Source organism: Delphinapterus leucas, chromosome 14 (genome assembly GCF_059928025.1).
Source record: "Delphinapterus leucas isolate spDelLeu-1000000601 "Yukka" chromosome 14, BTC_Dleu_Yukka2, whole genome shotgun sequence".
Taxonomy (NCBI): Eukaryota; Metazoa; Chordata; class Mammalia; order Artiodactyla; family Monodontidae; genus Delphinapterus; species Delphinapterus leucas.
In genome coordinates this window covers 17373801-17431471 of record NC_143142.1, presented here as the reverse complement: position 1 = coordinate 17431471, position 57671 = coordinate 17373801, and the positions used below count along the sequence as shown (strand labels likewise).

The 57671-nt window shown below is 49.8% G+C and overlaps 1 pseudogene; it reads left to right on the top strand.

Annotated features, from left to right (window-relative positions):
* Positions 1-396: 396 nt before the first annotated feature.
* Positions 397-32795, top strand: LOC149747565 (uncharacterized; annotated as a pseudogene).
* Positions 32796-57671: the final 24876 nt, after the last annotated feature.

Below are 57671 nucleotides of genomic sequence, written 5' to 3'. Positions count from 1 at the left end.
TTCCGCCCAGCGTCTTAGAGGGAGAATGGCTCTGCTGACATCTTGCTTTTGGACATTTGGCTTCTAGAGCTGTAAGAATACATTTCTGTCATTTTAAGACTTCCAGCTTGTGGTGCTTTGTTATAGCAGCCCTAGAAAATTAAAGTAGTGTGTATACACATGTGTGTGTGTGTAAGAAAGCAAGGAAAGACGCAAGGAGAGAGAGAGATGAAGATGCAAAAACACCGTGCGTTAGTGCCTGTGAAAACGAAGTCTTCAACACAGCCTGGCCTAGTGCACTTTCTGTGTTGAAAGACTCTCTTAACAACAGCACCACTATCCCCATAATTACGTCCACCCCCATCATCACCACCATCACCATTATGACCACCACCGTCATCACCATCAACCACCATCATGACCACTATCACCATCACCACTACCACCATTATCACAACCACCGTCATCACCATCATGACCATCATGACCACCAACATCTCCCGTCATCCCCACTATCACTATCATGACTACCGCTATCACCATCACCATGACCACTACCATCACCATCACCATCATGACCACCACCACCAAGTGTGGGAGGAGAAGCAAAGAGGGAGAAGGCAGAGCCCTGGGGAGCACCTGCATTCAGAGGCAGGCAGGAAAGGAGGCAGCTGCACAGGCAGACAGCCAAGCAGTCACATCTGGGGAGGCAGGAGGAGAACGAGAAAGAAGGAATCTCAGACTCGCAGGGAGGAGGGAGTTAGAACAGAGTCTGGTTTCCCAGAGAGGCCTGTGAGGTGGGGCTGGTGCACATCCCAGGGTAGAGGAGAGCATTCTCAGGGGATGGGGGCCCAGAGCAGATGGCAGTGGGTTGAGGAGTGAATGGAAGGTGGGAGTGGATGAAGACACCAGGCTGGGAGTTGGAAAGATTCTCCTGGTGGCTGGGTGGAGAATGGATGGAGGGGACAAGCCTGAGATTCCCAAGGAGACTGGGGAGGGGCTGGGCTGGTCCTCCAGGTGGGGGACAGGGGCAGCCCCACCTGGGACAGAGGCCTGTGGGAGGGGCCTTGGGAGCCTGGAAAGAAGCAGCCTTGGCTGGGCTGCCTCACTGGGCAACTCATCCCCACCCCCTCTGTCTTAGTGTCCTAGGGCGGCTGTAACCAAGTACCATAAAGTGAGGGGCTTAAAACAGCAGGAGTTTTGGAGACCAGAAGTCTGAAATCAAGGTGTCAACAGTGTTGGTTGCTTCTTGGGGCTCTGCGGTCAAAACCATTCCACGCCTTTGTCCTAATTTCTGGTGGTTGCCAGTAACCCTTGGTGTCCCTTGGAGTCTAGATGCATCACTCCAGTCTCTACCTCTATCATGACATGGCGTTCTCCTCTCTCTGTCTGTGTGCCAACTTAGAACACCAATTATTGGATTTAGGGCCCACCCCAATTCAGTATGAGCGCATCTTAACTTGATGACACTTGCAAAGGCCCTATTTCCAAATATAGTCACATTCACAGGTACTAGGGGTTTTGTATTTTGAGGGTGGGGACACCATTCTACCCACTACAGCCACTGGCACACTGGCAGCTCTTTTTCTTTTCTTTCGGCCGTGCCACGCGGCGTGTAGGATCCTAGTGCCTCGATCAGGGATCGAACCTGCATCCCCTGCAGTGGAAGCGTGGAGTCTTAACCACTGGACCGCCAGGGAAGTCCCCCTCTTTTTTAGCAGCTCATTACTAGAGACATTTAATAAGCACCTCATGGGCACTGGGGCCAGCCCAGGCATGGGGTTCCTAGTCTCACGAAGCTTACAGTCTATGACCAAAACATGTGGCAGAAGCTTTGGGGGACAGGGCTGGGGCTCAGCAGGGGGTGTGAGTGCCCAGGGGCCACGTGTTGGAATGCTGCCCTCAGAGTTGGACTAGGAAAGGAGGCAGGCTGGGGGGAAGGGGCTGCAGCCTCGGCCCCCAGCCCTTCCCTACCTTCCCTGGCATTTGGATAAACCCACAGAGGAGCTTGTGACATCTGGAGCCCGTGTAAACGGAGCATAAATTAGCTCTAACAATCACATCTGCGGCCGCCATGCTGCAGTCTGTTTCCTGCCGAACGCTGGGTGGGCTTGGCGTGGGCAGGAGGGCAGCAGCTGGTCCCATATGTGCCTGAAACCCTCACTGATAGCATCGCCGTGTTTAGAAGCTTCTGCTGAAATGTGTTCATGTTCGGGACACATGGGACCCAGGATTCTCTTCATAGATGGTGGAATTGGGGTGTTAAGAGATGTGGACATAGACAGGAGAAAATTTGAAGGGTGGAGAAGGAGGGATGGGGCACCTCCGGGGGTGAAGGAAGGTAAGGGCAAGACCAGGTGGCTAAGAGGCCATGGGCAGGTGCACAAGCAAGAGCCGGTGTGGCCTCACACCCTTCTCCATGCTCCCTCCCTCCCGCCCCACGCTGGGGGTCCCAGAGCCAGCCAGGGGTGGGGGTGGGGAGCAAGGGGCCACGGTGGACCAGACCTTTACATAAATTAAGTCATTGTCCTTCATCTAACCTTGACCATGTCCTTGTGAGGGTGGTTTGTATCATGCACATTTTACAGATGAACAAACTGAGGGGCTGAGATCGTACCATTAAGAGGCATCTATACCAGGACCCGAACCAGGTGCTTCGACTCTTCCTCATCTTCACTGTGTCACCTGCACCTGATCAAGAAAGGGTGTTGCACATGTGTGTGCATGAGTGTGAATACGTGTGTGCAGAGTGTCAGCATGTGAGTGTGTGTGTGAAAGTGAGGGGAGGCAGCCACAACCCAAGATCAAAGTGTAGGAACCAGAACCTCCTTTCCCCCTCCTGCCCCAATCAGCAGGGCCACCATGGATAGTCATCCTCCAGTCTTAAGCACCTACTGTATACAGGGACCAGCGCTTTGACGGGCACAGCCGCTTACCCACCTACTAATTCATTCAATTTCACAAGCCATTTCATGAGCACCCACTACAATCCAGTCTCTGCACCAGGCACTGGGGACACGAGATGAGTGGGGCAGTCCCTGACCCTAAGGTGCTCGCTCTCCAGTGCAGAGGGGGCAGCCGTGGAACAGCTGAACTTGGTAGCAAACTAAGAGATTACTTGGACGCCAACTTGGTTGGCGTCCTAAGAGATTAAAGAGATAGGTTTCCAGAGGGTGGCGTTTGGAAATTTGCTTCCCGAGTACAGGGACCATGTCTGTCTGGTTCATGCTGAATCCCAGCTCCCAGCGCAGTGCCAGGCACACCACAATTGCTTGCGCCTGTACGTGTTTGTTGAATGACTATTGATTGAAAGATGGGCAGGTTCTCAGCATGCAGAGTTGGGGTAGCTGGTCATCCTGGCTGAGGACCCTGCGGTGCAGAGGTGGGGAAGCACTGAGATGTCTGGAGGAACAGCTTTTTGGGGAGGCTCGACTAGGAAAAGCATGTCCCCGAGAATGAAATAGACCTGAGGCAATCCTGGCCCCAGCGCTTATGCACTGGCTGGGTGAGTCTAGGCAGGTTTCTTAACCTCTCGGATCCTCTGCATTATCATCTCCAAAGCAGAGCCTCCTATATTTGCACGGTTATTATTATTTGGGGGGAAATGTTGTCCTTTTTATTGTGGAAGCCTTTAAACACATAATGAAGGGGAAAGAATAGAATAATGAACTCCCACGACCCCATCCTCCAACCTCAACACTTACCAACATTTTGCCATCCTGGTTTGAAGATACTTAGATGGTGATTAAACCCAGTAGATGAGTGACAACAATAGCAGTGGCTCTGGCGGGGTTAGGACACGCGGGCAATGACAATTCCACCATCACTGCTGCCTGGCAGCAGGGGGTAGGGGGTTGAAGGGAGTGGGACTGGAGGCCACAGCTACTGCAAGGTGCACCCGGATTTCAGAGACGTTCAAAGGTGAAGAAACGCGCGTCCTAGCATTGATGAAAAGCAGCAGTGAGGCCAGGCTGCATTTTACTTGTGAGACATAGAGTTCGTACCTAAGGTGGGGAAGAGGTCAAGATTTTCCTCACTCGATGTTTTGTGAGTTTCCCTGTTAGTTTGTTTGTTTGTTTCAGAGAAGAGCCCCTTGCAAGTTTATTAGGATCAGAAGTGATCGTGGGGTGTAGGGAGGTGGCTGCTTGCGGTGTGATTGGTGTGGAGGGTAGGACCGGGAGAGGCGACACTTGGGCTGAAACCTAATTAACACGGAAGAACATTCCAGGCAGAGGGACAGACTAGAGCTAACCTTTAGGTTTAGAAATCTGCATGAAGTTGAGTGAGCTGTTGCCTGCACAGTGATGGGGGGTGGGGAGCAGGAAACGAGGCTGGGGCAGCAGTAAGATCACTCTCGGCCTTGGGGGCCAAGCTGTGACATTTTCTATCTTTATTTGCTCCATGTCTGCCTGTCCCCTCTGGAGTGTCAGCAACTTGGGGGCAGGGACTTTCTCACTGTATTAGGGTTCTCCAGAGAAACAGAATCAATAGGAGATGTGTGTGTGTGCGTGTGTGTGTGTGTGTGTGTGTGTGTGTGTGTGTGTGTGTGTGTGGTATTGGCTCATGCAGTTATGGAGGCTGACAAGTCCTAAGACCTATAGTCAGCAAACTGGAGACCCGGGAGAGCTGATGGGGTAAGTTCCAGTCCGAGTCTGAGTTGGAAGGCAGGAGAAGATGGATGTCCCAGCTCAAAGACAGTCGGGCAGAGAGAGAGACAAATCTTTTTCACTCAGTTTTTTGTTCTATTCAGGCCCGCAGTGGATTGGTTGAGGTCCACCCACATTGGGGAGGGCAGTTTGCTGTCCTCAGATCACAATTCAAATGTTAAGCTCATCCGGAAACACCTTCACAGATACACCCAGAATAATATTTGACCAAATGTCTGGGTACCCTTGGTCCCAGGCAAGTTGACACATAAAAATAACCCTCATACTCCCAGTATCCAAGACAGCGTGACACAGAGTAGGAGCTCAATCCACATTTATTGAATGAATGAATGAATGAATGAATGATGGGGTTGGAGAGACTTGACTTTGACATGGGATCCCCCCTGTATGGCTGAAGCCACTCTTGCTTCAAATCCACACAAAACCCACCTCCTTCTCTGGGGCATCTTCTCTGCATCTCCCCCTCCTGGGTGTACCTGACCTCTCTGACCTTGGGCCTCCCAGAGCCCTGGGTCATGTTGTCTCTGTTGGGACCCTCCAGGTTGTCCCCAGGGATGCCATCCCAGGGGAGGACTCCTCCCCCCGTGGTAGATGTCCTCGGGAGCAGCATCTGGATTCCATTCACCTCCACATCCTGAACGTGCAAATGGCAGATGCCCCCTCGCTGCCCCACTCAACATAAAGGATTCATGGAGTAGATGCTTTTTTTTTGCGGTACGCGGGCCTCTCACCGCCGTGGCCTCTCCCCTTGCGGAGCACAGGCTCCAGATGCTCAGGCTCAGCGGCCATGGCTCATGGGCCCAGCCGCTCCGCGGCATGTGGGATCTTCCCGGACCAGGGCACGAACCCGCGTCACCTGCATCGGCAGGCGGACTCTCAACCACTGCACCACCAGGGAAGCCCCTGAGTAGATGCTTTGAAGGATCTTCTAACCCTCAAAAGGGCTCCCCATTCCTCATAGGGTGCCTGGAATCCCCTGGAGCATCAGTCTGAACATACGTGTGGTGTCCTCAGAAGACCCCCAGGGAAGATGTAGAGGGTCCACGTTGCCAGCCCCTGGGAATCGTGAGTATGTGGACAGAGCACAGGCAAGGTGTGTCCCCTTGAGCCCTGGGAGGTAGCCACGGTGGGTATTGCCTCTGTGCCCACGTTACAGATTGGGAAACTGAGGCTTATTTGTCGAGGGGAGTCGCGGCACTGAGAGCCTGAGTGACCTGCCTAAGATTTCTCTGCTGCTTCTCAGAGGAGCCCAGACTCAAATCCAGGGGTTGACTTTAAACTCCATTCGCTTCATCCCAGACCATTTTGTAGACCACGTCTGGGCCCTGGCCCATCTGTATTAGATTCACTGAGGGAACTGGTTTGCAAAGGCAGGATCCCAGGCCTCACTCTGGAGATTCTGTTTCAATGGATGAGTTGAGACCCAGGACTCTGCCTTTTTAGTCAGCTCCCAAGCCAATTCTGATGCTTTCTGAAGTGTGAGACCCACGAGCTACACTCTGCTGCTTGTAAGGGGGTAAGACGTGCATCTCAGGACCCACAATTTTTTTAATTTTTTTTTTGCTGTACGCGGGCCTCTCACTGTTGTGGCCTCTCCCGTTGCGGAGCACAGGCTCCGGACGCGCAGGCTCAGCGGCCATGGCTCACGGGCCTAGCCGCTCTGCGGCATGTGGGATCTTCCTGGACCGGGGCACGAACCCGTGTCCCCTGCATTGGCAGGCGGACTCTCAACAACTGCACCACCAGGGAAGCCCCAGGACCCAGAATTTTGAAAGCAAGAGTGACCTGGTCTCTGCCTCCCTGAAGGGGGCTGGTCCCCCGGAGCCCTGCTTGATGGGGACTCGGGCTTCTGCCTCTGCCCCCCTACCTCCACAGGGGCTGCTGCCAGCAAGTGCAGCTCTGCTGGTAAAGTCTTTATCGGGAATGTCGCCTAATGCATTCATATCAAACAATAGCGCCTCATACATCATCCCTGCCAGAGGCCACCTCCGCTAGGACAAGCACAGTCCATTACCCTGACGGGCGCAGGCCGTGCGCAAAACAGATAACGGGTCCCAGCTGTGGGGAGCAGCCATGGGAGGGGAGTTGTCACTGCCCCAGCCATCATCAAGGGGACCCTGGGCACCTGCCATTCTGTGCAGTTGGGACAGAGGTCCCAGTCTTACAGCGCAGTTGATAGAGTATTGGTTGAGAACCTGGCTCTGCATCTTCAGGGAAGTAACTCAACTTCTCTGAGGCTTGTTTTCCCATCTGTAAGGGGCTAAGCATAGTATTTGCTTCACATAGAACTGTAGGTGGGGCTTAAGAAGAGGAGGCCAGTAAAGTGCTGGGCACAATGCCTGGGGAAGAGGAAGCAACATGTAAACAGTAGGTGTAACTATTGCTTTATCAGCAGGACCCCATTCATGCTGGCCTGCCCCTTTCCAGGGATGGTTGTCAACAGTCCTCATGACCCCCAAGCTCCCGTGGATGCAAAGGGACCAGTCACCCTTCCCAACTGCTGGCTCCCCAGACCCTGAGACAGGGATTTGCAAGCCTGCAAGTCGTTTATTTTGGAAATGAAGCTCACACCACGAGGAGAGTAGGGGAGTGAGACAGGGCAGGAGGCCGCCAATAAAAGGCGTGTTATAAAGCCCAGCTGTTACTGTGGCGAGTGGGGCGTAAACTTGCGAGGGAGCTCTGGGTTGCAGCTGGGAACACGCCAGCTCAAGAAGCTGGGAGCTGGGGTATTTACAGATCAACTCCCATCACCACTGGGCTTGCTCCAGAGGACATGAATCCCCCTGTTTGGCCTACAGGTGACAAAGCAGGCTTCACACACTGGTAGCTAGAGGCTGGATTAAGGTGCACCCAGGTGGTAAGGGTGAGGGGATATGGTGGGGCACTGCTATGGGCTGAATTGTGTCCCCCTAAAAATTCGTACGTTCAAGTGCTAACCCCCAGTACCTCAGAATGTGAGTACATTTGGAGATAGACCCTTTACATAGGGAGCTAAGGTAAAATGAGGTCATATGGGTCACAGCCACTCCAATATGACTGGTGTCCTTATAAGAAGCTATCAGGACACAGATACACACAAGGGGGAAGCCCATGAGAAGACACAGGGAGGAGAAGATGGCTGTCTCCAAACCAAGGAGAGAGGCTCTGAAAAATCAAACCTGCCCACACCTTGATCTTGGACTTCCAGTCTCCAGAATCTTGAGAGTAAATTTCTGTTGTTTGGCGCTAGTCCTCTGGTTAACATCACACGTGACTTTGAACTGTATGCAATTGAATGCTTTGGCCCCTACTTTTAAATATTATGGCAGGGGGTTAACAGCTTAGAAAGCATTTAAACGGTACTGTGTAAGTGTTAGCTATTATTATTAATCCCATTTTGAAGATGACAAACCTGGTGCCAAAGCTGGCAGCTGGCAGAAGGCCAAGGGCAGGAGAGGGCATTTTGGTGCCCCCTGACATGTGAGGACAGAGTGGCTTCACATACCTCCATCCTCCCCAAGGGGCAAGGGGCAAGGGTCCCAAGGGGCAGCAACTTCATTACATGCCCCAGTCTCTCCACATCGTCTGAGTCAAGTGAAGGGATCATAAACCAGGGTTTTATTAGCTGCCCTATTGGTGGGTGAGCTGGGCTGGGCTGGGTCTCCTCCCTGAGCCCCTGAATAATCCAGGAGGGCATACCTAGGGCAGACAGGAATGGAGGTTGGGTTTGGGGTTGCATAGCAGCCCAGAGAGTAGGGGAGTGGGCCAGGGTCTCAACAGCATGTGATTAAAGACCCTAGTAATTGTGTCTGACAGGGGACTCATCCCCAGGGCTGGAGAGGAGGGGGATACCAAAGCCCAGATGTAGCCTGGGGTTGGAGGCTGATGGGAGTAGGGGAGAACCCCACTCGGAGCTCCTGAGCAGTGAGTCCTGTGCCATACATCACCCGACACGCCTTTCCGTGGGACCGGCCTGGCCGACAGCAGCCATTTATCTGAATGTCATTGGCAGTAAACTGGCGAGGGGGAGGGCAGCGAGGAAGGAGGCAGCCAGGGGGCGGGGTCTCCTTGGGAATTTCCCAGAGGCCAGTTCGCAGCCCCAGCCTCGGAGGGGAGCTGTTATAAGCAGGGAGGTGCTATCCGTGGTGCTGAATCCCACCTGCCCCTTTCTCTTTCTCCCTGGGGACAAAGAGGGCAGAGGTGGGGGAGTCCTGTGAACTCAGTGCTACCCTGTAATCAGATGGGAGCTGGGGGCAGCCCCAGTGGTGAGACACTTACAGGGGAGGAAGGTGACAGTCATATACTTCCATGGTTATGGACATGAAATTTGGAGCCATACTCCTAGTGTGTTCGTTCATTTAAAGGTTATTTATTTATCAAGAACAGGTTCCCCAGGACATAGTCCCTGAAGATGTCAATCAGTCATACAACCTAAAAAATGTCGACACTAACTGTGTGACCTTGGGCAAGTTACTTAACCTCTCTGTGCCTCAATGACCTCATCTGTAAAATGAGGGTAATAATCATAGCCACTTCAGAGGGTTGTGAGAGGATTGTGATTATGTAATTAAAGTGCTTAGAACAGAGACTGGCTCATGGAAAGTGCTCAATAAGCCTTAGCTCGAGTTACTGTCATTATTTATACTATGAAGTGTACAGGGAGCTCTCAGAGGCAATAACAGGGGGAGCCAGACTTTGTTCAGAGAATCAGGGAAGACCTGAAGGATGATGAAAGCTTGCATGGGGGAGGTTGGAAGGCATTCCAGGCAAAGGGGACAGCATGGGCAAAGGCCCTTAGGCAGGAAAGGTGCAGGACACCATCCAAGAGCTAAAAAGAAGCCAGAGGGGCTGGACCACTGAGAGTGATGGAAGAGCCTCAGTTTCTTAATCTGTTAAATGGGTATAATAGTAGAACCTACCTCCTGCAAAGCTGTGAGGGTTAAATGAGATGGTGTGTTTAAAGTTCCTAGCACAGAGCCTGAGCACTCATGGTGATTGGTTAGCTTCCTGGTTCCAAGCCCAGGGAAGCCACATTCAGTTTGCCACACCCCACATCAAAGCTGGAAAGGACTTCAGAGGCCATTCATTGTACAGATAGGAGCACAGAGGACTTTAGAGAGATCCACTGGAAAGGGAGGCTGCTGGGGCTGCTTGTTCCAGCCTCCTTAGATGGGAGAGAGTGTGGGGCAGCGAAAACAGTAGAGGCTTGGGGGGCTGAGGGGTGGGGTGAAGTCCTGGCCCCAGTGCTAACCTGTTGTGGGACTTGGTGGGATGGATGCCTTGAGGCACTCAATTTCTTCATCTGTAAGATGGGGATAATAACACCCAGAAGGCATTTATGGTTATAAGAGTGGGTCAGACGCTTGGAAACCCACAGGGACCAGGCAGACGATGTAAAGGAGACTTCCCAAACTCGTCTTACTTCTCAAGAGAACCCTAAATCCCGATTTTATGTAGGATATCCCTATTTGTAAGTGTTAGAAACTAATTTAAGCTTTTTTAAAACACAAGGTGGGTCAAAGCTACCATGTTTGTGGCTTGAATTTGATCTGTGGACTGCCAGGGTGTAGCCTCTGGCAGAAGGTGATGTACTTAGCAGGTGCTCGATAAGTGTGGTCCCTTTCTCTTGGGGAGCCTCTCCTTCATCCACCTCTATGCCGCCACCTGCCTGCTAGGAGTTCAGACCTTCCTCTAGAAAGCCTCGAGTTCAGGAAGGGGCTGAGTCCTACCCAGATCTAAGCCTCTGGCCATTCTCACCCCTCCTCTGTCCCCATCCCGGGAGATCCTGTCTTACCAGGAAGGCGCTGCCTGCCTGGGGACCCAGGATCACAGAGCACACAGGTGGCTGGTGTGGGAGGTACGTGTCACAGCCCCGTCATCAGCATTGCGGCCCCCTCCTCCTGTCTGTGGCATCAAGAAACCCTGAGAACCAGTTGACACAACTCCCCAGGGAGTGTACCTGCCTCGGGGAGTGGTGGCTGTGACTCAGAGGTGCAACTGTGCTCGGATGCTGGTGGATGCACCAGTAAAACAGGCAGAAAAGGAGTGATAGAAGGTCAGAGCTACATGGGGCCTTTTAGGGCAGCCCAACAGTGTTCCATGGAGAAACAGAGGCCTGGAGAGAGGAAGGTCACATGTCTACTGATTCGTAATTGAGTGCTTTTTCCGTGACATCTTCCTGCCAGACCAAGATCTAGAGCAGGGATGTCAGAGTCTGGGGAGGAACCACATTTCTTGGTCTTCATATCCCCTAAGTCATGGGAAGAAGAGGCCTACGGACTTTGTTTCCATCCTGGTTCTGCCACTTACTGTGTGTCCTTGGGCAACTCACATAGCCTCTCTGGTCCTCAGTTTCATCATCTGTAAAGTGAGAATAAACGCTTTGCCAAGGTTAAAATGAGAGCTTGTGTAAAATGCCTGGTTCATAATGGATGCTTAAAAGTCTTTTTCTAAAGGCACTTATATCTGGCCTCATTTCAAAAAAAGCTTAGAAGTGGCTTACAAATACACACTGCAATGCCAATGCAGGAAAGACCTAGATGAGAGGACGGGATGACAAGATGGTGGGGTGAAGTCTTGTATGGTTGTGAGCAGGGGGCCACACATCTGGATCAGAGTTTCCTGGCAGCCACAGCAAAGGGAGAAATACAACCATTATGTGACTCTTGGTATCCATAAGCTGAGAAACTACTGCTTGCTTAGGGAAAAAAATTAACTTTTCTTGGTAATGGGATATGAGTCATTTCTCATGTGAGTCTTCAAAAACAGGGCCTGTGGCAAGAGTAATTCTCTTTCCTTTCCACTCCCTCGCTTCCTTCTCTAGCTATTCCTTGGGGTCACCCAAACCCTACAACCATAGCTGATGGCATAATGGTTAAGAGGCCCAGCCCTGAAGACAAAACCAGTCTCCACCTCTGCGCAGCCTTGGGCTCGAGGCCGCCCCTCTCTGAGCCTCAGTTTCCTCATCTGTAAAATGGATGGTTATAGAAATAACTACCTCTAGGTTCTCGAAAATTAGAGGTGGTGAAACAACGTGTAAAACACTGACCAGCTTAAACTGGTTTTGCTTCCTTAAAATGGGTTGTTGATTAATCTAACCTGGAGTTATTTTTACAGACAGCATTGCGCATGTGCAAAATGGGAACACATGTCTCCAGGATGACCCCGGAACCAGGAATCTTCAGCTGACGGAACTTAAAGAACAGAAATGTTGCCAGCGGAGCCTTTTACGAAACGAGAAGTCCTTCAATCAGGAGACTCTGGATTCCAGCAGTAGCTTATTTGGACTGATTCGAGACTAGCCAATCAGCTTCCAAGTCTGAAGTTCCCTTAACCCGTTAAATTTCACCCAGAAGCCTGGATTGAGGAGAGAGATTTGAGCCCTGCTTCCTGTTTCCTTGCAGGTCGACCTCGCAGTGAAGCTCTTTCCTCAAAAGCTGGTGCCATAGTATCAGCTCCTACATGCATCAGGCAGCCAGCACTTGCTGGGTAACAGAGGTATCTTCTATAAAGACCTTCAAGTGACATCTTGCATACAGTAAGTGTTCCATAAATGGTGGCTGCTCTTATAGCAGGAACTCAATAAATGGTCACTGAATGAGTATCATACGGCAGCAAAAGCATTTTCTCTTCCAAACCGTCTCTTCAGTGCTTCTCAGCAGCAGGCGTTCTCCCCAAACCAAATTGAAACTGCATGTGTGTTTTAATCAATTCCATGGTTTGTGGGAGCCAAAGAACCCAGGTTAATGGAACACAGCCAAATCCCCCATGAATTTCTAACCCTCCTTGAAAGGCCTCTGCTTTTTCCTGCTCAGCCACTGGGAAGCTGTTGCCTCCACTTGGGGAGGAGAAATTGAATAATTGATGCAATTTGAATAACACTAGGATTTATAATGATATTGAAATGTAAAGATAAAAGGGGGCGTGAACGGGAGGGGGGCTCATAGCGGAAGAGGCAAGTTGTTAATAGGCACTTAGGGGCTCTGTGGGGTGGGGGGAGCTCCCCTGGAAACATGTGCTGAAAAGTCATTTGAGAGAGGAGGCGCTGGGAGGGGGGTGGGCTGGGAAATCTCCACCCGGAGAGGGAGAAAAGCCATATTCATAAATAAGATTCGGAAATTTCTCCCGACTCAGCACCACTAACAGGGAGTGGATAATTATTTAAATGCCAAATCATTCCGCTCATTAGAATCCCAAATCATATCTGAAGAAACTGATTGCCCAGGGCAGGAATGAAAGGGGGCGGAGGAGGAAATGGGGTGGCTAGGAAAGCAGGAAATGGGAGGGTCTCCCCGACTTCTGGTCCAAGCCAAGGGGAAGATGGAGTGGAAGGGACGGCAGGATGGTAGGGAGGGTAGGAACATGGGCTGGAAGGAAGTCAAATAGTCGTGGGTTCAAGGCCAGGATCTGATACTTCCTTATTGTGGGTCTCCTTTGTTACCTTACCTCTCTGAGCCTCAGTTTGCCCAGCTGGAAAATGGGGTTGATGCTAAGATCTACTTTGCAAGCAGCGAATGTTAGCTGCTGTGATTAGGGAGGCAGGACAGAGAGGGGCTCAGGACGGGGCACGGGCTAGGGCTGGGGGAGGAGCCTCGCATAAGCCCCAAGCCAGGCTCCTTTCCCTCCCAAACCTACCCTGTCTCTGACCCCAGTCACAGACAGGAGCCGATTTGAGAGGTGGAGACTGAGTCTCAGAGAGGGTAAGGGATAAGGGACTTGGCCAAGATGACACAGAGCCAGGGACCCCAAGTACACACACATCCTATCATCCCCACGAGTCCACAACTCCCAGCCTCATCTGGCCGCCCTCCCAGGTGCCGGGAGGTCTCCAAGATGGGAGTTGGCTCAGCCCCCGGGAGCGTTATCATGTCTGTGGACCGGAGTCACAAGGGCAAGTCGGTAACAATCCAATTATGCCGAGAGATTCCGGGCTGGCTGGTGCCCCCTCCCATGGTGGATGACCATGCCACCCCTCAGAGACGAGCAAGCAAGCGGGGGCCCTGGAGCAGGGGGGGCACAAGGAGCACTGGCTGGGCTCAGCAGGGACAGGAAAACCCCAAAATTGGGAAGCAGCGTGCACTCACGTGCTCTCAATATGACACTATGAGTAGTAGTAATAAGGCAGCCGCACACCTGTTGTGCAACGGCATGTGGGCTTTTATTCTGTGCCAGACCCTGTGCTCAGCATTTTGTATCATTTAACTCTCATTAGAACCCTGTGAGCAGAGGCGATGGGGAAGCTGAAGCCTGGAGAGGTGAGGCGACTTGTTCATGCAGCTCAAAAGCTGTGAGGCTAAGGTTTGAACCTGTCGGCCTGAAACCCAAGCCTCTTGGTAGCTCTGGGCTGCCCCCCAGACTCAGTCCACAGCCAGCACCTGGCTTTCTCCTCACCATGGCTCTGGGAGATCCCTTAGGTGCTGTTTGCAGGCGAGACCCTCCATAGCCCCACAGAGAGATCAAGAAGGAGTTGGGATTCAGACATGGGTTGTTCCAATCTCAATCTCACACAGCCCTCTGTCTGCCCCCTCTGGAGCCTCAGACCCTCCCACATTCCGGCCCACCTTGCTGACCTCTCTCCAGTCTCCCCCACCCCCATGGCCTCCTGGTCAACGCAGAGAGCAGCCCAGCTGCCACTCCCCCCATCCCTTCAAATAAGACTAGTAGCAGCCACTTGCCTGTCCCCAGAAGCCTGGGGAACCAGGTGGGGCCCCCCACCCGCTTGCTTAAGGTCACCCTGGCGTTCGCATTCAGTAGAGGTTGGGGGCCAGGCCTTCCAAGGTTTCCCAAGTAGTAACTGAAACATTAGCTCAATTAATATTTCAGTGGCCCAGTCCTGGCTGGTGATTGCCGCAGCTGGGAAGCTGGGTCCTTTCTCTTCCCAAGAGGCCAAGCGGAGACAGCTGGGAAGCCTTGGGGCCAGGGGCAGTCAGAGGATCTGGGTTGGAGCCTGCCTGCATGGCTGTGTGGCCTTGATCAAAACCCTTTCCCTCTCTGGGCCGTGTCTGTCAAATGGTGACATCACTCTTTCCTGCTTATAGTGTTATCGGGATTAGCCTGGGGCCTGGCATATGGTCGGTACTCAGTAAACGATAGTATTCGCAATACCTGTGTTTTCCAAAGTGAGCTGCCCATTCTACCTGCTCCAGAATTCCATGGGGTGCTGTGACAACTACAGTCTCCTGGGCCCGGCCTGGACTGGCAGAGCCTGGATGCTGGGGCCCTGGAGTCTGCACTTGTGCCAAGGGCTCCCAGCGACTCCCCAGCACCCCTGCTTCCTAGTGAGGGAGTAGGAGCCTAGGCTCTGAGACAAGCAGTTGCACGTCGGTTTCCTTGTATGTAAATGGGAACAGAGACATTGACCTCTCAGGGCTTCTGGGAGGAAAGAATGAGATTAGGGGCTGGCACATAATAGGTACTCAATAAATGATTTCCCCCCTCCCACCACCCACTCCCCTTCAGTGGAAGACCAAACATCAGCCCCCTAAAGAGGGGACGAGTGGGGTGTCCTGCCCCTCAGGAGCCTTGTCAGCAGGGCCCGCTCCAAATCGATCTTTTTCCCCCCGTTTTCACTCACAGTGTCAGCATCTCTTGGGGCGGGAGAAAATGCCAGCATCAGCACACTGCATGCCCCAGCCAGACACGGCTGCTCTTTATTAATTAACCACCAGATGTTAGTTTTGCATCTTTTATCAGAGGGAGGTTTATCACCAGGACCCTGTATGTCAGGCCATTAGGGAGAGGCAGGAAAACATCCCTTGGGGGGCCCTGGAGCTGGCAGGGAGCGGGGAGGGGGACAAGAAGCATGGTCGCCAGCCCAGAGCACCCCTCCGCCCTGGCCACCCCCCGCCCAGTGCCTCCATGGTCACGTCCGCAGTGGCCATTTGGCCCATTTGAAGTGGCTACTTGTACATCAGCTCACAGGGCCACCGTGATGAGCAAACCAGGCCCAGTCCCTGTTCTCCAAAGCTCACAGTCAGTTGGTGAGATAGCCACATTCCAGTACACCCAAATAGATAAAACTATGACAAATTGTAAGCGGTGTCATGAAGGAAACTGACAAGGTTTTCAGAGCAGGCGAATAGCTGGCAGGGGACCTGATTTAACGGAGCAGTTTCCCTGGGGAGGTGACATTTAAGTGGCCTCACGGAAAAGGAGCCGGGGCAGAAGATTCCAGGCAAAGGGCACAACAAGGGCAAAGGCCCTGGGGTAGGAACCGGCTCAGCGTGTTTAAGGATCTGAAAAAAGATCCGAGAGGCTGGAGCGTGATGAAGGAGGAGGCCACCAGGATGCTGAGGTCAGCTGGGCCGGGACCAGGGTTCCTCGTGGGGCATACGGAGGAGCATGGTTTTCTCATGTTGAGGGCACCAAGGAGCCACAACAGGCTGTTGAGCAGGGGAGCGATGTGATGATGGGATTTTGACATGAGAAAGAGCCCTCTCTCTGCCCTGGAGGGTGAGGGACAGGTTAGAGGGGAGGGAGGGAAGCCCGCCAGGTGGTCAGTCTGGGAGAGATGGTGAGCCCTTAGCATTGACTGGACACTAACAGGGTGTCAGGCAGTGTTCACATGCAAGAAATATTATGAAGCAGAAACGGGGGGCGAGGGTGAAAGAAGGGTCTAAGGTAACTCCGGGTGCCTTGCTCCAGACACACCCGAGTCCTCTCATGCCCCCAGCACCCACGAGACTGGAATTAGGATCATCTTCATTTCACAGATGAAGAAATGGGGGCCCAGTGAAGTGTAGCAGCTTGCTCAAGGTCACACAGCGAGGAGCAGCAGATCCCACACTTGAACTTGGTCTGCCTGCTGCGCCGTCTTTCCTGCAAACAGCTGCCCAAGCTCACACAGGCTGCAGGTAACTGCTGTCTTCCTCCTGCTGTTTCATGAATGCTGTGCTACCCTCCACCAGTTACCCAGCGAAGTCCACTGGGCGGAGCAGAGGGGGCCCGTCTGACCCGAGCAGGTAAGGGGCAGTGGGTCCCAGATCCAGCCCTTAACTTGTCCAAGGCACAGCAAATCCAGACACGAGTCTATGTTACCTCCTTTCAAATTGATGTGACACCGTTACCCAGGGTGATTATTTTCTGCCTGATCCACTCACCATCCGATAAACAGGTGATTACTTCTCCCAGTTCAGTTTCTGATTTGCATACAATAAATATCACCCCCTGGAAGTGTGTGCGTATGTGTGTGTGTGTGTGTGTGTGTGTTGGGGGTGGAATACAGGTCTCATGTCTTATTTATGAGAAATAAACAGGAGCACGAGCTTGCATAATCAACACATATTTAATCTAGCTCTTTTCGCCCTTTTGACTCTAATCAGGCCAGGTCTGTGCATGGCTGTGTGTGTGTGTGTGTGTGTGTGTGTGTGTGAGCGCACCCACACACTCACAGGCTGCAGGGGGACACCCCTGCCAAGATCTTCATCCCAGCCTGTTTGGGGCTGATGGTTGGGGCACATGCTGCCTAAGAGGTCTCCTGAACCCCAGCACACTTAGTTTGAGGATCCAGGCTCAAGGTATGGGAGGGGAGCAATTGCATCCCCCCAACAACTTCGCAGAGGTTAATTATTTTAAAATTGTCGAAATATCTTTGAACCGTCAAAAGTACCAGCCATATAATTGGGCGGCATTAGCCACAGTTCTGTTGGCAGTGACACCCAACATCACATATATATATATATTTTTTTAATTTATTTATTTTTGGCTGCATTTGGTCTTCGTTGCCGTCACGGGCCTTCTCTAGTTGTGGCAAGTGGGGGTTTCTCTTCGTTGCGGTGCACGGACTTCTCATTGCAGTGCCTTCTCTTGTGGAGGAGCACGGGCTCTGGGTGTGCAGGCTTCAGTAGTTGTGGCACATGGGCTCAGTAGTTGTGGCTCGCGGGCTCTAGAGCACAGGCTCAGTAGTTGTGGTGCATGGGCTTACTTGTTCTGTGGCATGTGGGATCTTCCTGGACCAGGGCTCAAACCTGTGTCCCCTGCATCAGCAGGCAGATTCTTAACCACTGGGCCACGAGGGAAGTCCCTCAACATCACATATTTTTCATCAAGATAGAAAAGCCAAACAGAAAATTTTTTTTAAAAAGCTAAGCATTGCATGGAGAATCAAGGTCACGTGCTTGTAAATGCCAAAGCCAAGGCTTGAACCTGGGACTCTGACTGCAAAGCCCAAGTTAGTAGCACCCCGTGATGCTGCCTTCCTGACATGATGAGTAAAAGATCTGGGAGAAACCAGCAGTGTGATCACCTACTGCCATCCAGCTCCTGTTCCACTGATAGAGAAACTAAGACCATAAAAGTAAAGGGACTTGCCCATGGTCATATCCAAACTGTGTCAGAGCTGGAATTCAAATCCAGGTCTTAATTGTGTGCGTGTATGTTTAAAAAATAACTGTTTTTGGTATGTTGACCTAGGCAGAGCACAGAAGGGATAGCTGTGTTTGCTCACCAATGACTGGGTCCTAACTTGGAGTGGTTTGAAAGACTAGAAATATGTCTGGGGTGGCAGTTCTGGCTGCCAAATGGGCTCCTTGGTTCTTCTCCAAGTTGCATGTGCTGGGACTGAAATGTCCAACATGGCTCGCTCACTCGCATATCTGATGCCTGAGCTCAATGGCCGGGACAGCTGGAGCTTCTTCAAATCTCCCTCCTTTCTACACAGCCTCTCCACTCAGCTAGCTTGGGCTTCCTCACAGCATGGCGGTCTCAGAGTAGTCAGGCTTCTTACATGGCGGCTGACTTCCACCAGAGAAAGAAATGTGAAATCTTGGGTGTGTTTTCTATTTTGGTATGCTTGTTTATTTTTATGAATGTATCATTTTTATGCAAACACGTATGATGGATGTGTGGTGTAAAAATTCAAACACTATGGAAAAGTTCAAAGATTAGAGGGGAAAAAAAACACTCAAGATTCCACTACCCAGAAATTAACATTTGGTGAGCTTTAATCAAGGAAACTTTTTCTTTTAATTTTTATTTATTTACGTGGCTGTGCCGGGTCTTAGTTGCAGCAGGCGGGGTCTTTAGTTGCTGCATGTGGGATCTTTTAGTTGAGGCATGTGGGATCTAGTTCTCTGACCAGGGATCGAACCAGGGCCCCTTGCATTAGGAATGCAGAATCTTAACCACTGGACCACTAGGGAAGTCCCAAATCAAGGAAACTTTTTACAACAAAAAATAAAAAGAGCAGAATGGGGAATTCCCTAGCTGTCCAGTGGTTAGGACTCGGCACTTTCGCTGTGGTGGCCCAGGGTTTGATCCCTGGTTGGGGAATTAAGATCCTGCAAGCCGTGTGGCGAGGCCAAAAAAAAAAAATCGGCAAACGGATGGATGGATAGATGAGGGAGAGATGGGTGGATGGATGGATGGGTGGGTGGGTGGTGGGTGGTTGATGAGTAAATGGAGAAAACAAAAGATAGAGGAAAGTTCTGACTGTTGAGGATTCTCAGCTGGGAAGAGAGACAATTAAGTTTCTCAGTGTTGGAAAAGTGGTTATGAGAGGCCTGTCACCCCAGACCAATTACTACTATTACTATTACTGCCACTACTATTACTATCACTATTACTAGTAATATTACACTATTGTCACTATTACCACTATTACTATTATTGCCACCACCGCTATTACTATACTATTACTGTTATTTTCACCACTATTGCTACTGTTGCTTTTACTGCCAGCAATACTGCTACTACTCTTACCACCATTACTGATATTATCAGCACTATTACCACTGTTCCTATTGCCACCACCACCATTACTACTATTCCTAGTACTATTTATACTATTACTTCCACTATCACTACTCATTATAACTACCACCACTATTGCTGTTATTACTACCAGTATTGCTACTATTACCACTATTACCAATATTACTATTACTGTTGCTGCCATGATCACTACTATTGCTACTTCTTCTCCTTCTCCCTTTTCTCCCTTCTGCTGTAATTTTTATTGTTATTTTTAAGTTATTACGAAGGTAACACATGTTCATGATAGAAAAAGCAAGAAAGAGGTAATTTCAAAGACAAAACTCACCCTCAAATACCACCATCCAGAGGTGTCAGCCCCTGGCAGGTCCCATTCCTCAATGGGGTCTGCAAGGCCCTCCCTGGCCAGCTGCTGCCCACCTTCCCATCTCATCTCCTCTCTGACCATGCGCTCCGGTCAGACCAAACCTCTGATGCCCCCAGACCCACCTGCCTTCCCTCCCCTTGTCTCTGGGCCTTTGCATGGGGCTGTTCCTTCTGCTTGGCATGGCCTTCCTCCTGTACTCCATCGGGCTCACCCCTGTGCTCCCTGGACTCTGAGCAGAGACACAGATCCTCTAGGGAGCCTCTCTGAGCACCCCACCCCCTAGACTGGGTCAGGGGTCCCCTCTGGGCCCCAACCATCCCCGAGTGTCCCCTGCAGAAGTACACCTCACCCTTCTTTGTTTATCTGTCTTTCTTCTCCACTGTAGAAAGCAGGGACCATGTTGCATCACCTCTGTGTGCCCAGCATGGACCTGCCACATAGTAGGGGCCTCCATACGTGTTTGTTGAATGAATAAGTGAACGCGTCAGTCTGGAAAGGTTTCCTAGAAGAAGTGGGCTATAACCCATGCTCTCCTGGCGGTACTGGGGAAGAAAGCAGTCGGGGTGTAGGGCCAGGAAGCTTTTTCTGCACCAAATGACAGCTGTCTGCATTGACTTTTGATCTGGGCTGTCACCTGGGCCCAGGGGCGCCATGTTTGCAAACGCACCAGGCTCCCACTGGGGTGTTTGAGGAGGGCAGTGTGCTCCCGTCCTCCCGCACCACTGAAGAGGCAGCGTCAGACACGAGAAGCAGAGTTCCTCTGTGCACTATTGATTTGTCATAACTGCCTGCCGACAGACAAGGTGAACAGTTCACTTTTATGAATCCTTATTAACAGTGTGGCAAGAGGTATTTCACTTTAAGTGTCCCCTTTTTGCTGAAAAAGAAAAAGAACAGAAAATGTAAATTATCTCATCACAGAGAGACGCTGAGAGCTCCGAGCTGGGGCCTTCAGAGGAGACAGAACAGAGACTGGCTGGGACACGAGGAGGGGAGGCCCCTTCACGTCCCCTAAGTGGTCAAGGCTGGCTCCGTGGAGGTTCCCAAAGCCGAGGTCGGTGGGGAAGGCAAACTTGGCAGGGGGAGCGTGGCCATGCAGCCGAGGGCTGTGGAGCAGGTGGTTACAGCATGGAAGCCAAGTCTGTGCTTAATGGGCAAAGAGAAAAGTACAGGAATGCTCATGACAACTTAAAAAAAGCGTAAAACTGGAAACAGTCTAAATGTCCTTCAACAAGGGACTAGATACACGTATATTATAATACAGCCATTTGAGTGGAATACTAGGCAGCTAAGAAAAAGAATGAGATCATCCCGTGTGGACCAATAGAGAAGAAAGTATATGAGATATTACTGAGTGGAAAAAGCAAGTTACAGGACAGTTTATAGTGTGCTCTCATTTACATAAAAGTAGGCATATATGTGCTTCATGTGCATGAAAAGTATGTAGAAAGAGTCACACAAATATCAACTCACAGCAATTCTCTGGGAAGTGAGACCAAAGAACCGGGGATGGGGTCAGTTTTTGATTTTCATTTCATCCACTTTCGTGCCAGTTTAATTTACTTTTTACTATGTGCAGTAGGACTTGTATTTTTTAAAAGTTTTAACTCTTTTAAAATGTTCAGCTCCAGGGGGGTAATTTAATTGTCTCCTTTATAACCTTCTCCATGGTTTGAGTTTTTTTTTACAATAACCAACTAAGATGTCTGTAAGTATAAAAATGTAATACAAAATTTTTGAACAAGAAAACACTGGTTTTGGAGTCAAGCCGATCTGGTTCTTGTTCTCAATCTTCCTTCTACCAGCTGAGTGACATTAGGGAAATTACTTAATCTCTTTGGGCATCAATTTCCTCCAGCAATAGTGGATATTAATAGTATATACAGATAATCTGCAAAAAAACCCACAACTGAATCCCTATGCTGTGTACCTGAAACTAACACAATATTGTAAATCAACTATACTTCAATTAAAAAATAGTATATACAGAGCAAGCATACAGTAAATAGTAGCTTTAGCCTTATAATTATCATTATCCCATCGAGAGAAATGGCAAACCCTTGCATGCCCTCCCAGTTGGTGAATTCATACCCATCCCTGTGACAGACCCTAGGAAGCTATTTTAAATGATCCTCAAACAGTTTTTAGGTATGTAATTCATTTACAAATGGAATCTTAGGTGGAAACCCAATACGTGTAAAACAGGAACAAGAACGTTTTAGTAGCATTCAAAGCATGACATTTGTGCTCAGGGATGTTTGCAGCCTCCTGGCCATCCTGCATCCTTTTTCCTTTTGGTGATAACATCCTGACCTTCCTTCCGGGGGGATTGTCCTTCCCCCTCTCTCAGCTCCCCACCCCCACCGGAGTTTGCATTTACTCAATGCCAAAGACATCCCCTGGCCACAGGGAAAGGTTCAAGGACCAGACTGTGACCAATGTGAGCCAGTCAGGCTTATGATTTCCATGCAAACTATAGAGGGAAAGAAGGTCCTTTTTCTCCTAGATTTGAGCCTGAGATGGGGGTTGGGTAAGCCTAGAGCTGTCAGAGTTCACCCCTGGAGTCTAAGAATGAAGCCAATACCCTGAAAGGCAGAGCTGAGAGATGGCGAATACTTGAATCCTGGTGACATCACGAGAGCCCCTGAATCACGCTGTGCCTGAAAGTAGCGCCACCTCTGGAGATTTTTGTTGCAAGAGCCATTTATGCTCTAGCCAGTTGGGTTTTCTATCACTTGTGACCAAAGATAGGCTAAATAAGATAATATATGTATTCATAAAGCCAGTTAGGAAAAACAAGGAAGTTGCTTTGACAGATGTAAACATTTGAAATCAGGAGTTAGGGATGACAGGTGCTGTCTTGTATCAGCCCCACATCTAATTTATTTCCATATTTGTTTCTGTTTTTTTTCTTTTGGCCACACTATACGGCATGCAGGATCTTAGTTCCCCAATGAGGGATCGAACCTATACCCCCTGCAGTAGAAGCGTGGAGTCTTAACCACTGGGCTGCCAAGGAAGAACCCTGTATTTGGTTTTGATCGCCCAGCGTCAAGAAAATTTGGAATCACAGGTAAGTAGAGCAGCAGTTTAGTGTAGGGCTTTGGTCCCCAGGCTCTGGAATAAGACAGTCTGGGTTCAAATCCCTACCCTGATCCTCAGCAGCTGTGGGACCTGGGGCAAGTCACTTGACCTCTCTGAGTCTCCATTTCCTAACACCTACGTCACTGGAGGGTTGGAAGCAGTAGATGAGTTGCTCCGCGTGAAAGCATTTAAATAGTGCCTGACACCTGGCCTGGGTGAGCTCTTGTTATTATTTTTTAACACCTTTATTGGAGTATAATTGCTTTACAATGGTGTGTTTCTGCTTTATAACCAAGTGAATCAGTTATACATATACATATGTTCCCATATCTCTTCCCTCTTGCATCTCCCTCCCTCCCACCCTCCCTATCCCACCCCTCTAGGTGGTTACAAACCACCGAGCTGATCTCCCTGTGCTATGCAGCTGCTTCCCACTAGCTATCTATTTTACGTTTGGTAGTGTATGTATGTCCATGACACTCTCTCACTTTGTCACAGCTTACCCTTCCCCCTCCCCATATCCTCAAGTCCATTCTCTAGTAGGTCTGTGTCTTTATTCCCGTCTTACCCATACATTCTTCATGACCTTCTTTTTTTTTATTTCTTAGATTCCATATATATGTGTTAGCATACGGTATTTGTTTTTCTCTTTCTGACTTACTTCACTCCGTATGACAGACTCTAGGTCCATCCACCTCACTACAAATAACTCAATTTCGTTTCTTTTTATGGCTGAGTAATATTCCATTGTATATATGTGCCACATCTTCTTTATCCATTCATCCGATGATGGACACTTAGAGTGTTTCCATCTCCTGGCTATTTCATGTACCAAAATGTTCATTGCAGCTATATCTACAATAGCCAGGAGCTCTTATTATTCTGCTATGTTCCTGCTTGTCGGAGCACTTGTGTGCTGCCTCGAGCTGAGAGCTCTGAACGAAACCTCGCCTGCTACGTCAGTTTCATTGACAAACATCCCGAGATGGCAAGGTAAGCTTTTACAAAACTTATTGGCAACTGCTTATCTGCGGCTTAGGGTTTTCTGGAGAGTGACCTCGGTGCTGTGCTCCAGGGGAAAGAGATTCCTAGAGGAGTTTCAGGGACGTGAGCTTGAGCTCAGAGGGGACTATTCCAGTGCCTGACGTTGTCTAGGGATGGACCAGGCTGCCCTCCAGGCAATGAGCTCCCTGCGTTGGGAAAGAGTTCACAGTGAGGCTGGGCTGCCGTGCGGTAAACGTGTCGTAGTAAGGATGCCAGCGCCAGACAGAAGGAAGGCTTCATTCATTCATTCATCAAATATTCACTGTGACCCAAGCAGTCGGCTGAACATCCCCCCCTCACTCTCAGATTAGGTCATTTCATAAAGAATTTCTTGCTAAGATAGGAGGACTCCCTCTGCCAGCCTTCTAGGGACCGTTTTTATTTTTAAAGAGGACCCCGTGTCAATGGTAAGAAAAGGGTTTCTAATGGTGGACTCTCGGGTGCTTGGGCAGCTCACCCAGGCATAGAGATGCGAGGAGGCCCACTCATCTCGCCTTGCATCTTGCATGACCGAAGTGGACGGAATAAGGGAGAATGGACACGCCCCACACCCCCCAGGTGGGGTTTCAGATCACAGTAGTGGTATTAACGTGACCGGATGAACATGTGACACATGTGCTATTTCATTTCATCTCAGCTGCCCTGGGCAGCTGTAAGGGTCCCCCAGGCAGGCAGTTTGGCCTCAGGCAGCCCTCCCCTTTCTGCCCACCCCCACCTACCAGAAGTCCTCAACCTCCTCCAGTGCTGGGTGAACAAACAGGCAGGCTGGGGATGACAGGTCTATCAAACTCCCATTTTCAGATGAGGCTCTAGAGGAAAAGGTCTGGCCTGAGGCTTGCCTCCACAACTCCCATAATCCTCCCAAAACCTCCGAGGGTGGTTTTATGCCCATTTCACAGGTGTAGAAATAGAGGCCCAGAGAAACAAGTCACTTGCCCAAAGTCTCATGTGAGCTGAGCCGAAGCTCAGCCCAGTTCCATCTCATTTCTCATCCTGGGGTTTGCCCTTCCTTGTGGCCTCCCTGAGTAAGACCGTGCAGGAGAAAGAGTGGGTTGCACAGGCCCATTTCTCGCTCAGGGGGCAGTGTGTGTAGTTGGGGGGAGTGGGCTGCAGGCCTGTGGTGCGAAACCATTGACCCACCTCTTTCTCTGCAGCCTGGGGAATATCTCACCCCCAACAGGGGCTGCAGGTGTAGCAAATACATCTTTATGTTTCTTCCTCTAAATGTAAACGGCAGACGAGTGGGATGTTATGGGATTTGGTAAAATAAAAAAACAACAGAAGAGTAATTTGCATTAGGTGTGTGACAAAGTCTCAAGAGACAAGTGTTCCTCCGCTCTCGGTTCAGCCCTGGGTCTCCACCTTGGAGGGTGGTGAGGGTCACGGAGGAATGATCGGGCCCTTCATGTCCCTCTTTCCCTCTCTCCCTCTCTTCCTCCTCTTCCCTCTCTCTCACCTCTCCTTTTGTCTTTCTGCCTCCCTAACCTCTCCTCCCTTTCCCAGCTCTCTGATTTTCTCTCTCCCCAACCCCCAAGAACCCCTCTGGTGCAGCACTGCACCAAGAAGCAATTTATAAAGCAGATGTTCATCGCAAGGTTTCACACAAGCTTGGTGCCTTGCCAAACGTTATAGTAATTGGAGGCTGTGTTTAACTACTGATCGATGTAAAGTTGGGACGAGACAGGCCTGGAAACTGCCTTTGGTCTAGACTCTCTTCTCCATTTCAGGGAAGGCAGGAGGTCTCGGCCCTCCATCTCTCAGCCCGTCCAGAGCCAAGGCCTGGACAGCAGCAAGGAAGGAGGATGTGGGCTTATAAGTAGCTACTGACCCACTGGCTTCTAGGAAATGGCTTTGGCGAGAGGAGACCCAATTCTGCTATTGTCCTTTACTTGCCATCCCATTACTGTGGAGGCCTGGTCTGTGCCAGGCATTGGGGTTACAGTGATTAATCAATTTCTCCCAGTGCCTGGACTAAGAGCTTTACATACATTATCATTCAATCTAACATAAGACAGGTGTGGTAGCCAGGCTCCAAGTCAGCCCTCAGTGATCCCTGCCTCCTGGTGTTCATCTGCTGTGTAGTCCTCTCCTGCATGAAGAGACTGACCTTTGTAACCAACATTGCAGCAATGACAGTTGTGCCTTCCAAGCCTCCCTCATTAAAGACATTGTAGCCTCTGCCTTGCTCTATTGGATCACTTGCTCTAGGCGAAGCCAGTAGCTATATCATAAGGACACTCAAGCAGCTATGGGAAGCTCCACATGGGGAGGAACTGAGGAACCACTTTGGGGAGTGGAACCTCCAGTCCAAACAAGCCTTCAGGTGAGACTGCAGCCCTGGCTGACACGACAGCTGCTCATGAGAGACCCTGAGCCATAAACACCCAGCTAAGTTGCTCCCAAATTCCTGACCCTCAGAAACTATGAGATACTAAGTGGTTATTGTGGTAAGCCACCAAGTTTTGGAGTAATAGATAACTAATATAATAGCCACGGGAAAGAAGGAAACAAAAGGAAGACTGGTAAATAGGAAACAAAACAAATATGGCAAGAAAGAGTGCAACCATATAATCACATAATTATATAATCACTATATATGGATATAGATTTTTAAAATCTACTTATATGTTGATGGCATATATTTTATATATGATAGTATAATCACAATAAATGTGAATGAGTTAAATTCACCAATTAAAAGAAAAAATATTATTTCATTCTTTCCTTCAAATAATCCCATAAGAGGCATTTTACACCCACTTTACAGATGAAGGAATTAGGCTCAGAGTGGGGGGAGAAACTTGCCCAAGGTCTCCCAACTCAAGACTAATAAGGTTGGGATTCAAACCCAGGTCTTTCTGACTGTAAAACCCAAAGCTCTTACACCATACTGTATTGTTAGCTCCTTTGGATAGAAGAGGAAACTGAGACTCAGAAGGGGTGGGTGACTTGCCCGGGGTCACACAGCAAGTCGTTTCAAAACTGGAGCCAGAACTGGGGAAGATGTGTTGTCTGGTGTCTGCCTCCGTGAACTTCAGGGCTCTGCCATCAAAGCACAAGGATCTCATGGGTCTTCTATCTTCATAGCTGCTTAAGACAGCTGGGGGCCTTTGGCTGTGGCCAGAGAGACCCTGTGGGGTCAGGTTGGGAGTGTTTTCAGGGAAGAACACCAGCACAAAGCAACGTGCAGGGGTACAGAGTGGGGGTGGCTCATGCGTTGAGCTGAACTCCAGTAATTACATCAGGACCAGCAGCATAATTTGTATCTGGGTGATGAATGTCTGTGTTTTCGGGCCTGATTGCCCTATTTACATTTGGAATTTGCTGATCTATTATTAATGTCTGCTGGAGGCCAGGGTGACAGGCATGAGCAGCTGGGGAGTCCCCTCCCCCCGATCCAGGGAGCATTAGCTCTTAGGCCCTAGCTCCCCAAAGTCCCACCTTAGTCCCCTTTGTGTGACCCTGACTTTCACAGGGCTCTTGGACCAACTGGCAGAGGGGTTGACCTGGGATGAGGTTTCCCAACCTCTTATCTGAGTGTACACACTCAGATATACATATGCATAAACACAGAACGTGCTTACATGTACATACTTGCACACGTATATACATCCACATCCTTATATACCAATAGGCACCTTTACAGAAACACGCACATACATGAAATGCATGCATGGACATGCAAACACACCACACTCATGCATGTACATGTGCACAAGTATGTAGCATACATACTGTTATGGATTGAATGTCTGTTTCCCCCTGCCCCCTAAATTTATATGTTAAAACTCTAACCCTCAATGTGATGATGGTATTTGGAGATGATGTCTTTGGGACGTAATTAGGGTTAAATGAGGTCATGAGGGCGGAGCCCTCATGATGGGATTAGTGTGTTTATTAGAAGAGATACCAGAAAGAGAAATCTGTCTGTCTCCATGCACATGAACCAAGGAAAGACCACGTGAGCACACAGCAATAACGCAACTGTCTACAAGCCAGGAAGAGAGCTCTCACTAGGAACTGAATAGGCTAGCACCTTGATCTTAGACTTCTTACGCCTCTAAACTATGAGAAAATACATTTCTGTTGTTTAAATCACCCAGTCTGTAGTATTTTTATGGCAGCCTGAGCTAAGACACACACATGCACACACACACACACACACACACACACACATCCTCATGTATCTCATCATTCTGGGAGCAGCACAGCAACTTGGCAAGGTCTCCCAACTTGAGAGGGAAGCGTCCATGAACCATGGGCCCAGATAGCCTGGGTTTGAATCCCAGCTCTGGCACTTATCAGCTGTGAGACCTTGAGCAGCTTACTTCATCTCTCTGTGCTTCTGTTTCCCCATATGTAAAATGGGAATGATAATGTTACCATCTCATAGGGTTGGTGTGAGGATTAAATGAGTTAATGGAAGTCACTTGCCTGGTGTACCATAAGCAGTAGATACATATTTGCTGTGTTATTATTATTGTTTATGTGCTTGTCACATAATAGGCTCTGAATCATTTTGTTGACGATGATTAAACACACTCTTCCACACCTACGTATTCACACATAACACACACACACACAAACACACTTTGTACCCTCCCCCGTCTCTGCTTCCTCAACCCCTCCTGAACCTTCAAGGACTTCATGGCCTCTTCTTCCTGAAGCCCCTCCTGACTGTTCACTCTTCCATGCCCACCTCGAGGCTGTAGGCAGGATGGGACTGGGGAAAGACCACTGGATTTGGAGTCCCCAAACCAAGAATCAGAACTTGGCCCTGCCACTTGCTGGCAACATGATCCTTGTCCAGCCATTCTTAGCCTCACTTTCATGATCTGCCCAATGGGCGTAATGATAGAAATGACCTCACAGAAATTGAGCCTCCAGTGGGTAGCTAGGGTGGAGTTACAGGCACAGTCCCTGGCCAGGCTGGGTCCTGCTAAGGGAGTGGCTACACTGGCATGCAAATGAGCATACAAATTAAAGCTAAGTCCCTAAGACTCTTAGAATCCAGGCACTCCCCAAGCTGAAAGGCTCCTGTCTCCAATCAGCTCTTTGCAAAAAGGCACTGGGTAGGGATGAAAGAACACTGGACAGGGAGTCAGGAGATGTGCTCCAGGTACAGCACATACATGCTCACTTGTGGGTGGACACCCACATCCTTATATCGGCACCTCTAGGCAAACATGCATACACATGGGAGGCATGCATACGCATGAACATACAAACACATATGGTTGTAGCCAAGCAGGAAGGGTCTGGACTTGGAGGCAGGTGGTGCTGTGTAGCCATTGCCCGAGACTCTGTACTTCTCTGGGCCTCTGTTTTCCTCCTTTGTAAAAAGGGGTTAGTCATCTCTGGCCCATACTTGGTGTGGTGAGGACTGAATAAGACAATAGAGGGTAAGCTATGACTGTGGTGTGTGGAATACAGTAAGCACTTAAGATACGGCAGCCATGTTTGGGCACCCTCATCTGTGAAGTGTGAGGCCGGAGGGGGTGCTCTCTGAGGCCCCTGCCAGCTCCAAGTTTCTGTGGTTCTTTGCGTTTCACCCACCCCCCAACTCAGAGCCTGTCCGCCATCAAGGCTGGAGGGCCTTGCGTACGTTCAAGTAATTGGCCCCCAAAAAAGTGATTCTGCCACTCCTCAATTATTCTGGAACCTATGGCCTATGGCAGCTCTGAGTACTGTGCTGGAGGTCCTGTGACCAATGAAGAAACTGAGGGAAAGGCAGGAGACACCAAGGCCAGCCCAGAGTTGGAGGTGAGACCGACACTGTGACCAGGCTCCTGGTCACTGAGGCAAGGCTTACATAGCCAGCATTTTCTGCAGCCTTCTCTAGTCAGAGCAGAAGCAGGGCCTGGTGGCTGAGCCTGGTGGCTTTCTACTTTAAGATATGTCCCACCCCTGGGTCCTCAGGCCCCAAGCAGTGGCTCCAAATAAAGAACATATAACTGTATGTGAAAACCCCAAAGCTGCAATAACCACAGCCTTATCCTGAGTATTTACTACACACTAAACATTTCCCATCTGTTTCATCTCATTTCACCCTCATAACCAGGAAGCCGAGGCAGAGACCCACATATACTTAAGGTCACACAGGGAGCAGAGTTGGGACCTGAACCTGAGTCTTCACTGACTCGCTGCCCTTAGCTTAAGCTCCAGCACCTCCCAGAAGCAAAACAGAAAAATGGGTTTGCAAAGTGCAACAGACCAGCCGACCTGAGCACGGCTCCTGGGAGCCATTGCCGGGAGGGGCGGATGCATGGCCCAGCGGCTAAGGCTGCAAGAATCGCCCGCTGCGCCCTCCAGAAAGGGCCCCCAGTTTCCCTGCAATCCCGGGGAAGATTGGGCAGCGAGCACATTAAGGCCATAAATTTGTCATGAAGGCCTGGAAATGAATGGGGCTTATCATTTATGGATGGAATAATTAAGCCACTGAGCTCGGAGGTTCACCAAGGCCTGTGCCCGGACACCAGGCGTCATTAGCTGCTGAACTGGTTTGGGGTGTTCATTATCGCTCTCCCCTTCCCCTCTCCCCCCTACCCCCACCCCCGCAGCATCTCAAACTTGACCCTTGGGCGTGCAGACTCCACCAGCACCAAGGCAGGTGCCAGCACGTACTTCAGTAGCGATGGCCCCGCCCTCGTGATGTCATATCAGCCCTGGCCAATCCCAGGGAGACCTCTCTCGATGCTCCGTCCATGGGGGGGGCGGTGCCCAGCCCGCTTAGGTGGAGGTGACTGGCCTGGCTTCTCTTTGGGAGATAAACAGGCTTCTTCATATGGTAGCGAGAAATTTGGACTGACTTGGGTTCAGATCTTGACTCACTCTCCAGCTGTGTGCCCCCGGGCTAGTACTTCAACACTCTGAGCCTTAGTTTTCTCCACTCGAAAATGGGCAAAATAATATTTTTATGGGTTATGTGGTGGATCAAATTAGACAATGGCTGTAAAGTACATAGTGAGGGTGGGTCTGGCTTATAGTAAGTGCTTCACAAATCCAGCATTTCATGACTTTCTCCCAACAGAGTGCTCAGGCAGGCAGGAATCAGAGGCTCAGAGAGGCAACAGGACTTGACCAAAGATGCACAGCAAGTGAGAAGAAAGTGGGCACCTACTTCCTTTCCCTGGAGTTCCTGTGACCTGTCACTTGTGGGAGGGTTCAGCCCATTCCTCAACAAAAGGTTGAGGCTCCTGTTCCCTCCCTGCCCCAACTGCCCCAAGTCAGTGGAGAGGAGAGGTGATTGCAAAGGTGATCACCACCACTAACATTTATAGAGCTCTTGCAGTGGCCAGGCACTGTTCTAGATGCTCTGCAGTTATGATTTCACTTTATTCTCCAGATAATCCTCAGAGGTAGGAACCATTATTAGTATTCTCATTTTAGAGGTGAGGAAACTGAGGATTGCAATCAGACCCCTGACTTGAGTCACTCAGCCAAGAAGTGGAATTTGTGTATAATTTCCTATTTCCTGGGTCCCAGCAAAGCCAGGCTTGGGGGGAGGGTGGCAAAGTAAACACTATTTGAATTATGAAAGTGACATCACTCAACACATTCCAGAATTCCAGCTTTGATATTCTATATTCTCAAATGGGTTCAAGCCCTCACTTTACAGATGGGAAGACTGAGGCCCAGCCACCAGAGGCAGAACCTTGGGGCTTGCCTACCAGTTCCCCAGGGCCTGTCACATCGGTGGTGGACACCAAGACTGGTGCAGAAGAGAAGCCTTTGGTACCTGCCTTGAGGAGGAGCCTGGACCCTCCTTGCCACCCTACCCCACCCACCCTCCATCACCATGGCAACTATGCAGGTGAGCCTCATCACTGCTAATCCTCTAATTACCAGCCACCTCTTCAATCGGCTGTAATTACTTTGGGGACACAGTTAACCTCTCATTAGGAACGCACGGCCGCTTTCTCCAAAAGCGCAGCGGTGACATGCCTAGTAATTTACCGCCCCGGCTCGCAGGGCCGCTTTGTGTTTAACTCAGGCGCCATCGCATCCCTGTCATTACTCCAGCCTGGTTGTCATGACGATTAATCATTCAATCCTTCATCAGCAACTTTTGCCAAATGTCACCCCGCTCTTGATCAAAATCCATCCTGCAGCCCGACACTGGGGGACTAATGACTTGGAAATAGGCTTCTCCATTCCCGAGAGCTTTTCGCCAGGACTCCTTCTCAGCTCCCTCCAGGAAAGGGAGAGGAGGGCCTGAGTTCACTGTGGTGGTAGAGTGTGATGGGGGCAGAAAAACTGGCATGTATTGGTGGCTTACTCTGTGCTAGGCACCTGAGGGGCATTGATGAATTTAACCTTCATGACAACCGGATTCCTGGAATAGGAAACAGAGGCTCAGGGATGCCGGTAGCTTGCCAACAAGGAAGTATGGAGAGATTCGAACTCAGATCTGTTTGACTCCAAACAGAGCTCTTTTTATCAGACCTCTAGGAGGATGATCATTACCTACAAGCAAGGATCCTAGAATGTCAGAGTTTGGGCAGCATTGTAGAAATTAGCTGGCCCATTAAATTCAAGGCAAAATAAAAAAGCCTTAAGAGACAACGCTGGGCACTTTATGATAAGAAGCCCAACCCAAAGTCAGCAGTTAACTGCCATGAATACCTATGTCCCAATCAACATGGCAGCAACACCCAGCAGAGAGCAACTTCAGAACCCAGATGGTGGTATAAGCTCAACCATACTGGTAGTAGGTCCATGAAATGACCTAGATTGAGATTCTTGACCTGGGGTCCTTGGAGCTTTAGGATGGACTTCAGTGGCCCATGAGCCCCCTGAAATGCAGGCTACATTGTGATTAGCTGTGAGTTTGGGCATTTTTCTAGGGAGATGCTCCAGAACATGTTAAGAACTACTGATCCAGTACATTTATCTTTCCCCATATCCTTATTTTATAGAAGGGGATACTGAGGCCCAGAGAGGAGCCATGACTTGTCCAAAGTTCCACAGCAATTCAGGGTGGGAACCACTGGTCCAAGCAGGGCTGACCTCTTTCTTAGGTGCCCAGGGCTGTGCAAGGAATTCTTCCTCCTTCACAATGGCTTTGAAAACCTTAGTACCCAGCCTCCTGAGAAAGCCCAATCTCCCACCCCACTAAAGGAATCTTTCCAAAGCCCCTCCTAGGGAACGTTCCTGCTGGCTGGGCCGCCAGCATGTGTGAGACATAATTACAGCACGTTGTAAATGGCATTAACAGACTGTCACAGCAGCCACATGGTATTAGCAAACGGCTCTGTCTTCATCATGCAGTCCCCACAGCCCCTGGGCTGGAGCACTTCCCAAGGGGTCTTCTTCCAGGTCCAGGTTGCAGAAATCTCCTGGTGGTGCACAGGGGGTGGGGGCAGTGATTCAGATCGCAGAAGCCTGGAGGTTTCCCCTAAGGCTTTCTTTCTTTTTTTTTTTTTAAATTAATTAATTTATTTTTATATTTATTTTTGGCTGTGTTGGGTCTTCGTTTCTGTGCGAGGGCTTTCTCTAGTTGCAGCAAGTGGGGGACACTCTTCAGCGCGGTGCGCGGGCCTTTCACTATCGTGGCCTCTCTTGTTGCGGAGCACAGGCTCCAGACGCGCAGGCTCAGTAGTTGTGGCTCACGGGCCTAGTTGCTCTGCGGCATGTGGGATCTTCCCAGACCAGGGCTCGAACCCGTGTCCCCTGCATTGGCAGGCAGATTCTCAAGCACTGCGCCACCAGGATTCTCAAGCATTGCGCCACTAAGGCTTTCTGAGATCTCAGCAAAGAGCTGAGTAGAAAGTTAGGAAATCTGATTTGTAAACCTGGTTCAGCCTCGAAGAACTAACCTTTATCGGGCAGCGACTTATGAGCCAGATACTCTGGAATGTAATCTTGTTTCAACCTCATAACCACAACCCAAAAGATTATATTCTTCACTCTGCTTTATAGATGAGTTCACTGAGGCTCAGAGGGGGAATGTCACTTGCCCAAGTACCTTCATGTAATGAGTGGCAGCTGTAGGATCTGAACCAAGTTCTGATGTTTCCAGAACCTGTGCTTTTTAATATATCATGTTCCCTCCTTGGAAAAGTCTTTGATCAGTTTTCTGCCAAAAGATATTGATACTATAGCCTTGAAGGTAATTCCCTGAAGCTACCAGCCCACCAGAAATTTACCAGCCTCTGAGCTCTGCTCACTAGGGCTTCTGCAGGAGCAACATAGTAACAACATAGTAAAATCAAGATGATAACAAATATTGTGAGTTTCCATACAGTTTCTCCTATGATCTTTGTAGTACAGTTTCTCCTGTGATCTTTGTAGCAAATCAATAGGAGGAAGAAGAACAATTCTTAGTTGACAGAGTTGAGAACAAAGGCCCAGAGAGGGAAAGTGACTTGCTTAAGGCCCCACAGCAAGTCCTGTGGTAAAGCTAGAATGAACTCCCCTTGTCTCTTGATACCCAGTGCTGGTTCTTCTCCACAAACCACTGAGAACATGTCCATAGGCCTGTGGCTGGGGACTAAGCAGGGGGTCATTCACTCTTCCGGGTGCCTCCTGCCCTCACCGTATGCACCAGCGGTTTATGCTTTATCCAGGAGGCCTCCGGGCTGCAGGCAGCAGGATGGGCTGCCTCTCGACTGGTAAGCAAATCCCCTGCTGAGCAGGTCATATTTTATCCAGGCCGCCACCTGCCAGCTCATTTGCTTACAGATACAGGTGCTTCTAGGGAGGAATTAGTGATTACTTAGCCTGGAGACCCTGGCAGACAGAGAGCGAGCTGGGGCCATAGCTGGAGTGGGAAGCCAGGGACCTAGCTGTGAAGCCTCTACCTCCTCCCAGGCTGCTTAGCCCTGCTCTGGAACCAAAGGGTAGGAGTTAAGGATAGAAGGAGAGACCTCTCCGCTTTGGGGAAAGCTGACACCCCGCCTCCCACTGCCAATCCCATCCATATCCTACCAGTTCTCCAAGGCTTGGTGCCAATAGCCCTATTCCCTGCAGCCTTCCAAGATCCTCCACTTACCCTGCCAAAAATAATAATATAGTAAATCTGATAGTCCCAGAGAATTTATTGGTGCCTAGCACTTTACGTACATTGCCTCATTTAATCCAAATCAACTAATAATTGGCATTTTTAAATCCCCATTTTATGGATGAAGAAACTGAAGCTCAGAAATTTCGAGCAACTTGCTGGAGGTCACACAGTAAGGTACAGAACCCAGGCTGCTCTGATTTCAGATGTCCCCTCCTAACCAGGACATATTATTTCCCCCGGGCTGTTCCCCAAACCCTGTACATTGCTTGTTTGAAGTTTATTTATTTGTTTATTTATTTTCAAAATAATTTTTAGGGGACTTCCCTGGTGGTCCCGTGGTTAAGACTCCACGCTTCCACTGCAGAGGGCATGGGTTCGATTCCTGGTTGGGGAACTAAGATCCCACATGCCATGCAGTGCGGCCAAAAAATAATAATAATAATTTTAAATCTCAGAACCATTTTAGATTTACAGAAAAATGACATAGATAGTGCAGAGAGTTCCCATATGCCTCTCACCCAGTTTCCCCTATTATTAACATCCTACCTTTGTATGGTCCGTTTGTCACAATTAATGAGCCAATATTGATACATTATTATTAACCAAAGTCTATTCTTTATTCAGATTTCTTTCACTTTTACCTAATGTCCTCTTTCTGTATCAGGAGACCACATTCTATTTTATCATCACTTCTCCTTGGGCTCCTCTTGGCTGTGATAGTTTCTCAGACTTTCCTTGTTTTTGATGACATTGACAATTTTGAGGAGCACTGGTCAGGTATTTTGCAGATTGTACCTCACTTGGGATTTGTCTGGTATTTTTCTCATAGTTAGACTGAGCTTATGTGTCTGGAGGGGAGGAAGACCACAGATGCCATTCTCATCACGTCCTGTCAAGGGTACATACTATGAGTCTGACACGTCGTTGTTGACCTTAACCTTGATCACGTGGCTGGGGTAGCATTTGCCAGGCTTCTCCACCGTAAAGTGACTTTCCCTCTGCTTTCCATACTGTCCTCTTTAGAAGGAGGTCATTGTGTGCAGCCCCCACTTAAGGAGTAGGGAGTTAAGCTCCCCTTCCTTGATGACAGAGTACCTACAAAAATTATTTGGAGTTCTTCTGCACAGGAGATATGTATATTCTCTCTTTTGTTTATTTATTCAGTCATTATATCACTATGGACTCATGGATATTTATTTTATACTTTGGGTTATAATCCAATACTACTCAGTGCTTTTTAAATGACACTTGGTTCTTTCTTCCTTGGTTTATCTGCGTTTCCCCAAATCTATTCTGAGGCAATCTCATTCCATGGGATTTTAACAGGCAATCCTCTTAAAATAAGTTCTAGAGGCAAGTCATGTGGGGTAATAGTGACTGAAAAGAGATCTTGACTAGAGGACTCGTCAGATATTTTAATGTGCTAATACTATGAGCAGTGAATCACCCAGAGGGGGATCTAATAGGCAACATTTCCCAAACATTTCTTTTCCTGATACCCTGGGGTGGGGTGGGTAAGATAGATATGAGAAAATAATCCAGCTACATATCTTATCTTCCTCTAGAGACCAGAAGTTCTTTTTTTTTTTAAAACAGAAAGCTACTTTAAAAATCTTTTTATTTATTTATTTGGTTGTGCTGAGTCTTAGTTAATGGCAGGTGGGCTCCTTAGTTGAGGCAGGCGGGCTCTTAGTTGAGGCGTGCATGTGGAATCTAGTTCCCTGACCAGGGATGGAACCCAGGCCCCCTGCATTGGCAGCATGGAGTCTTAACCACTGCACCACCAGGGAAGTCCAAAGACCAGAAGTTCTTAAGAGCAAAGTTTATGCTTTATTCTCTTATCTCTAGAAATTAGCCCTTAGAAGGTGCTAAGGAATAATGGGATAGGTGAACGGATGAATGATGAAAGGATGGACAGATGGATGAATGGGTAGGTGAGATGGATACATGGATAGATGAACAGACAGAAGGATTTGTGGTTGGTGGATGGATTGATGGATGGATGGGCAGGCTGGTGGATGGATGGGTGAGTGGGTGGGTTCGTAGTTGGGTGGATGGATAAATGGATAGCTGTTTGAGTTGGTAGGTGGATGGATAGATGGATGAATGAACAAATGGATGGATGGACAGACTGGGAAGTGAATGGATTGGTAGATGTTGACTTCTGGTTTCAGTAGTTCCCTTTGTTAGGACCGAAAATACTCTCATCTCTCAGTCACCCACAAACTTCCAGACTTAGGGCTTGAGATAATTGTTCATAGCTGACAGAAGACAGTGAAAGTAGTGCCCATTTATTATGCCCTGACTGTGTGCCAGGCATTTTACATGCTCTTTCATCCTCATAACAGTCTGTATGATTATATCTCCTCATTATTCAAAGAAAGAAACTGAGGATCAGAGAAGTCCAGAACTTGGACCAAGTCCCCTAACAGGAAAAAGTGATGGAGCTGGAATTGGAGCTGAGATCTAAGTATCTTTGCTTCTTGCGTTTCCCATGATGTCCCTGAATTTCCAGGCCCATAATCATCTCTGATTCCCTTTCCTGGGCCCCACCAGGCCAATGGGAAAATGATAGAGATCTTCAGCAACCTGGGGAAGAGAGAAGAGTCACTGCAGGACTTAATCTTTTCATCCAGCACCAGGCTCCAGAATGTTCCAGGTGAGGGAGGGCAGAGCATAGGCAAACCAGAGTCCCAGGAAACAAAGAGTAGGGAGACAGGCATTCAGACCGGATGTGTATGTGTGTGTCTGTGTGTGTTTGTGGTCATGTGTGTACCTGTGCATTTGAAGACAGGTAGTGTTTTGTACAGCTAACTGTGTCACTTCCAAAAAATTATGTAAGGTAGTTGACATTTTTTTAAAACCCTGCCTAATTAAAATTATACCATTAAAACTGGAAATAAAATACAAGAGCCAAGTATAAAGAGGGTTGGGAACAGAGAGGTAGCCAGGCCTTAACATCAGAGGGAATGAGCTGCGGGGAGGCCTATGCCATTGGATGGGGGTGCAAGGGAGATGCACAGAAAAAGGCTCCATTCTCTGACTACCCTCTCTCTGTTTTCCGTAGTCTTGCAAGACAATTATTAGGTCAACATATTCCCTTAGAAATTGTTTAAAAGGCACTTTTTTGGGGAGAATGTGCTTTTTCTCTGACAGTATGTGAGGAAACAAATTATTTCAGAAAACCTAGGGTAAGGTAAACGATGGCAATGAAAATGTAAGCCCTGTCCTGAGCTTCCTAGCAGCCATGGCAAAAAGGCAAACAAGTTTCTTTCCCTAGTTCTTATTGTGTACCAAAAGCCAAGTTTAAGAGAAGTAAAACTATGAGTTTTCCAGAAAAGAGAGACTTCTCTTAGGTCTGGGTCCTGAGAGGGATGTGTCCCCTGGGCCATTCTGGAATCCATATGACATAGAACAACCATGGACAACGTTATGGATCAGCTTCTTGACAGTGGTTTTGCACAGAGACATTCCACATATGATTCTTTCTCACATAAACCCTTAGTGACTGCCAAGGGTTCCATCGCTTTGTGGCCCTGGGTGGGTGATTGTCCCAGGAAAAGATTAATTTGATCTGACTTGATCCACAGACAAAGCCTGGATAATCTGGAGGATGGAAGCTGAATGTCTTGTGGCAGCAGCAAATAGGACTCTGGCATCCATGGGAGCAACAGCAGGGTGTGAGGAGAGGGGCACAGAGCAGTTGACATTCCCTAGCACTCAGGGTCAGGCTAGAAAAATCGGGCCTTTGACGTCGTTCTTTCTCCCTGCAAAGGCACAACCAGGGCATCTTCCCTCTAGGAAGAGACCCACCTCTGTCACTAGCTGTGTGATCTTGGACAAGTCTCTTAGCCTCTTTGAGTCTCAGTTTCCTCATCTGTAAAATGGGAATAGTTACTACCCCACAGCATTGCTGAGAGCCTTAGACAAGCTAATACATATAAAGTCAGCTCAGTAGATGCCAGCTTCCTTCCTTCCTTCTTCTCTTCTTGCCCTGTGGAAGAATCTAGTGTCCCGATGGGCCCCCCGGAGGGGACGGGGAACTGAGCCTGCTGCTTCTAGAGTGGGAGTTCTTTGGGGTCCATGGTTAGGTTTTACTATGTTCATGAACCCTTGAAGCAATATGCAAAACTGTGTGTGCAGTTACATTTTTCTGGGTAGAGAGGCCATAGTGTCTATCAGATCCCCAGAGGGGCTCATGACTCCCAAAAGCCCAGGACCACTGCTCTGAGGGCTGGATCTTGTCTCCTGGCATGTGCCTCCCCAGCCCTGGATCCCAGCTCCAGTCCTCAGGTTATCTGCCGGCCTCGCTAATCATTGGGCCACAGCTAGATTCTTCCTCTGCTTTGGGGAGGGAGATGGGCAAGCCTGGTTCTTAGGAGGGTACAGCCAGGGATCTGGGCTGGGGCCAGGGAATAAAGGCCCAAGCGTGTATTGAGCACATAGGAAGGACCACACATGGCTGTACGTATCATCTCCTCTGTCATCCCTGAGCCCTGGGATGGAAGAGCTGTTATCATCCCCATTCTAGAGATGAGGAAACTGAGGCCCAGAGATGAGACGGGAGGGCACACATAGGGCTAGAGGCAGTGCTGGGATTTGGATCCAGTGCTAGCTGGTTCTGGAGCCCATGCTCTTTCCATGGTGTCGCAGGGGACCAAAGCAGTCCCTAGGGGTCTGAAGATGGGAACAGGCTACAGGATACAGTTTTTCAGGTTGTGCCCCACTCAGGGGCACCTGGTTGAGGGAGTGGGGTTAGGGGTGAAATGCATCTGAAATTCAGTCTGAGGTCCACTAGTTGAGGCTTGTACCAAGGGCCTTCAATAGCCTGGAGAAAGTGTAGCCTTTTGGTAATGATCACACCCAGAGGGGTGCTTTTTCCTCATGGGTCTGCCCAGAGGGGGATACTTCTTTCTAATTCCAACAAAGCCCCCAGATGGGCTGCCTGCAATCCCAGCAGAAACACATTTTAAAAGGCAAGCACATCCGCAGGAGCTGAGAAATGCTGCCCAGCTTCTAAGATGACACTTTTGAGGTGGGGTCCCATGGGGCCCCCCTGTCCGGAAGAGCCAGCCCAGACTCAGCAGGTGGGAGACAGTTCCTGACAGTTTCCCAGGCAAGTGGGCTGGCAAGGAAGGGGGTTGGGACCCAACCACTCTACTCAGCTGCCCTAGAGCACCCCCTCCCATCCCACCTAGCCCCGTCTCCCATGCCCCTCCTACCTCTGAAATCCAGGCATGGGAGGCAGGGCCCCATCTGTGGTCATTTCCTGAGCCACCTTGATCTAAAATTCTGTACTGTCTTTCTAGGGAAGGGCGAGCAAGCCCTCCTGGTCCCCCAGAATATCCACTCCCCTCCCCTCCCTGACCAGTGGCACCTCCCAGAAGCAATGGCTGCTTCTCCCTAGGCCAGCCTGATGGCCACTTGTAAGGACTGATCACCCGGATCCTTAGGACTCAGCACCCATGCTTCACTCTCCCCCGCTTCTCCTCCGCCCCCTCCCTGCCACCACCTCCGGCCTGATTAATTCCCCCAAATCTGCCATGCCACAATGACTAACCAGGCCCTTGCCCCACTAACTGGCACTCAGAGACTTGACAAATGCCTCTGCTTATGGGATACAGAGGCTGGGCTGGGTTAACTTCCCAGACCCAAACGACCCCAGGTTTGTCCCTAAGATTCGTGAGCTGGAGCCTTGGAGAGGAGAGGGGAGCAGAGGACCCAAGACAGAAAGGCAGGCCCCACCACGACCCTCTGATTAACTCAGCTCTGACACTTCCTGGCTGTGTGACTTAGAGCAGGTTATCTCCCCCTCTGAGCCTGACATTCAGGCTCCTGGACTATCTGAACTGGGCCTCATCTCCACCTTTAGCCCCTCAGACACCTTGTCCCTTCCACTCCATCCAACCTGCCCTATCATAGTGGCTTAGTCCCAGCTCTTTGGGGGAAAAAAAAAAGTGTATATGTTACACGTGCCTTTGTGCATAGTTGGAACCTTTATTGACATATATTGTATTGATACTGATGTGTGGCACACAACTTAAAAATAATAGTGAGTGCTTCCCTGGTGGCGCACTGGTTGAGAGTCCGCCTGCCGATGCAGGGGACACGGGTTCGTGCCCCGGTCCGGGAAGATCCCACGTGCCGCAGAGTGGCTGGGCCCGTGAGCCATGGCCGCTGAGCCTGCGCGTCCAGAGCCTGTGGTCCACAACGGGAGAGGCCACAACAGTGAGAGGCCCGCGTATGGCAAAAAAAAAAAAAAAAAAAGTGAAACATACAATAGTCTTTCTTGTAAATTCCATAGAGCCAACTGATTCTCCTAAAATGCTTTCACTGAAATTTGCCAAGCTCTGGTATTAATAGCCAGCCTATGGCTGGACTCAATGAACAAGTGTAGTTCAGGCATGAATACTGGTTAATATTTTCATTTAAGTGTTAATGGGTAAGCTGAGAGTGAAACAGTGGAGATGTAAGAATTTCACCCATTTGTCAGTGATGGGAGCTACATGATGGTTTTTGAATACTGGAAGAATATTTCTTCAATTTTGTGTGTTAGTCACATTTAAGGGCTATAAACACAGCACACTTTCAAGTTTGATTTGTGTTATTAACATTTTCTCCATCACTTTCTAAGTTTAGATAATCAACAGCACAATAAGTTAAGCCCTGATCTGTAGCACTTGCCAATTTCTGTGGTGTCAATACTCTGATTTCAAACTTACCAACATTTTAGCGAATGTGGAGTTGGGGAGACATACGGAGATACCAGTTATGTAGTATTTCCACCATATAGACACAATAGATGGAAATAACCTCAATGGCATAGATAATAGCAAAATGTAGTAAAACACTAAGAAATGATGAGCTTTGAGTATTTATTGCTGTTACAATATGATTTGTTTAGCTGTAAGTTTATACAATTTAAATTTCTTGTATAAGAAAGACTGACTGGCCTTTGTCCCTGGTTCCTGTGAGGGAGGCTCTAAATACTTGGAATTTCTGGAGTAATAAGAGTGTCTTTGTGGGACTTCCCTGGTGGTCCAGTGGTTAGGACTTGGCACTTCCACTGCAGGGGGCATGGGTTCCATCCCTGGTCGGGGAACTAAGATTCCACATCTTAGTGGAAGCGTGACCCAGGAAAAAAAAAGATTGTCTTTGTTATTCCTGAACCCCTGGATCACACCTAAGTTTATGCTAACAAATGAGGTGACTCAGGATGGGGGCTTGTTACCAGAAAGACCAACCACGTGATTAGAAGGTGGGCCTTTGTGCCACCCCCCGCTGACCCCAACCCCCTCCAAGCAGGGGAGACACCTGGAAATGGAATTCAATCACATGGCCAGTGATTCAGTCAAGCTCTCCTAGGTAATGGAACCTTAGTAGAAACTCTGGACACCAAAGCTCAGTGCAGCTACCTGGTTGGTAAACATATTGATGTGCTAGGAGGTGATGTGCCCAATTCCACGGGGAGCAGGCATGGAAGCTCTGAATTCTGAACCTTTTCAGACCTGAATTTGTAGCCAGTTGGTCCTAAGTGTCAGGACCCCTGAACTTGCAGCTGTCGTCTGCAGCGAGGGCAGTCTTGTTGGGGTCTGTGCCCCTTAACCTGCCGAGTCCAATGTTGACTGATGGTTAAGCATCAGAACTGGATTGAATGAAAGCACACCAGCGGGGATCAGAATACTATGTTACATAACTGGCTTACGGAATTCCTGAACCTTTGACAACTGGCTCTCGTCAGACGGGTATAAATGCTGAAAAAAATGCACAACGTGAGAGTGGTGAGTTAAGTTTTACTTGGTGCAAAATGAGGACTGTAGCCTGGGAGATAGCATCTCAGATAGCTCTGAAGAACTGCTCCGAAAAAAAAAAAAAAAAAAAAAGAACTGCTCCGAAGAGGTGGTGGGGAAAGTCGGTATTATGTGTGATTTTAGTGAAAGGGGCACGTGCATCAAGCACACATTGGCAGAGGCTGGCTCCTTAGTCACGAGGAGCAGACATCACCATTAATAATTTTAGTGCTTTTTTAGATATGAGAAGATGCAAGAATTTGGGCTCATAAAACCTTCTCCTGAAAATATCTAACTATCTGAAGTGTTGTTCTGCCAGTTTTTCCCGGAGCACAGAGCGCCTCAGTCCTGATCTCCACCCTGAACTCCTCTCAGGGAGTGTTGACAGTCAGCGACAGCAGTGGCTCATGACTTTATCCTTGTAGAGGCAGATGGCGAGTGACAATTTTTAGTTGGCGATGTCTAGTTCTGCTTTTGAGGCTTTGCATATGCCATCGCTTCTGCCGGAATATTGTCTTTACACTCACATTCATTCATTGATTCACCAAGTCTTTCTTGAGTGCATGCTTTGTGCCAAGCGCTATGCTGGGTTCTTGGGATAGTGAAGAAAAAAGACCTCATTTGCTGTGGGTACAATCACATGCCACTTATCTCCTGGGGTCCCTTTGACCATTTCTATATGTCCCTCCACCAGCTTTTGTGTGCTTTTTTCCATGTGTCCACATTTGTGACTCCTTCAAAGAACTATCTTCAGGCCACTGGAGCTACTTTGCAGGCATGTGCCCAGAGCCAGGGAGTTTATATACACCTTCATCCCCATGCTGGGGCAGTTCTTAGCCAATGGCTGACAGTGAGGGTGGAAGCCCAGCTTCCTTGCCTCAGGTCAGGATAACTGCGGTGTAACTTACACTCTCGAGCTCCCAGTCAGGATGAAGCCACCCTCCGTGGGGCTTTGCCTGGAATTGCACCCTTCTTGGCTTCCTCCCCTTCCCCATCCTGCTTTCCCCATGCTCTTACTCATCTCTCCTGAGATCAATTCCTTAATCCCTTGCGAACCAATCCTGGTCCCAGGGTCCAACCCAAGTTTCCATCTCTGCCCTGTGGAGCTCACAATCTAGTGGGGAGACAGGCATTGTTCAGAGGATCCTAGAGAAACAAATTTCTTTATAAATGGACATCAGTACTCTGAAGGAAAGCAATGGGGTCTCTGAAAGCTGTTAACAGTCAGAGCAATCAGGGAAGACTCCCTGGAGGAGGTAGTGCTTCCTGTAGGATGAACTCTGAAAGATAAGAGGGCGTTTAACCAGGCGACGGGGACAAGGAGGTGGGAGGAAGCTTTGCAGGCGGATAACATAGCAGGTGCAAAGGCCCTACGGTAGGGCAGAGATCAGTGTGGCTGGAGCACAGGGTGAGATGAAGCCAAGTGGAATTGGTAGGGGCAGGATGGTGCAGCTTGTCGGTGTGTGTGAAGATTTGGGTTCACTTTATGAGAAGGGTGGAAACACACCCAAATGTCAAGAAGAGGGCGGACTTGAGAGATTTAAATTTTTTTGAAATTTTGAAAAATATTCTTCAACCCGCAAGAATATACCCTGTAAATAAGCCCAGTTGCAGTCACAAGAATGTTCACTGCACCTCTGTGTGTGATATTTTTAAAATGTAGAGCCAAGTGGGATGTCTGTCAAGAGAGGGCAGGTTAATAAATTTGGTCCATCCATTCAGTGAACTCCTGGACAGCCTTTAAAAAGCATGGAGGAGGTGTGAACTCACCCCATCTCTCCTTAGGCTGGGCTGTTGGGTGGGTGAAAACTGTGCAAAATAGACTACTGCATGTTCACAATTACCTAAAAACAAAGTGTATCTAGAAACTGTTTCTAGAGAATTACACGCAAACACACGATTGTTAAAAGTAGCTACAGCAGTGTGTAGCACATAGTAGGTAGTCAGTATTAGTTGAGTAAGTGAGTGAATGAAAGTCTGAATGCACACTTGGGTTGTTGCTTCTGGGGAGTTGAAATGAAGGTAGAGGGTTTTACTTCTTTCCTTTTTTAAAAAAAATTAATTAATTAATTTGTTTGTTTGTATTTTTGGCTGGGTTGGGTCTTCGTTGCTGCACGCGGGCTTTCTCTAGTTGTGGTGAGCAGGGGCTACTCTTCGTTGTGATGCACGGGCTCTGGGTGCACGGGCTCAGTAGTTGTGGCTCACGGGCTTAGTTGCTCCGCGGCATGTGGGATCTTCCTGGGCCAGGGATCAAACCCGTGTCCTCTGCATTGGCAGGTGGATTCATAACCACTGCACCGCCAGGGAAGCCCCTACTTCTTTACTTTTTTTTTTTCTTGCGGTACGCGGGCCTCTCACTGCACTGTTGTGGCCTCTCCCGTTGCAGAGCACAGGCTCCAGACGCGCAGGCTCAGCGGCCATGGCTCACGGGCCCAGCCGTGTGGGATCTTCCCGGACCAGGGCACAAACCCATGTCCCCTGCATCGGCAGGCAGACTCTCAACCACTGCGCCACCAGGGAAGCCCACTTCCTTACTTTTTAATCTTACATTCTTCTGTAAAGACGAATTGTCTTCTGCTTGCCTGTGGGTTTTTTACTGTAATTTGTTTAGCCTTTGTCCAAGTGTAATGTACATACAACAGAATTCCCTGATGTTAAGTGTGCAGTTTGATGAGTATACAAGTATATACAAATGCATGCAATTAGTATACAAATATATACAATCATGTAAACCACACCAGATTCAGCTATAGGACGTCTCCATCACCCTCCGCATTTCCCTTCTGACCCCTTTGTGGTCAATCCCCACTCCCCACACTTTGGCCCCCCGATCATCACCAGTCTGCTCTCTGCCACTATAGTTCTACCTTTTCTAAAATTTCATACACTTGAAATCGTACGGTGTGTAGTCTTCTGAATTTGGCTCTGAAGGATGAGGGGGAGTTTAGCCAGATAAAGAGGTAGGGGAGGCGGCAAGGAGAGAGGAAGCTTTGCGGGCAGATGGCAAAGCAGGTGCAACTATATGGTTTTGTTGTTTTTTTTTTTGAGATTCACATATGTTGTTGCTTGTATCAAGAGTTCGTTCCTTTCTATCGCTGAGTAGTACTCCATGGTATGAGCAGACCTGGTTTGTTTATTTGCTCACCATTTCACTCCCTGGCATACCTGTCCGAGTCCCAGGTCACATGGCCCCGCCTCCACCCACCTGTTTTCCCACTGTCCTGGTCCCACCCCCTCACCCTCACACACACAGCCCCCTGCCCTGCACACACCTCCTGCCACTTTATTGCCTTCCCCCATAAAGCCCTGTGAAGGGAAGAGCTGCCTCCCTCCTCGGTGACCTTTAAATGTGCAGGTAAAGGAGGTGGCCGTGACGCCAGCGCCGTGGATGATCACGGTGGCCGCCTCCTCCACCAGCTGAGGCCAGGCCTTTCGTCTAGGAGAAAGCTGGGCAAAGGGCCAGGCAGGGGGCCTTGGCCGAGGCCTCTTCCCCCTGGGGCCCTAGCTTTGCCTCCTCTGAGCCTTAAGAAAGGAAGCCGAGTCTGGAGAAGGAGGCAGAAGAGACCATTGCTCCTTGGAGGGTCGCCGAGCATCCCATGTGCTCCCGGGAACGACCTCCTTTGATCCCCACACAGCCTTGCGTGGTGTGAGGCTCCCTGTTTTCGAAATAGGGGAAGGGCAGCTCAGAGAAGGCAAGGGCTTGCTTGAGATCACACAGCTCAGAGACCAGGCAAGCTGGGACTTCACCGCCTCACCTGCTATTGGCCACTGAGTTGCTTGGAGGTCCCGCAAGATCCAGAGAGTGAGAGAGAAAACCTCCTAGAAGCAGTCAGGCCCCTGTGAATGTTTGACAGGAGCCAAGCAAGGTCATCCTCTTCTTCCCTCTGGCCTCACTTCACTGCAGAACCAGGCGGGAGCAGGGAACACACTGTTTCTCTGGACTGTCTACTTGGGTCCCTCTCTCCACCACCCCCATGAACTGGCCTAAACCATTCCAGCTGTCACCTGACTGATAAAAAGGAAGAAACACATGAGGGGGTCCCTCCCTACCAGGCAGGGTGGAAGGTTAGACCCCAGGGCTAGGAGGAAAGGGATAGCCATCTGCCTCGCTAAGAGCTCTTTCTCCCCTACCTGCCTATTTACATTCCCTGTCCCCCTCCCTCCCAATAAGCCAGTAATAATAATCCATTTTTTAAAACCTCGCAGTCCCTACTGCTGGGCTCAGGGACGCGAGATAGCTGCCTCTGGCTGTCCATAAACATGAGAGACAGATGTTACCAACATCTGGAGATCAGGGAGGCCCAGTTCTGCCTGGAACTGGGAAGAGTGCCCGGCTGGGCAGAGTGCTCCAAGGGGAGGGGACCCCTACCTGTCACTCATCTGGGCAGGGGCCACTTCCACCCCAAAGGAGGGCCCCTAGGGCCTGGCCAGGGCTCCCAGGCGTGGAGGCCCTTTGGAAGGGAAGCTGGGCGGATGCTGCCTGGAGGGAGGGGACTTCAAAGGCTCCCCTAATCCCCAGTGACATTTTCAGACACAGGAGTTTGCTTTTTTATGCTGTGGATCAAAGCCCGAAGCTTTATGAATAGCCCTCATAAAAACCAAGGGGCTTGTAAAGTTAACAATAAGCCACAAGGAGTGTGAGCATCTGGGGGCAGGACAGAGGCTGGGGGAGTCCTGATCTGCCCCACCGGCTGGCCACCCACCCCCAACCCTGATGAGACCAAAGATTGAAGTCCCTGCCGGAGGTCAGGAGGCAGGCCTGGAGGGCGGGGTTGGACTTGGCATCTCTTCTCCAGCCCCCTGCCCGCCCCCTGTAGGCATCCTAGAGCTGACCATTCATTCATTAAATCATTTCTTCTCTCATTCATTTTTTCAATTGGTCAATCAACAAACATTTCCTGAGGTTATCCCTGGACAAGGGCCCCAGCCAAGGAGCTTTGGTATTACTGGGGTTCAAATCACAGCATTTCTGCTTGCAAGCTGGGCAACTCCTAGAAAATCACCTCACTGCTCTGAGCCTCAGTTTCCTCATCTGTAGAATGGGGATACATTTCAATCATGTCCTAAAAGAGTCATTGGGAGTCCTAGGTGGCATGGCATTTGGTAAAGGCTCAACATGTGGGTTACTATTATTATTAATCAGGCAATTAACAATAATTATTATTATTAATACAAAAAAGAAGGGGGCTTCTTTTCTTTGTCTGGTTCCCACTCCTCTCAAAATAACTTCCCCGTCTACTCTTATATCTGCGGGGCCTCGGTTGGGGGGTGGGTATTTTCTGTGCAGTTACAGGGGCCATGAGCCATCACCCAAGGAGAGGCTGTTTCTAGAGCCGGGGGCGGGGGAGATGTGAGTTCAAATCCTGTCTCCAGCACTTCCCAGCTGCATGCCCCTGGGCCCCTGTCCTCCCTCTCTGAGCCTCAATTTCCTTACCTGTAAAATGGGGGCAGAGGGGAGGATTCAGTGAGGGCAAAAGTATCCAGGCCCTGGAACGTCGTAGGTGCTCAGTAAATGACAGTGGATCCTTTGGGCCCTTCTCACAGTGGAAATTTCTGGAGGGAGAGCTCAGCATCCGTAGAGAAGGGGAAGGAGAGACAGAATTGGCAGGTGATGAGGGTTCCTAAAACCCAGCACACTGGGAGCTGGAGCCCGGGCCCTCCCTTGGATGAGGAGGCCAGGATGTAGGACAGACTATCCTTGTGTGAAACCCCCTGCCCCATCAAAGGGCCTCCCTTAAGTGCACGTGGCAGCTTCAGGATGGCGGCAAGTCCATTTCATACATGAGAAAACTATGGCCCAGGGTGGAGGCATTTGCCTGTGGTCACCCAGCTAGATTGTGCCAGGACTGGAATTGGAACTCAGGCCTGGCTGATTCCAGATCAGCCTTTTCTGCTGCTCCTGTAGGCACCAAAGGTGGGCAGCCCAGAGCTGGTTTCTCCCGAGCAGCACCCACCTGACCCGGCTATTCCTGACAAAGCAAATGTGCTCCCAGAACTAGGAACCTGGTTTCACATCTGTGCAGCTCCTGTTATGGGAGATTCAAATTTAGCTGCTGCCACCCAAGCCGCCAGCTTCCGTGTTCTCTGAGAAGAGGGATTAGTGTTGGGGAGCCAGGAGTGGTGGGCACGTGTCTTAGTCTGTTTGGGCTGCTAGATACTAGAGACTGGATGGCTTATGACAACAGAAATCTATTTCTCACGGTTCTGGAAGCTGGAAGTCTGAGATCAGGGTGCCAGCATGGTCAGGTGAGGGTTCTCTTCCAGGTTGCAGATTTCTCAATGTGTCCTCACATGGCTGAAGAGGCGAGGGATCTCCTGAGGTCTCTTTTATAAGGGCACTGATCCCATACCTGAGGGCTCCACCCTCATGACCTAATCACCTCCCAAAGCCCGCACCTCCAAATACCATCACTTTGGGCATTAGGGTTTCAACGTATGAATTCGGGGAGGACACAAACATTCAAGCCATAGCAGTGTGCTGGTGAATTTCGCTCACTGGTTCCGTCACTCAGGGAGTGAGTCCGTCATTGAACAAGCGTTTATTAGCCCCTGCCGCATGCCAGGCCCCATGCTGGACACCAAGTCTGCCATGCACACCAGATAATCAGGGGCCCTGCCCTGCTAAGCTGACAGGGAGGAAGCAGGTACAGTCCAGAGTGATCAGGGAGCACAGAAGTGGAACTCAACCTATATGTGGAGGAGGGTCAGTGAGAGATTTCCGGTAGAGGTGACAATTGAACTGGGACACGAACAATGAGTAGAAGTCAGCCTGGGAAAGGGGGCCAGGAAGGACATCTCGGGCAGAGGGAACAGCCTGGGAAATGTGAGAAGGCACAGGATGTAGACACAGAAGGGGCCCTCCCACAAGCCTCCTTTGTTTCAGGATCAGAATCCTCTGAGCGGCAGGTGTGTCCAGCACCATGTGACCCTCACAGCCACCGTGCCCCTCACCCCTATCCCCAGCTAGATATTATTCCCATCATGGCACCTGAGGCAAGGGAGGCTCAGAGAGGTTGAGTAACTCGATTGAGGTCATACAACAAAGACACTTTGGATCTGGACCAGCTTGGTGATCCAAGGAACTGTTTATCGGGGGCCCTCCCAGAGTCTCCAGGGTTTACAGCCTGCACCCTCAGCAAGCCACCTCTCCCTGATGAGTCTCAGTTTCCTTACCTGCAAAATGAGACCTAGGTGAAGTGCCCCCTCACACACCTGTTAAAGCCACATCTCTCACTGACTTCGTTAGGGCAATTGGCCTAGAAGCAGTGGTCCCTGGGGGAGGCTCAGCTACAAACCCTGTCCCAACTAGGCCAGGGATAAGGGCATCCCCCTGTAGGCATCTGGCCTAATTGGCAGGAGAACCCCCGGGAGCTGTGCCCGCTTCGCTGTGATCATTTCATGATCCATGAAACATTGGTCTCAAGCGCCTCTGAGCCAACCCCAGGACCCAGCTCCTCTGTGGCCGGAGAATGGGCTTCAAACACCAGACAGAGCCCTTCTCCCTTCCAGGCCCACACTGGATACCTGCCATAGATGCCATCACTTGATTCCCAAAGCACCCAGGGAAGCTGTACCTGTGTCTCCACTTTCCAGAGGAAGATTCAGGGTTGGGGCACCACCCACAGAGCCCTAGCCATGCTGGGGGCAGCCCTTGAGGGCTCCCCGGCTTCCCAAGCCTCGGTTCTCTCATCTAGAAAATGATGATGAGGCCCCTCTTTGAGCAAGGGATGGCCTAAGCTTCCTCATCTGTAAAATGGTGGGGATCTGACTTGCCAGGTTCCCGAAGGATTAATCACCAAATAATAACAATAGTGCACAACTATTGAGCATCTACTGTGTGTCGGGTACTTTTTAGGATCTCTGCAGGTATTAACTCTTTTAATTCTCATAGCCATCTCTGGAGGTAGCTCCTGGTATCATTCCCATCCTACAGTTGAGCAAACAGAGGCACCGAGAGTTTAAAAAACTCACCCAGGACTTCCCTAATGGCGCAGTGGTTAAGAATCCACCTGCCAATGCAGGGGACACAGGTTCGATCCCAGGTCTGGGAAGATCCCACATGCAGCAGAGCAACTAAGCCCATGTGCCACAACTACTGAGCCTGCACGCCTAGAGCCCGTGCTCAGCAACAAAAGAAGCCACTGCAATGAGAAGCCCGCGCACTGCAACTAAAGAAAGCCCGTGTGCAGAAACGAAGACCCGATGCAGCCAAAAAAAAAACCTTACCCAAACTCAGATAAAGGTCTTAACACAGGAGGCCTCAATAAAGGTTAGCTTTCTTTTTTCTGTTCCACTCCCTTCAGTATCCAAAGAACCGCTCCCCACACTCCCCACCCTTCCCATATCTTCCACCTCCTTCTAAACAGTGACAAAGTGTGTCATTTGTGGGATCACCTAGGGGACAGAGTTGCAAATGCTTTTACCTTGACTAAAGTGAGACAGCAGAAGGAACTTCCCAGCCACGGGAGCTGTGAGCAAAAGAGTGTGTTCCCCAGAGTCAAGGCTGAGAGATGCTGAGATAAAAACTTTCACGAGACAGCAATAAGGGCAGGGGGCAGACAGCCCTTCCAAGTTCCTTCTGGCCTTAGGATTCTAGAAGCAGGACGGCAGCGGGCCCACATGATGCCATCTTGCTTGTATGTTTCTTCCTGGGGCTGGAGAATGCCAGGCTATTGTCTGGCACTGGGGGAGGGGGAGCTCCTCGGCAACAGGATCCTGGGATTGGTGACAACACCCCCTTCGCCACCCCATGCATGCCAGCCCCCCAGAGCAGCTGGGCAGCATTTCTGCTGTCTGTGGGCTCATTTATCACTCCAAGGGGGGCATCGCTGCCGTGAGGTCCCTGGGGACAGCTCTGCTGGGCCCCATCTGATTGAAATCCAGGCCCAGTGCACACACGGCCCAGGGAAGTGGCTGCCCAGAACCTGAAATAAATAATACCACAGGCAGGAGGCACAAATCTGCCTCTAATTATGGCATATCCTGATTAAATGGGGTGCATAAATAAATATTTCAGCTTGAAAGATGAATCGGCCTGGAGGACCGCGGTGGCCAGCCCCGCTCTGAGCCTCTGTTGTCCTGCTTCTTCCCCGTAGGGGCAGACAAAGGACAGAGCCTTGGCCTCTCTTGCTATGTGACTCAGGATAAGCCTCTCTCCCCACTCTTGGTCTCAGTTTCCTCATCCATCAAATGGGTATCAGTGATTACCCTCCAGCCAAATTCAAAAGTCTGGAGTTAGAATCTGAAAGGGCATTTGGGGTGACCGGGTTTCACAGAGCCAAGGAGGAGTGATATTAATAGTAAAGAATAAATAATTGGGGGCCAGGTGGTCATGAGTTTGAATCTCAGCTCTGGGACCATCCCAGTGCCTCAGTTTCCCCTTTTGTATGTTGGATAGATGCAAAGAGCCAGTGGGTACTCTGAGCTGCGCCTGGCACTTAGCACAAACGGTAGCCGCTTTGAGGATAAGCGACACCACACACGTTATTGTCACTGAAGTGGAGGTCCCCAGAAGACCCAGCCCCAGGCAAGGTCCACATTCTCCACACCTGCTCGGAGGCCCCCACCTAGAGACTTCTGTGCCTGGCCTAGCAGATGCCACCTACTGACTTCCGAGAGGAAGTGTAGTGATAGAATCGGGGGCCCAGGGGAGTGGAGGAGGAGGGAGAATCATCCCGGAAAAGTTTAAATCAATTAACTCCCTTCCAGAAAACAGGCTGGGAAATGTAATGGAGAAATAATGACTTTTCTCCACAGGATGAAATGTCATAGACCAGGGCTCAGGAAGGAATCGGGGAGGCAGGAGCAAGAGCCCTGTCTGTGACTGCCTGTGTGGCCTTGAGTAAGTCTTGTTTCCCTCTCTGAGCCTTCATTTCCCATCTGTGCAAGGGGAGGGCTTGGGCCAGGAATGGCTAATAGATGGCATGCCTCCTGTCACTCTCCCCTCCCATGCCCATGGCAGGCATTGCTAATCAACTGCAGTACTGTTTTCATTGAACCAGGATGCGGTAGCAAAACTAATCCAAGCCAATGCTCGAGGCATTTCCCCTGGATGAGGCAGAGTTGGCATACAGGCACAGACTGGGTTTAGAGGGTCTGCAAGTCCTCCACTAGCACTAGGTCAATATTCACCAGTACCATTATCACTGGTTTGATAGACTCAATCCATCACAGCACTAATAGCAAAGGTTAGCATTCCCTGAGTGTTAGCTCTGGACCAGGCACTGGTCTAAATGCTTTCATATATTAATCTAATCTAATAACCATTAGATCTAATAACCATTAGATAAACCATTCCTATTATTATTACGCTCATTTTAAGACCAAGGCTCAGAAAGGGGAAGTGATTAGCCCACGATCACACAGCTAATAAGTGGGATCAAGATTCAAACCCATGCACCTGTCTTGCCGGAAACAGGCCAGATGGGGTAAGGGAGACCTCTTCTCTTTTAATTGAAAGCCTAGGGAAGAGAACCACCATTTCTCCCGGCCAAGCTTTGTGCCAAATGTGTCACACACATTCTCAGTTTGGAGCTACAATTATCCTTATATTCTGGATGGGGAAACTGAAGCTCAGAGGGGTGATGGGACCTGCCCAAAGTCATATGGCTGGTCATTTGCTAGGGGTGGGGTGAGATGGCACTGTTCTCTATTTTCCACTGGCCCCCACCTGCAGGAATGATGCCCGTTTATCCTGGCACCTCCAGTGCCCTGCCCAGGAGCTGGCACCCTGGGGTCATGGAATGAATGAATGATACTAGTACTAGAGGAGTTCCAGGCTTAGGGTACACAGCACCCCTTCCATTACCAGCCCTTGGACCTCTAAGCCGACTCCTTGTCCCTGTCCCTTGCTGACCCACCTGCCCCAGCTGGGTGACCTCTCACCTCTGCTCATGACCCCAGATGACCCTGGAGGCTTCTGGTTGGGGACCAAATCCATCACTCCTGCGTGGTCTGTCCCAGCCCTGGATCCCCCCATCCATCTTCCCACCACAGATAGAGGGAAGGGGAAGGTACTGCTCCAGGAAACACTGTCCAGTGTCCTCCCATCACCTCCCAGACAGCCTTTCCCCACCTGCAGAACCATTTGGTCAAATACCTTGGAACCCAATATATGACACTAAAGGCAGAGGGCTGTGGCTGGAGGGTACAGGGTGTGAAGGCACCTGCCTAGTACCCAACCCTCCCTCTTTGCCTCCCAGCAGCCCCCAGGGTGGAGACCCCAGAGACCCTCCAGGAAGCCATGGAGAAAAACTCTGTCCTGGGGACCAGGAGACCTAGGTTTGAATTCCTGCTCAGCCACTGGCTCGCTGTGTAATCTGGAGCAAGTCCCTCCCCTTCTCTAGACCTCACTTTCCCCATCTGCAACATGAGAGGATTGAACTCAGTGGTTTTCAAACCTTTTATTGTTGGAACAGTGGAGAGCTTTTTTCAAATTAAATCACGTGCTGAGCTCCGAGAGGAAAAAGAGATGAAATTGAATGTTCTCTGGTTGAAGTTGGCAGGGTGAGGGGTAGAGTGTGGACCTCAGAGCTCTAACTTTTCCAGCTCCATTTGCCCACTCCCACCACTTACTAGTGGTCCCTGAGGCATCTTTCTAAAACTCTAAGGTTCCTAGAAAGACTTTGAAAATATAGGAATAGATATTTTTTCAATCATTTTATTATGAAACATTTCAAACCTACAGCAAAGTCGAAAGACATTTACAATGAACACTCAAATATCCACCATCTAGATTCTACCATCAATATTTTACTGTACTTCCCTTATCAAATAAGGGCACCCTCAAAGCTCTGCAAAATGCCATGACTCAGAGAGGACTGTGTTGGGGGCAGGGGTGGTTCTGAGTCCTTCCTGGGAAGCCCTGCGAATTCATGATGGCAACACCAGCTGCTGTAACAAATAGACCCAAGCATCTTAGTGGCATATCTCAACAGAGGTTCATTTCTCACCTAAGGGTTCAGAGCCTGTGTTGTTGGTCAACAGGTGGGCAACTTTCCTCAAGTGATTTAGGGACCCAGGCTTCATCCATCTTTGGTCCTGCCTTGACCTAGAAGGGTCGATCACCTGCCTGAGGGCAGAAGAGAAAGCTTATAGAGAAAAGGCACATTCACTTCTCACATCATGCTCACATTTCGTTGGCCAAAGCTACTCATTCAGCCATGCCTGGAAGTGTCATCCCCAGCTACATATTCTCCCTGGGCTCTGTTTCTCGGCGTCATTTCACCCATGGAATGGGCTATGAATTTCAGCAGGGGGTTGGCTATCTTTGCCATATCCAGCATGGCTGGAAGCCCCACCGGCCACCCTAAGTCATCCTAACTATGCCCTGTCTCCATGCTATCCCATGCCCAGCCAGCTCTCCAGAGGAGTTTAACTTTGCTCAATAAACATGTATTGAGCTCTTATTGTATACCTGGGCTCTGCGCCAACCCTTGACCATACAAAGATGAACAAGACCAGCCCCCTGTTCTTCAGCGCCTTCCAGTAAATGAAACAGACAACTCTTTCCCCTCGAACCCTCCCTTTCCTGAGAGAAAGCCCGTGAGATTTTCCACTTAGGAGGGAGGGTATATGCGACGTTGGAACACTAGAGGAAGGATCGGATGTGATAGATCTTTACTAGGCACATTTTGTGTGCCCAGAACATTCACGTGTGTGAGCTCATTTTTCTTTCACTCTGGCAAAGGCACTTTCTCCATTTCATATAAGGGAATGGATACCCAGGCTCAGAGTGGTGAAGGACTTGCCTAAGGTCACACAGCTAGCAGTGGAGAGGGGATTTGAACCCAAATATCACTTTCTAGTTCTCTGCCCTTTTCTGCTCCGCCAGGGTGTCTTCTGGAATCTGTGATAGAAGAGAGACACAGAGCATTAGCTTCTTGACACAGGCCCTAAGCTAGGGGCTTCACACATGTCCCCTGATTTCTAAATCCCTACACCCATGAAGTTGGGGCTGTTATTCTTGTCATTTTAGAAGGTAAAGAGCCGAGGCTCAGAGAGGTGAACTGACTTACCCAAGGCTGCACAGCCAGTTTAGTTTCATATCCTGGTCTGTTTGACCCCATTAGGTCACGTCTTGATGTATGGGTGGTTTTTGTGGCTAAACATAGAGGCAGTGGGACTGTTCCTTGTTACCAGAATGGCTTAAAAGGCAAAGGGATGCTTTCTCCATTAACGATGGCGTGAACATACTTTAAGGAATGGAATGGTGTCTCTGAGCAACAATGGTTTACAAAACAGCTGCAGACAGCTTAGCAGATCCCCTCGCTGCTGGATCCCAGCCAGAAGGGGGCTCTGGGGCAAGGCAGGAGGCACCTTCCTGGAGCTCTCTGGGTCTGAGCCAGGGGCTGGGGCTGCGGGAGGGAGCCCAAGGCGACCCGGCAGGAAGCAGGGACCCAGCCCATCGACAACAAGGACCCAATCAATGCTATCTCCCCAGGCCATGCCTGGCCAGACATTGACTTCTGCCGCTGTTGTTAACTCCCTGTTTATGTAACGCCTGAACTTTGCACAACTGAACCGTTTCATGTTCAGAAGAGGGCCTGTTGCCATGAAAACCAGGCTGCACGTGACAGCCGGGATGCGGCCGTGTCCCTGTTTTATTGGCCTGCGCTGAGTGTATTTTAACCTTGATAAGTCAATAACTTTTTGTACAAAAGGAGATCTGCCAGGCGGGCTGGGGAGGGCCTGCTGGCCTTTCCAGGCCAGAGGGTAGGTGGGGCGGGCTGGGTTTAATCCCCTGGAAATCTCACTGTCACTCAGAGCCCAGGAGAACCAGGCCCAGCTGGCCAGAGAGCAGAGATGACCTTGTTGGGGGGGGGGGGTCGCCTTTGAGGGGGGGTTGCCAGGACTACCCCCATCTCCAGCCGTTTCTGGTTTGTTAAGGCCTCCAGCGAAGTCAGCAGGCCTTTGTGCAAAGACACCCACCAGGGCTCAGATCCTAGTTCCACCCACTCAAGAGCTCTGTGCCACCCTGATCAAGGCCACTGACCCCACCTCAGGGTCCACACCTGTAACACAGGCCAGTGGGTCCTCTTCATGGCTTGTTGCAAGGTTTACAGATCACGTATGAGAAGCACCTGGGGTAGTGCCTGGTCCATAGCAAGGCCTCAGAAGATGGATGTTATTACTATTATTGTTGCTATATTTTACAATAATAATCATTGATTATGCTTATAAAGAGCCCATTAGGCTTTTGGAAATGTTATACATATTTTCTCATCATAGTCCTTGAGTTAGGCAGGGCTAGTCCCAATTTTCAAATGAGGAAACTGAGGCCCAGGGAAGTTGGCTGGCTTGTCTAGGGGGTCATGTGATAAGATGGTGGTGCTGATTGAAGGAACAAAGCCTCCTGACTCCCAGTCCAGTGCTCTTTCAAACTCCATGCACAGGAATAGCCAACCCTGACTCTGGCAGACATCACTAATCAATGGTAGCACAGTGTTCTTTCCATTCTAATCCTGAGTGAGGCCTCAGAATCCTCCTCAACACAGAGCTGGTATTTGAGATGAGACTCATATGGAACTCTGTGCTCCCAAAACGGCTCCAGGTTCAAGTCCCACCTCTGGCCCAAATGTACTGTACAACTTTGGGTGAATGCCTTCCCCGGGGTTTCCTGATCCCCAGTAGTGAAACAAAGGATGGGGGGCATTTCATGGTTCCTGGATTTTCCGGGGGGTCTCCCAAGTGGAAGGGACCCCCACCACCTCCTGTTTCCCATCCCAACAACCCAGGCCCCTCGAACCCTCCCCAAACTCCATCTACAAATATTGACAGAGAAGCTGGTATGTGTCTGTGATTACACAAGGTGCTGGGGACACAGCAGTGAAGATGGTGACATTGAGTCCCACCCCTACAGAGCTGACAGTCTAGACAGGGAGACAGGAAACAAACAAGTCAACCCACAGTGCTCAGAGAGTTGCCAACAGTGATAAGTTTGGGGAAGGGAAAAGCAAAAGTGAGGTGCTCTGGGGAGAAGAACTTCAGACGGGGGTAGTCAGGGAAGGCTTCTCCGAGGAGGTGACATTTAAGCTAATGAGCCAGCC